Here is a 72,089-nt window from a genome sequence, read left to right on the forward strand (position 1 = left end):
TTTTCTCTCCTATTTTAGAGAGACTGCTAACTGGAAAGCCTCCAGCTGTGTAAATCTATTCTGGCAAAAACATGTAGATCAGAAATCAAAAGTGCATGAACATATCTATGCTTTTTCTTGCTTCTCCTTTAAAATGTCTCTGGTATGCTCTCTGCAATTTATCTAAACACAGAATGGAGAATATGGTTTGTTTGATATGGTGGCAAGGGAGACCTGGAAAAGATCATTATTAAACTCCTGAGTCTTGAACACTCGGAGTTACTTCTCAGAAGATTTTGGGTATGGAGAATGACATAAATTATATTAATACCTATGTTGATAGATAAAATTGATAAAATCTTAGTGAAAAGAACTTGCTTAAAATAAATAAACCCATTTACCTAGTTGTGAGAGGGTTACATTAGTCTAACATGAGTTTGCTAAAGAAAGGAAATCTTTTGGATCACTGTTAAGGACATTCAGAAGGAATCGAATTTGTGAAGAAATTTTTGAAGCAACTTCTCTGAACAAATGTCATTGACCAGAAGAAGCTGGATCTGCACAAAGGGCACACAATTAACTGTCATTGCCAGGACATTGAGAAGAAAGAAGAAATACTAAGAAGAATCCAGTGATCGCTTTTGTTCCAGCCTCAAGGAGATTGGAGTGGATAAGCACTTTGATGAAGTTTCACAGGCATGAAGTCATGTAAAAAGTATCTTCGGCAGAGCGGCCGCTGTCAACTTCTGAAAGGTGGGAAGAGGCATTTGGGTGGGAGGAGGTGAATCAGCTCTGTCACATCGAGCAGTCCCCACAGCCTGCTTGGCAACCTCAGAAGAGCATTGCTCTTAACAACAACTTGTTTCCAATACTGACTTATAATAACATATTTGGCTTGCATCAGGCCTATAATGTGCTGGGTACATTCTAAAAATAGGAAGATGTGGGCCTTTCCCCAAGCGGCTCAATATCTAAGATGTTAACCACCAGATTAAGTGAAGGAAAGAGGGATAAAACCTTTTAAAAAATAGTATCAGCTACTTTGGTGTGTTATCTTACCACTATTATCTGGGAATTTCTTGCTCAGAGGCATGTTCAGCATGAGAGAGAGCCAAGCTCCAAGCACCCAGAGGGCAGCACAATCATAGTTTGAACAGCTGCACAATCTACTGTGAGCGGCAATTCATTCTGACATCTCACAGGGACAGAAGTAATTTTGTGGGAGGACGCTGAAGAGCTGCATCATCTTCCTGCTCCAGTTTGACCCCAGATACTCAAACACATCACCCACAATGTGGCCAGAGATGTGTGTAGTCTTCTGATGAAGAGAGGACCTTGGGTTCATTTCTCTCCCTCTCCCTCAATGATATAAGAATCGTGGCCAGAGTCAAGCAGATTAAGGTCCAAAACCTCCATTCCTCTCACTCAGAAGCTGTTCACATTTGTAAGGCACCTCCTTATTTGTGATTAGGATGCTTTCTTGGGATATGGAAATTTGAGCTTGTGAAGTCTGAGAAGGGCACTGAACGTCCCACTCAATTTTCTACCTTGTGGAGAAGGGCTGTGATACTGGAAAATTGTCAGAAAACAGGCAGGGCTCACAGATGCTGCCTATTTTTTAGCAACTGGATCTGGGGGACCCTCTGTGTGAGAGGATGCCAAGTATGCATGTGGGAATGGGTGACTTCTTGCAGCCCCCAGCCAGGTCCCTAATTTCTTAGGGGAAAGAACTGTAACCACTGAGCACTGCACACCTCTCCCTCCACTGTACTGTACACATAATTTCTGTACCTGACTATGGGGACTGGATGCCTCCCTAAAGTCCAGTACTTAGCTTATAAGTACCTAAAGAGTTTATCATATCTAGCTCTTAAATAGGAGCTTTTCAGGTCTGACTGAAATAATTGGAAACTGCATGCACATGTTGCAAGAAAAATGTTGGCCCCATTCATCCCTTGAATATATTATGGACATCCTTTCCTTCTATGCTACTTTCAGAAAGTTTTACCTTTAACAAGCTATACCTTCTAAACTACATCTCTCAGATGTTGTTCTAGCAGTCTCTCACAGTGGAAGTATGCCCGTAAGAAGTGGTCAATGCTGACTCCTGCTGTGTAATACTCACTCAGGTTAGGTACCTGGGAATCCAAAATAAAATCCATGCTCCTGCCAGTGCGCTGAAGCATCTGCCATGTGTCCATGATATTCATAGGCATGGGTGACTTTGTTCAAAAGTAGAAAACTTCTGAGTCACCTGCAGGAAGTAGCTGATTCTTCATTCTGAATATATCCTTCTAACTTCAGCTTTTCTTGAAATCTGTCTTGATGGGAAAATCTCAAATGTCATTCTAACAAGCAAATTTTATTCTACTATGATATGCAGCGTTTCAGGCCAAAGTGTGTGGGGAACAAAGGAGCACAGTCAAAACCTCTCTTTTGGCCAAGACTACATGTAAATGATCTGAGGATATCAAGGAGTGTTTTTATTGTTAGTATTATTAATACTGAGTATCTGAGCAAATAAAAAAGAAAATAAAACAAAGCTGTGATTAATATATTGTGGTGGATTCTGGAGAGGGCTATAATATATATCTATATCGTAGGCTTTCAAATTTCTGGAATCGTTTTGTCTTCAGAAATAGCAAATGAACTCCAAGCACAAAACTTCAGAGTTTTAACAAGAAGGAATAATAAAACTAAAAGGTGCTGCTTCATAAACATGCCATTAGAATAATGATGGCTATCTCAGAGTATGTTTTTTCTTTTGCTTGGAATGTATCATGAATGGGAATGAAATGTATTGTAAATTTATGATCTATAGGCTTAGGGTATAGACAAGCCTGACTGTGTCATCTTTTCTTATCCTTTCCTGGGTTTCTATTCTCATGGGCATGGCTGTTAAATGCTTCAAATGTTATAAAATTTTGCACAGGCTGGTAGTTAATGAGTTTTAGAAGTTGTGAAGCTCAACAGCGTTGTATTCCTAGGTTCTCTGAAAAGCCTTATCTACCTCCTACAGTCAGCAATGTTGTGGTAGGGACTCGAAGGAAAACAATATGAGTTTTGATGTGTGCTACTTAAAAAGAGCATACCCAAACTAGCATATTAACATGCAAATTCTATGTGTGGGCCTGCCAAAAAATATAAGCCTTCCATCCAAAATACATAAATACAGTCTACTTCTCTGAAGAGGCATCATTTTAATCAAACGTATGTTTGGAGGACTGCTCACTTAGAATTTATACTCTTCTTCTCAGTGTTTATATTAATATGAAGCAGATTGCCAAGTTTTAATAAAGAGGCAGCTATCTTCTGCTGCTAATGGATTAAACACAAGACTTTTGAATTGCAGTGCTGCATCCAGGAGCACAGGTGGCCCAAGTACTTTTGTCCTATTTCAATGCCTAGTTATAATATCATATAGGCAGAAACATATGTACATAAAACAGCTGGCATTCACAAAGGGAACTGGGAAGACATAAGGAGCTTGTCAACTTCTGTCAACATTACAATGCAGCACCTCTCCAGAGTACCTCTAAAGAAAGATGTCTACCTCTCAGAAAGGATAGTTCCTCTTGACTTCAAGGAAGTCTTAAGGTTTCACAGTAAAAGGCAAAACATAATGATGATTTTGTTTATCAAATTTGTATTTTGATATGTACAAAACCCAGAATAAGTTTATATGTAAATGTCCTTGCTTTGCAAACTGTAATTCATAGAAGAGGTAACTTGAGTCAGTAGTTTTATGCTTTTAGCATCCTAATTTATCCATGCAGTTTGCTTTCCTGACTAAAACAACCACACAGCCCCCCGCAAGGTGGAAGACTGACATGTGGAAAAAGCCTGGGATGAACATGGTGAATGAAGTTTGCCATTGTTTTCATGTTGGGGTTTGTGTAGATTTAAGAGTCCTCACAAAACCTGCTGTAAGAGCTTCAAGAGAGGGCTGCTATTTTGCTATTCATACTTACTTCTTTTTATTTAGCCTAGAAAAAACAGTGAAACTTCATTAGACACAGAAAAGAAAAAAAAAAAAGGGGGGGGAGAGAAAATAGAAAAAAAAAAGTAGGCATCAAAGAGCAGCCTGGCTTCTACTGCATTGTGAACTTGCTAGTTACACACAATCCTCTGAATCTCCTACCTTGTCTTTTATTGATGTTCTAACTCTAGGTGACAGTGCAATGCCTTGCCATTTCTGGATCTACATCTACTCAACCAAAGATTTTCTTCATAGGAACCAAGAAGCTTGCTTCCTTCCTCCCAGCTTTTCTAAGCCTAGTACAAACTGCTACATGACCCTCCTTAAAGGTGCTGGACCTGCCAGCTGAGCTGACACAAATGCACCACCATCCATCACAGAGTGCTATTGGGGAAAGCTTAGCTCCCTGCTGATGCACAAGAAAGCCCATATTGTTTAACGGTTTAAATAGCTGCTTAATACATTCAGGCTTGTTTTTGCTGTTGTTGTTGGGATTTATTTGTTCTTTACAAGAAAGCATAAGGCTAAATTCAGACCTGGTGTAAATGGATACAACTTTATTTACTCAAGAAGAACTGCAGTCAAACCCAGTCAAACCGACTGTTTGGTCCATGTTTAGAAGCATGTTCAAGCAGTTTTCCTTGTCTGTGGGACTGTGCTGTACTTTGAAAACAATTCTTCGCATGCATGTGAAAGCATATTTATGTGTATCAAAGGGTTTTATGACACAGGGCAAACTGAATCACTAGAAATGGGAACCTGATGGCAATTCCTGTCTGTATTTCTTCTTGAAAAGCTGAAAAATTGGCAAATGAACTAAAACCACACTTAGGCATTAATGAGGGAACTACAGCAAATAACTACATGTGAAAATGATCCCCCGGTCATTGACACTGTACACACAATGAAAGCCAGGATTTATGTATATACATAACCATTATATGACAACATTGTAAGTGTTGTGGAAACACAATGTTAGTTCTTAAATTATTTTAATTTCTGGTAGAAAAAGGCATATAGTCCTCCTCTATGGTATAATGTCTTAGGATAAAACATGATGATCTAAAGAAGATAAAAATTAAATGGCATAGAGAACACAACATTATATCCACAAAGCTAGCTGTAAATAGTATATTTTTATGGTCTGACCTTTGAGTTTAATTCTTACTGAGTAAAACTGATTCTTAGAATAGATCCATACCCAGAAGCACTTTCAGCATATGAAGCCACAAAAAAGACGAAAATAAGTTTGGTCTGTTTTAGTTGTTTCCCTTTGTTCACCAGCAGATGCTCACAAGAGGCTCCCAGCCCTATCCATCCACTGATACGTGGTGCACTCGGGCCAGTCTGAGCTGCTTTTCTCCCTCTTCATCAATAGATGTCAATAGCAAGCTTCCTACTCCCAAAGACTTCAGTCATTTCAGGGCTCGCACCAGAAAAGTAAGGAGGAAATAGTGACTCCCTCCCAAGCAAGAATTCATCTTGTGTACTTTCAGTTTGTCCTTAGAAGCTTGTTGCTAATATGACTAGGCATACTTCTGTATTTCATGTTCTGAGTCTCTGAAACTGAGCAAACGTTTGTGAACTTCAGTCACCTCATGACACATTTAGAACACCCAAACACAGCCCACATTCAGTGAATTCAACAGTATTTTGCAGATTCACAGGGATGTGACTCAAAGTCTCCCCTTCAGCTTGATGAATGCCAAAGACAACACAAGTGATGAGGCTAGGGATGGCATGTAGGCATGCATCATATATTTTTCTGTTGTTTTTTGTTTGTTTGTTTGTTTGTGTGTGTTTTCTGTTTTTGTTTGGTTGTTTTTTTTTTTGATTAATGACTACCTTCTCCAGACATGCGTACTGACTGTGAATGAAATGGAAATGCACTTTGCTTATACATTAAGTGTACAGAAAATGAGAACCTGCATCTGAAGAGCCATATTTAGTGATGTTTCTTCTAGTTTCCTCCCTCTTTCCTTCTTCCTTCCTTCCTGCCTGCCTTCTTTCCTTTCTTGTGTTGCGATATAGCAATTTGCAAGTAGTATTGAGCACGACAAGCCCTAAGAGATAGTTTGATAGCAAACTATAAGTGAACCAGCTGGGTAACCTGCTGTGCCACTTTCCTCTCAGGTCCAACCAAAAATAAATAACTAGGAAGGAATCAGACGCCAAGAGAGCAGAAATAGTGATACACTGTCTCTCTTATATCAGCCAGGGATTCGGATTGCAAGGACAGGCATCTACCAGCTAAGTGCAGAGCCTGCATTCGCCTGCCATTCACCTGCCCAAAGCGCAGATCACAAATCATGCCAGTTGTTCATGGAGGCATCAGCAAATGTCAGCATGCTTTACATGCAGAAGCCTGTAACCCTGCTGAAGCTAGCACATAGCTGTGATTGTAGGAAGCCAGCATCATAACCTTCTTCTGAGCAGATTTTTTATTACTTATTTTTTGGATGGGAAGTGGAAGAGTGAGCTGATCCTTAGAGTTATGGAGGATTCAACTGCTGATAAGTGCTGAGGTAAAAAGAATTATGGCTGGGAAACCAAGCAGCTCACATTGGAAGAGCTCAGTTGCATCTCCCAGTGTCCTCTTCTTTAATTGTTCCATCTTTAGTTGCTCTAAATGTTTTGTTCTTCAAGGCAAGCATTTTGCAATATATATACATATACATATTTTTTTTTAAAGAAGAAGAGATGAAGAAAAGATAAAAGGCAAAGGAATATCTAAAACCACTTGTAGCAGTTTATTTTAATCAGGGGTTATTCTGGACCAGAACAGATTTTTTTTTTCGTATTTCAGAAAATTTACCTTGCAGAGATCACTGAACCAAACAGACACAATTTGGGAGCATATATAAATTATTATTGTCCCACATTTGGTCTTGCAATATGGAATTTGGTATCATTATAATTGCACAGCAATTAAATTTCTTCATGATAGTGTGTGGCAAAGCAGAGTTCTTCCAGAAGCCAAAGTAGGTTCTTGCAAATAGTAAGTCAGAGGCTGCAGGGGAAAAAGAAATAAAAAAATAATAAAAAATAAAAATAAAAAAGGTACCTGGCCAAATCCATCATTTCAGACAGGACTTTGTCATTTCTGTGCTAGGTAAGGAACTGACTAAGAGCATTGATAGTTGGGATTTAAGCATAGATGCTTCAGGGTATGCTATTAACAAAATAAGGAGAAGCCCTCAAGGGGAATAGTCTCAGTCTTGTTACAAATCCCCCCTTATCTTCTGGTTGTCTCATGGACACCCTGTTTTCTGCAAGAAAGAGCATCTGGGCTCCAATTTCCTATGACTTCAGGAAGTTCTTCATTTCAGTTTGATCAAGACAATATCTGAGTGTGCACAGAAGGTTGCCATTGTGATGTCTGAAAAGAGGAGATCAGGTATTGCCATGGTGGGGCTGCTCTTTGAAACAGAAAAGGATTGGCACCGAGATGGACTTCCTTGTTTGGAACAGAGCCTCTGACCTGAGGAGTATTCAAGCCACCACTAAGGGTGGTGGCCACCCTTTGTGGTGGTCACCACTTTGAAAGTCTGCACTGTTTGAGACCCCTGAGCACTGGCTCAAGGTGGCCCCTTCCCAAAAAGCCCATTTGACAGCTGATTCTGCCAGGCTGGGTGCCAGTCCTGTCACAAATGTGACTCACTTCAGGGCTCTACCTTCCTCTGGCTGTAAAAGGATCATATTGCTTTTCAGGCCTTTGATGATACAGGACTTTCCTGACTGAATTCTTGCTTCATGATCAAAAGCTTGCATTGAATCAAATGTGTGTTTGAGGGAAATACCCACACTTGAAAATTTCCTGGAAGAAAACCTTTATCGCATTGGTTATCTCATTGGTCAGTTACCATGTTTCTCTCTTTCAGATTTTTGAGTTTCCCATCAGTGAAGCACACTGTACCATTGTATCTTTACCTTACCAGAGCTATTTTCCCCATGGACCGTAATCAAGTGACCCTGTAATTTCTTTCTGATGAGCTAGAGAGACAATGCTCTAGGGGAATCTCACAGTTAACACGTTTTCTAGATTTTAAATAATTCTTGTTAGAATTGAGAAGAAAGTTGTTGCTGGTGACGGATTTGTTTTCCCCTTTCTTCTTCTTCTCTCTCTCTCTTTCTTTCTTATATTGAAAAATGTTGAGATCTTCAAATTATTGTCTCATTTTAACACAGAAGGGAAAAAGCTAAATACCATATTTTTTCTTCAATCAACAACCCAAAGAAAATGGTATTGGATTGTGTTCAGCTTCAATAAAAGGCATTTGCAGCTGAAAAAATACTAAGTGCAAATGTCTCCCATTGATGACAGTGAAATTAGAACCAGTGGAGTGGAGCTTCAAAATCCAGGATTTCTTAGCAATTTTGGGGGAGTTTTTTTCTGTGATTGACAGCAGTTAGCATAAATACAAAACATCAGAAATGCCAGAAACACATTCTTCTGCAGCAGGCATGTTTGGCTAGGAAAAGTTTGAGTATGACTTCACAGTGGCACAAGGTTATGTTACTTTTTAAAATTTGTGTCTCTCATTGTGGTTTCTGCCACATGAATTCTATCTTTCACTCTCATTTCGCATAACACTATTGCTTTGCATCCACTTTGGCTCAAAGGCATCCCCTGATTTAAAGATGTTCTGCAGGGAAGCGTTTTGTCTGCCTGCCAGCTGAGAACTCCTTATCATCACAGCCTGTCAAAAATCCCCTTGTGTTTAGCAACAGTTGCTCTTGCTGCTCTTCTTTCTGGTTGGTAGCACTGTTATCTCTTCTGCAAGAACAGTGTTCATGTCTGTCATTTCAACGACTCTGAATTTCTTATTTTTGTCAGGATTGATGGCAGTGCTGCCTGTTTGTTGTACACTGTCCAGGACTGAGTCATCCCTGTGTGCTCTGTGATTGCCAGGTCAAGTTCCTTTCATACAGGGGAGAGGCTTGTAGAAAGACTGGATAAGGAATATTGCCTAACTAATGCCTTGCTGTAGCTTTCTATGATGTGACTAAACAGTGTGTCTCAAACCAGTTTGACATATAAGACATTTTTATTTTAGTAAAAAAAAAAAAAAAAAAAAAAACGGCCAAGAGAGAGAAATAAAAGTTTTTACAGTGACCCATGGAAATACTCCTGGGTCTTTTCCCAGAGCAGGATTAAAGATACTGATGTGATTTGATTCAGAACAGAAATACTAAGGTGAGTTAATTGAGCATGGAAGGAAGGATTCACACTAGCTGTCTTTGTTTTTCCATGTGAAATTCAATTGCATTTGGGACCATCAAACTATTTTCTGATTGTAAATCACTATTCAGCTAATCTTATACTAGAATTATACCAGAAATACACCTCTCCTTCCTTCCTTCCTTCCTTCCTTCCTTCCTTCCTTCCTTCCTTCCTTCCTTCCTTTTCTCCCTTCCTCCCCCCCTCCCTCCCTCCCTCCCTTCTTCACTCTTTTTTGGTGGCAGGGACATACAGTATTTTTTTCTTTGCTTACTTAAGTGTTCACTTGTCAATGGAGATGTAACCAAATTAACACAGATCATGAGCAGTGAATACAAGAACATAAGTGTAATTCTAGTGGGCCACACTGGACAGCCATGTAGCTGAGTATCCCATCTCCAAGATTTTCATCAGCAGATGTCTAAGGAAGGCAGTAAGAACAGGACAAGACGGCAGTAGTATTTCCCTAAAATACAATCCCAGGCCTCGGCTATTTGTAGTTTGGGGGGTATTCTGTTATAAAAACTGCTTCTTTTTGAGTGTTTACACACCTTCAATAGGGTTTGTTTAATTTCTTTGTCCAGTAGTAACTTTAACATCCAAATTGCCCATTCCCAAGGTTTTCTATAGTTTACCAATGAGTTATGGAGGAAATATTGCCTTTGTTTCTTTGACACTTGTCACCCATTAGTTTCATATGAGGTCTCGTTGTTCTGTTTTGACTAACTTTACCTTGGAAAAGACAGTGGGTATCTATTTCTTACTTGCCATCTGTAGGACAAGCATAAATGTACAGAGCAGTACTGTACTTCATCATTTGCCTCCTGCTCTACTCAGTCACTCTCACAGAAGCTGTACCCTACTCTGACAGTTCTTTCTGCTTGTCACTAGACCTTTTTCCAGCTCTGTTACATCCTTGTGGAGACAGAGGACAGAACCTCATACACTGCTCAGGACTGACTGGGACACCACAGGCTGTAGGGTGGTGTAATGACGTGGGCTTCTTGCCCACCAGTTTCTCACCAGTGCCTAACATCTGGTTTGTTTTCTTCACTGTTAATGTGCATTGAGGTGGTGTCTCCGTGGAAGTGTGTTTTGTAACACCAGAATCTCATTCAAAAAAGACAGTGATGACAGACCTTTGTGCCCAACACTGAATGGGTAAAAATAGATTTTTTTTTTCTTTTACATATGATTTTACATTTACCTATCTCAAATATCTTTCATTTACTCAGTTATTTCATCTTGTTATTTACTCAGTTACTTAATCTGGTCAGGTCTTTCTTTGACCATAAAGAGGCCCTTGTCCTTACCACCCTAAATAACTTACTATCATCAGGGTGCCTTGTCACCTCATTATTCATTCCTTGTTCCATATCACTTATGAACATGTTGAACGGCACAGGCCAGAACACAGATCCTGCAGGATTTCACTCGTGACTTCCCTCCACCTTTTGTTCCTAACCTTTTCTGTCCTACCATTTAATCAGTTATTTAGCCATGTCAGAGTTTTGGTTCTCATCCCATGTCAGCTTACTTTCTATAGCAGACACTGATGAGGAAACCTTGCTGAAAGCTTTCTGGATTTTCAAGAAGGAAGAAACAGCTCAATCATATCCTTCATCTGTGGGCTTCCAAGAACTAATATGAAGGCTTGTATTTGGAATCAATGAATATATTAAAGAAAACACAGAGAGAGATTTTTTTTCATAAAAATTGAGGCCAGTTCATACCTAATTCTCTTTCCAGAGATCAGTTCTTCTGTGTCTGCTTAGCTGACAGAAGATAGTAATACGTATTTGGTCTTGGCAACACCCTTTCTGCTAATCCAAATGGTATCACAGGCTTGACCATTGTTTTAGGCCATGACATTTTTGCTCCAGAGTTTGATTTTTTATAAGGCAATTGATAGCACAATTGACCTCTGGCCAAGAAGCGTGTGGGTTTTTTTTGTTTGTTTGAATGATACCTCCTGGCAAATAATCATCTTTTCTGCTTGTTATTTTGGCCATAAAACACACCCTGTATAAAAATCCTCATTGAAGTCGGCTTTGAAAAAACACATATCACTTTATAAACATATACAGGGCTAAAATGTTTCTGACATGTATACCCACTCATAAAGTTATTAAGAAAGATTCAGCTTGATATTATTTGAAATGAGGGAAACACTGAAATATGAATATCAGGAGTTTTAATCAAAAATCCATTGGGACTTCAATTTGGGATTCAAGCTATATAAAATATTTGCATCTGAAGCAAAATCCACAAATATTTGGATTTTCATCAGTTCTGCTTGGATGCAAAACTGCCAGACACTGCAGTTTTGGCAGTCAGAAACTGCTTTTCCTAAATGTTAACTGTGTTTCCCACCCATTGGAAAAATTGCAGAAGACCCAGGGGGGCTTCTAACTCATATAAAGCAGAGTGCCAAAGAAAAGAACTTCTCCAGGGGTTCCTTGTTTCTCCTCACGGGGAGCCTGTCACCTCCAAACCTATGCTTCATTTTCTCAGAGGAATAATTCCTTATGGCAGCTTTCCACGATTCTGCCTTTGGAACAGGGATGTAAACTGCAATTCCCAGCAGCCACGGATGCTGCACTCATAACTTTGTTTAAACATCTGCTTAGATTAAGAAAATATTAGCACAATACTGGGCACAACGGTCTTTCCATAAAAGGACTTTAAAATGTCTCTGCTCACAAAGCATTGTTTTCCATGCACAGAGGGGAGGGAACTGGTGGCAGGTGTAAAGTTTCAATGTGTGTATTTATTTTTCCAAAACCTTTATGAGGAACATGTCACAGATTGGTCCATGCTGTGTAATAGCTTCAGAGATGCAAGAACCTAATTCCTGATGATGAATGTTTTGAAGCTTTATTGCATAACAGAGATACTGGCTCATTCTCCCTTCTCAACTTTTCTCACGTATAACATCTATCGGCAAAGTCATCAACTTTTATGTAGTTTTATTAGCTCAAGATATATATTTTTTTAAATAAAAATGAATTACTTAGTGAAGAGTGTTGAGCAATCGACAGGGGGGAAACTGCCTTCTTTTCCTCTTTCTGTTTTTCATCTTCCTAAGACCTACTTTGTTTATATCTACTTGATGCTTCTTGATACCAAGAAAGTAGGTTTTCTACTTTACAAACAAAGCTTAGAAATAAATTTGTTACTTGGAGCTGATTGTGCAAATATACCTTGGTTGTGAGTTAACTGTGCTCTGTGACTACTGCAGTTACAAGAACCTTTTTCTCTTCATTCCCACTCTGTGTGGCTGACCAAAACAGGAAGCCTTCCTGCCTCCTGCCGGAGGAGGTGACTCCTGAAACTGCAGTGCTGGTGCCAAGACGATTGTTCAGGAACCGCGTGTAACTGTGTGTGTATTAACACCCCCTCCCTGCAAAGCCTCCTTATTGGCACGAGACCACACACACGAGAAAGAAAAGAGGATGCAGAATCTATCCACACTGACCTCTAAAGAAATATTCCTGGCTCCTGCACATAGGAGCTATTTCACACCCACTTCTCCCATGCAATGTCAGTAATAAATAAATAAACAAATAAATAAATAAATAAATAAATTGCATTTAGCAAGGTTAAATTATTGCCAATTAGCAGACTTTATTCTTTTATTCATTTTTCTTTTTGAGGAATTACTCTGTAGCAATGAATATCAAACCTTACTCTTGCTTGTATTTTAACAAGACCATCCTTCCTGCTAAAAATAAATTGACCCTGGCCTGAGCAAAGTATTGGACTGAGTCTTGTGTTAGCAATGAAATCTTATAGCCAGTAAAGTCTTAAGTTTCACTGTGAACCTCTCACTCTGTTCTAACTTCATAATTCTTTGAAAGCCTAATGCTGAAATATTTTTCCTTATCAGTTGGTCTGCGTATGTATGTGTAAATACGCATATGTACTCATATAAAATAATAACAAGTTACATATGTAAACATAATATAATATCAAGGCAAGATTATGCAGATATTGGTATGTAATAGAAATGACTACATTACTCATGACTGATAAAACCATGAATGCTTTTCTCAAATGAGTGCAAATACAATGTTTCAGCCAAGCAAAGTTTGTATGAGATTAAGAACATTAAAATTAGATATAAAAGTGGGAGTTATAACTGGAAGTTTCTCTTCAGTCTCAACTATAACAACCCCAACTGCTGTAGTGTTTATTTCAGCACAGATAAGTAAATATACAGGGCTGTTTTACTGCTAGTGAGTTACATCAAGTGAAATTACAGCTTTCCACTTTGTGTAAACTGCCATGATGTTGATAACAACACAAGTTTTAACTACAGATGGGTACACATCTCTTTAAAAGAAGAAGAAAAAAAAAAAAGGGCAAGAAAGAGAGGGAGGGACTGACCCACACCTAATTCTCGGTTATACTAAGGATCTTTGAGATCTTCAGCAAAGGAAAGGGAATTTAACTTTGCTAAAATTATGGTCCTTCTCAACTCTCAAGGCCAATTTTTATGAAAAGAGGCTGCCAAGCTGCGTTGTCTTTATTATTTTCCAGGGAAGAATTGGCCCTCAGCTGATATTCAAAACGCTCAAGTTTTAGCTTTCTGAACAGACAATTGTGCACCTCCAGGATCGAGACCAAAACATTTCAGAGTCACTTCAGGAAGAAACAGAAAAAGCTCATCTTCAGCCCAGCCACGCAAAGGGGATGTAGCTCCAGGCACCGGTATCAGCGTCGCCCTGCCGCCTGGGTAACACCTTGCAAAGTGTGTGACAGAGATGCATTTCCCTTTATGAAGAAACCACAAGGCTGGAAGGAGCAAAACTAGGAAAAATGATAAGCAGTTACAATGAGCAAGTGCTGCCATGTGTTGCACGTGACACTTGCCCATGTGCAAGGAGGTCTGTAGGAAATCAGAGTCATTAGCAAGGTGATTTCTAAGTAAGATTCATTCCACCTAATTACAGACGTCTGCATGCTACATCTGAGCTAGACACCTAGGTTTCCTTTGTAATTCTGGGAGAGTTAAGGGTGCTTGTAAAATGTAATCCATCTGACCTGGTTTACGTGCCTTCTCTGAGGGAAAAAGGGGAATGAAAACCTAGAAGTTCCAATTTTCTGCTACAGGCTATAAAGGAATAACTGGACAACCAGCTCGTATATCGTGGATTTCTGTGAAGAATATATAAAAAGCCTATGTATGCGCACAGAGCCCATTCTTCAACGAACAGTGGCTGCTCAGTTCATGTTTCCCTTCTTGGTAGAGCTTCCATTGTACCAAGTGACATGACCCAGACATGGAATATGCATGCATGCATGATATATTCTCATTTCATTCAATGTCTACGTTGTTCCATCCTCATTCCTGCCTGCCCTATCTGGATTCTGCACTCAAAGTTCTTTTAGAAGGTACGAGAAAGATAACAACACTGCTGCAGCTGAGCCTGAACTCTGGTTGTTCAGGGGATCGCTTTTTTGTGTCACTTTGATCTCCAGTCCAGGCACCCTAATAACTAAAAAGGGCAGGAGCAAGAGCAAAGGTAGTTTCTGCTCATGAGTTTTACATGAGAAGAGGTCCCTTTCTACCTCTAACTACTTTTCCATTCATGCTTGCCTCTTGTATTGATTCTTAATTAAATGTGGGATCCTGGATAAATGTTTTGTAATCTTAAATCTGAACTTTTTGCAAGTATTATGATAGGCAATCACATCCTTCTGAAAAATGCAACTGGTTCCAATTAATTTTTACAAACATCTATATCTCAGGGCTTCGAAATATTTTTCTTTAACAAAGTTAATCATCAATATAATAATAATAATAAATCTGTGTTCACTGAAGCCTAATTGTTTGCAAAGATTGTAAATCACCACCAGTTAGAAATCCATCCTTTAGCAGTTTTTAAAAAGTCCTTTGTTTCTTTTTTTCCTTTTTTTTTCTTTTTTTTTTTTTGCCACTTTTATTTGTGGGAGAAGGTATATGGAAGTAATGAACACCATGTTAAAAAAAAAAAAAGAACAAGGCTGACAGTTTTTGGGCAAGTTTCAACTCACTGAGATTTCAAGTGGCAAAGATTTAGAAACCCTCCCAGATTATGACTGACAGGGGAGAGACAAAGCAGTATATGCTGAAACGCGTGCACTTTCCCAAGACCTAGATGCTTCCCATTGCAAAAGATTGCAAAGTGCAGCACTACACAAAAATTTTCTGTTTCACCTCACTGGGATAAGACAGCACCACTGCCAGCTAGTTTGATTTTAATAATATACCACATCAAATATACTTTTTTAATATGGAACTCCTTTAACATAACTGCGTCTTAACACCTGGTGCATAGAAACAGCAAACCCGAGAACAACAAGATCTTAGGAACATGTGGACAAAATCTGCTCATGTGCTGGCATTTTAATTATGTTTGCCCTGACCCTTTTCCCATGTTCTATAAAACAGACCAACAGTATAGAGGGAAAGAAAAAAAAAAACTTCAGTAGCACCACGTCAGCTAAACCAGATGAGTGCCGTGCTCAGGATATTATTACGAAATAAAAACAAAATAAAACAAAAATATATACTGGAAATGAATAAGGAAGCTGAAGCTGATACTTAAAATAATAGTGAAAAGAGCTGTCACATAGTTCCTCTTAATAGCTTCAAGGACACCTTCCTCTGGCTTTTAAGCAGGGTCACAGGCAGTGTTATGTGCTTTTATGGAGTGGGACCGTTTCTCATCCCATCCTCCCTGCGAAAGGCAAGCGGGGTGAAATGGATTACAGGGATTACAGATGCTTGTGATCGAACACACCACCAAACTGGGGGAAGCAGCCCTCCGAGGTGATGAATTCCAGCCCCCAAATTCAAACCTGAAAACAAGCCGGGTAAAATTATTCCCTGCAGAGCCTGAATGAAAGAGCGAACATTCAGCATAGCCCGAGCCCTGCAGACGGCTAGGGCTCCTCTCCAGGCATGAGCACTATGCGAGGAACCCCGCAAGCAACATGCCGAGGAGGGACTGGCACTGTTTTTTTAATGCGTGCAAAGCGATACCACGCTGCGAATTCTCTGGACAACCAGCTGGAGTTGCCAAAGTGAAGGCACCTAGTGCTTTTCCTTGGTGTTTGAGTACTTTAATAGTCAAAGCTTAAACTTATGGTACCACTCTTGTCTTTGGCTGGCAATAGTCACTTTCAAGAACTAATTAAACAAGCTGGTAGCAAGCCCACCTGGGACACGCTTTTCACTCTGTGTCCTGTCCTTCAACATCTGAATGAGATTATGCAGATTGCATCTAGGAGTATGAAAACCAATAACTGAAGAAACAGCACAGGGAAAGCTTGCTTTCTTTGGTGGTAACACCTGAACTAGTCACGATGAACAGGACATGGGTTCATTGCTCTGGGCCTCTGAACAGCAAGAAAAAAGGGCCACTAGCTGCACGCCTGTGTGGGACCCCAGTGACCCCAGACCCAATTGTCCATAGCACCTTGTTCAGAGCAGTAAAGAGGAGGGGGTAAATGCCTGAGCAGTGCTGGGAGGTGGTTTGGGGTCCCTGTAAACTCCTCAGGAATGACCTGAGGCTCTTCCACAGGGACAGGCTATTGCAAACTGTTGTAATGACAACTTGCTTCCAGATGGATGTTGCTGCGATATCCCTGCTCTCTCTGCTCCCTACCCTGTGCCTGCAGAAGCAAGGCAGCATCTCTCGGCCTGATCCTCAGCATTTACCTGCCCTCACCACTGGACCTCACTCGGAGTGTGAATCCACAGCTGGTCCAGTATTAGTGTAAAATCACAAGCCTGGGTGGAGGGAGGAAGCCAAAGTGGCAGGGACCATGACAGATGTTACAAAATGCCGACTTATTTATAACAGAAAGTCAGGCAAATCTTTTGAAAGGTTTTTTTTTCCCTCTTTTCTCCCCTCCTCCCAAACCCTCTTTTTTTTTTTTTTTTTTTTTTTTAATGTGCAAACTTCAAAGCAATGACTTGTGGCATCTGTAACAGCTACCAAACCATGCCAGCTGAAGCCAGTGGAGCACAGTCTACAGTGATAGAATGCAAGTCATGCAATTATTCGAGTTTGCAGTCCTGGTTTTTGAAACAACATATGGTCTGCAGCAAGGAAGCCAGGATATTTTAAAAGAGCTCCTACAGGGTTTCAAACTTTGATTTTACAGAGGTGTGGGAAAAGAAGCAGACTCCATTCAGGCTCTGATATTTAAATACATGTGTTGTCGTTTCGCTTATTGAAGAGAGCTGTGCTGCGCTTTTACATATGTAGAGTGTATTTTGGGGTTTTAAGGAGCAGACAATAACATATAGGTATTTCACACAGTTGTTTTTGTTGACATTTAGGGAAGCAGGGTGCAGTGTTGGACTCTTACTGAAAGGCAAGTGGCCTGAACAGTTTAAAAAAAAAGAGTCAGGCTTAATCAAGGTGAGGAAATTGCTGTTAATTGTTGCAATAAACTGTCCATCAGCATATTTTCAGTTACTGACTATTTTACATTGAAACACTGTTGTTAACTCAAACTGAGGATCTGTGAGATACCATCAGACCTATGGGCATAGACCTCTGTGACAAAATGGTGGGAAACACTATGGTTGAAACATATGCTTATCAGGTCACAATGGGCGACAAAGATCAGCGCTAAGTCCTTACCTGTTCGCTCCGCACTGAGGGCTGCCAGACCTAGATGACAGGCGAGCCTAGCACAGCTGTTATACCACGACCTCCAATTTGCATGTATGGGTGACTTACATGTGCAGATATCCCTTCGATCTACTCTTTCCCTCTTGACCACAAAGACCTCCTTCTTAGTTCAAACTCCACCCTTTAAGAGACATGGATCTTCAAATCAGGCTTATGGGTCAGTGCCTGTCCCCAGGATGCAGTCTATCTCAGGTTTGGCAGCTATGTTTGCTTTAATGAAAAGAAATCTACTAGCTGCTCTGTCCCCTTATCTTATGGCTGGCTACCTACATCCCTTCAAAAGCCCCTATCACCACTGGATGTTGAAAAGCTAATCCTGAACATAAAGCAAGTCTTCCAGAAAACATAAAAAAATCAACACTAGGTACAACTGCAGCCATGGTATAGGATGTTTCTGTTTATTAGATGAATTATAACTCAGTTTCCAATGTCACTTTTTTATTATCTGCCTTTTAAGTCTATTTTCTTCAGTATATACTGCCCAGGGCTAAGCTCCCAGGAAGTGTGGGACACCTTCCCTAGCTTTCAACACCAGAAAGTATCCCTGTCACATCTGGTTTGAACCTGCACCTGACACAAATCAGAGCTCTGACTAGTAACTCCTGCAACAAGTCCAGATTATTTGGCTGAGCTGCAGCTGCAGCAAAGCCCTTTGACCTCAAATACAACAAAAGATATTAAACCAATTCTGAAAAGTTGACTGGGTTAGCTTCAGAGCGTGAGATCCTTAGTATATATTCTTCATGAAGAGGAAAGAAACATCAGTCAGCTCAGAAAACTGCTTTTATTCCCATCAGCAACCAGGTGTTGATGCTTTATGGGACTACCCAAACTCTTTACCCCAAGGTTGTGTAGGTTTTCTCCAAGCCTCCCTACTTGATACTCTCTGAAATCTCTGCCTATCTACATCTTACCACTCCCTGAATTCTCACCAATTTGGCAGAAGTCATCTTCTATGAAGCTTCAGCAATCTTCTACTCCATTTCCATTCTTTGAATAACACAGAAAGAGTCATGCAAGGTCTCAATCAATGGTAAATAAGACAGAGCATGTCATTAGCGACATAGAGATGAGTTCAGTCTGGTTTTGCTTAGGTCTCTAGGAATCTCTAGGGCACACACGATTTTTACAGAATTGACAGGTATTTGCAAGGTCACTTTCCTGTTCACTCTCCTCTCCAGTGAATCTCTACTTTTTAAATCGTGCCCCCATCTAACAACTTCATGCCTCTTTCTGAAACGTGAGCTTTAACTCACACTGCTCTGTAAGAAGCCCACTTATCTAAGGTAATGTTACATTTGGTGCATTTGATAAACCTCATTCTCTGCAAACTGCTACAGAAAAGGAACGGACAAGTCTGCACTCAGAAATGGTTTAAGTTACAGTAAGTTTTAAACTATTTTGACAACTGTTTAAATTCTTAAATCTGTTCTTAAGGCTGCTCTACTACTGTTTATAGAACAGAAGCTGAAGCTTTCCATTTTGTAGCCTCTGAAAGGACCTGTAAAGGATTCGTTTATATTTGATTTGGTTTCTTGCAGCTGACAGTGATAAGAACAGAACCTGCTTCAGCAGTCATTATGTGCTTAGGAAATATTTTGATCTCCTGGGAGGACGATGCCACTTGGAAGAGACAGTTCAACGAATCAATTTCTCTAAAAGAATGTATGCAATGTGTATTGTATGGGTATTTTTGCTCAATAGAAATAAGCTGTTTGCTCATACGTGCAGACAATTTACATGTAGCAGACCTTGTGCTTATACAAACTCTCAAGTAGCAAAAAAAAAAAAGCAAAAAACAACAAACCACCACCAACAACAACAACAAACAAAAGTAACAACAACAAAACAACTACAGCAACAACAACAATAAGGACAAAACAACTAAAACAGTCCCTCCAGATGCAAATTTGGTGTGCAGAAGCACACATGTATTAGTGGAAATCAGCCCCTCATGACTCCTTTCAACTTTCTTTGAAGTCAATAGCAAAATTCCCATTGAGTTCAATAAGAACAAGAGGAGGCCCTTGATCTAGTAAAAAGTCCTTAGGAGGTTTTATAAACTTTTTACACAAAACTTTATCCCAGTTGTATATGTAATACATTTTGACCCTGTATCCACCCACAAAACTTTGTAGCTGGTTGAGAATAATGTGACACCTCCACTCTGCCCAGCAAATTACTGTCACTCAGAGCCCTGGTTATGCATTTGTAGGAGGGATTTCAGTATACCTGAACAAGTTTTGCACATTGCTTTCCAGAGAAGGGCACTAGAGAGACTATGACAGCTCAAGTAACTTGCATCCAGCCATTCAGGAGCAGATCAGGTCAAGGCCATTTCTGGCCACTGATCCAACCTCCCTCATGACAATGGATACATGCCAAATGTCCCTGCTAATTCTGCTCAGTCTTGTGGTAGCCTTGGACACAGCTGGTCACAAGGGATTAATACCAAGACTGGAGAACCTGGCATTAGAGCAATTCTGTTTCACTCCTTTCTGATCAAGTCCAGAGAGCGGTGATGGGCATCTACTCCCTCTGCTTGATGGCACTTGACTGTGAATTCCCTAAGGCATCACTCATGTTGCTTCAGCTGTTCTACATTTATGTCAAGTCTCTGGAAATTTGTGGGACAATTTGGGAAAACTATTACACTTACTACTTTGTCTCCTTTCCAACTGACTCAGACACCATGGTCACTGGGGTTAACCAGTAGTGAAAGGAGTTGTGTTTTAGGCAGAAGCCAGTTGGCTGAAAATCCACTCTGATAATACAGAAAAGGTGGTGATTGGCAAATGGAAACAATGCTGGACACGGCAGCAGCAGCAACCTCAAGACAGTGATTTACACATCTGTTATCTCTCAGTTTTATGACACCTAGATCACATTTTGGGTCAATTAGGAGAAACTCCAGAGCTCTCAGGCATCTCCTTAAAACCACTGCTCACAGCCTGGACAGCCTACCCTCAAGGAAGAAACCCTCTTCTGCACAGATGCCAGGGGCATGAAGGTGCAATGCACAAGCAAGTCTACTCAGTCTGGACTATGCAGCTCTGCACCTCAGCCCCAGAAAAATCACTGCTCAGACTCTGACCCACAGTTCATATTCTGGGTTTGAAAACAAGAGTTTTATCTTCCTGATTGGAATTTCATCACAGAGTATAGAGCAGGACAGAGACAGGCAAGCAATGTCTGGTTTAGAGTTGATCCACCTACAAAAAGATTGGATGGTTGTTTCATGGTTTTAAATATTTATATGAGGATAAATTTTCTTGGATCTTTGAAAATGTCCATTAAATTGTATCCAAATATTGAACAACCTACTATTAGACAACAGACACTATCATGTTAGACATTGAAATCCTTTGACTGTCTGGAACAAAGGCAAACTTTTTCTGGAAAAGTACACATTTAGTAGGCTGGATTCATTAAATGCTAGTAATTTTAGCTCAGGTTAAAACATCTGAGCCCTTAACGGGTTCAAGGGCACAGTATTAATCAACAAAGAAAGTTTCTAATCGAATTTGGCCTTGGGAAATTCTCTTATATATTCTTCCTGGATGATGATATTGTTTTTAGGGAGCTTATCTACTATCTTTCTGGGAACAACTATCCACTTTAATAAAGTGTCTAAAATATTGTAATAAACACACAGCTTATATCAATAGCATCATATTTCCCCACATAGTATTTGTGTGTGGTTTAATTAGATGGAAGGATTACAGGAAAAGTTTGTGTCATAATGATTCTTTAAAGTGAAACCATAGATCAAAGTTCATAGCTGCCAAATATACAACTTTCAAAACAAGCTCAAGTGCTGCTATTAATCATGGCTGCTGGGGGATTTGATGACAAAGATTAAACTGCCGTAAAGGATACTGCTGTGCATCAGATTCTTGCAACTGTCATCAAATACTCTACCAACTATTAACAGGTCAGAAGAGTTGTCCAGCACTTACCATGGGTGGCTGTCACTGCTGTTGCTGAGGCAGTCTACGCTATGGTGACAACCAGTGACACCCTCCCAGCTAGACGTTTGTGGCTTGCTGTTTTTTTAGTGTGGCTGAAGTCTTAAGGTCTGCCTGTAGAGCAAACAAGAGAGGGAAATTGGAGGACCTCAGCCTCACAGCACTGTATCCTCACAGGAATGTCGCTTGTGTGGTGCAGCTTACTTGTATTTCCAACATGGAGTACTTCCCCCTTGCTGCCTGCAGGTTAAGAGTGCCCACCTGTGGAGCTGAGGTATTGTAAATTCATGTCCTAGTTTATTTCTCAGCAGCCACTCGGCATGGATAAGCCCTCAGAGAGTGCCTCAAGGACCAGCCTTCATCCCATTTGCAATTACACCAACCCTCTCTCCTTCCATACAGGATCATGTGATTTTCCTGTGGGAAGCTACAGCGTTCACTTACATGGAAACATAATGTGAAGGAAGTATGTAAAGCATACTTTGTAGGACGGGAGCCAACAACCTGTGACCCACCAGCTAGCACTCTGTGGTGGGTCACAGATAGTCCTCAGGTGGCAGGTAGAGGGCTGTTAACCTACAGACCTGCAATATGCTGCTGTTGCTGCTCATCTGTAGCAGTGTGCATGAGAAGTGGCTTTTCGGATGTTCAGCTTCACAGAGTCTGAAAGCAGTATTGGAGTTTCATTCTGAGCTCATGGTGGAACAGATGTGAACAACAGTCTGATGCAACAAGCAACTGGAGATTCAAATCCAAAACCACAGATCTGACTACAGTCTTCAAAGTTTAGGGGAGTTACAGATCTGAATCCAAACTTCACAGCTGTGGCCAGCTATAAAACAAACTTATCTATATAATGGGTTGAATCCAAACTATATCTGAATATCCTTCATCTCTGGGAAAGTTTGGAGATACATCTGGCTGGAAATTTTTAAGCATCATCTCATCTTTGCTAATAGCATCTTTCAAAATAAATAAAGAAAGAACAGAATGTTAAAGACTTAAAATGCCAGATGTTCAACACTAGATATTTTAAGTAGTTCAGTCTTTAATTTACCAAAGTAAGGCCCTCACACTACCCAACACTTTGTAAGTTAAAGGTACCTCCATGGATTGTTTCACTCCTTGATGTAACAGTTCTCTCTGAGGAACACAAGGACATGACACCAGACAGACCATTTTTAGGCATCTATGGAGGTATATTGTGATGTCTAGAGCTTGCTTGCTCCTACACCAGCCTTCATCTGCCTTCTCTTGATTTAAACTTTGTTTTCCAAGGCTCCCCTCTTTCCAAAAAATAAACAAATTAAAAATTAGATAAATAAAAATCCTATGGGGCTGAACCATTTCATACTGGAGTACCCAGTACCTAGGCATTCAGTCCCTTTCCCCTCCCAAAATGTTGAGGAAATTAATGTATCCTCTTCAGTTATAGCAAGCAAAATAAATGCCTGCTTAGCTTGTTCTTATATTCATTGTAAGATGCTATTTAATTACCACCACGAGGATGACTGGATTACATGGGCTTGGCACGTAACTAGGTCTCCCTGAGAACTGATCTCTTGACATAGCTTTGAGGCCTGTTTAACACTTGTGAAGCAACACTTCTCTGTAGGATTATCAGAACCACATAAACAGCATTTGCTCACACATCTTTGTGTGGCACTAACAGTAAGTACAGAACAGGTAATTTGTAGTGTATGCTGTTTTAGCAAGGCATGTATCGTATGCACACACATACAAACCTACCAAGCTGATGTCTTCTTGGTGTTGTATCAAAGGATCTTTGCGGATGCCTCTGGAAGCATTAGGATACATATTGCACTTCAAAGAAGACAAAGATATCCAGGAACATTTCCCTGAACTGGGACCATTTTCCTGGTTTTCTGGTTTCTGCCATCTTATATTTAAAAATGGCATCTGGTTTTCTTCTTATCGAGAACCATATACAGAGCATAGCAACCAGGAAAGGGTGGGGAGGTGTTCTCCTTTGGGTTAGTGAAAAATATTGCCTGAGGAATGGAAACACTGCTTTGATTGTGATATGGCCTCTATTTTTATTACCTTTCTCTGTAAAATACAATAAAAACATTGTGGGAAATATATGGTCAATTATCTGCAGTGGAAGTGAATACACTATCCACCGACAATGCTTTGGGGGAGGGAAAACCGACTTCCAGGCTTGTCTTATCTTTCCGTGTGGGACAGACTGTGGCTTGAAAACTGCAGGGGCACAGATTTAAAAAACAAAATATGAGCATGTGAAATTGATAACAACTACCCACCTGAAAAACACCTTGAAGAGCCAGAAGAATGTGCCTGAAAATTGTATGACTACAGCTGCTGCGTGGGTGATACACTTACCAATGGAAGGCAGGATGGCTTGGGGTCTGAAAATGTGGTATCCATAAGCATAGTGGGCAAAATCGCTCTCAAGTCAATGGCAACGTTACCACTGGCCACAGTGGAGTGCAGGTTTCCTCCAATATACTCTGAATTTGCTCTTGGCCCTCTATTATAGCATCAAAATAAAACCCAGTAGTGTGCAAATGAACATTGGGGCAAGGCATAGTCAAAATGTCTGCAGTGCTGACGTGAGTAAGTCTGTGCTGTAAGTCTCTTAGCACTCACTGTGACAGCCCAGCTTTCAGGTAGCACAAGTATTTTCATATCCTGCTTTATCCTTCTTGACTAGCCTTGGCTGTCAGTCCTGTGAGAGGTGCATTGAGATATATTTGGATAGAGCTGCAAGTTGTGGGTGCCATCACAGTACACACAGGACTTATATTTAAAAGAATACATTTAAAAAATGTGTGGTAGGATTGTGGGGTTCATTTCTGCTATTTCCATTTCTCCTGTCATTCGCTGCTGCAGGACTGGAGAAGGGAAAGGCACGAAGTGGCAGGCATGGCAGGGAATACTTCACTGTGGGTAATGAGTCCTTTCTGTGGAAGTGTACTTTGAGGTAAAAGCCCCTTCCTCTGCAAACCTCATCTGGTGCTTTTGCAAGCAGAGAGGTAAGCAACTGAAACGGTGGCAATACTTGAAGAAGGGACAGGCTTTCAACCAGCCTACAGCAAGCTGTGTTTGGCAAGGAACAGATTTAGAAAGTTTCTGTACAAAGCTGTAGTTTTAACCATTTCAGATGAAGAGGATGCAGGTTTGATATCAACAATGAATAGAAACTATCACTAATTTAGGTCCCTATCTTTCTCCAAGTATGTCCAGAAGACTCAGCTTCTCATTTGCTGGAACTGCTCTGTCCGGGGTGTAGGATACCAAAGTATCTAAGTTAGTTTTATGGACAATTTGATACTGTTATGCAAAAGCAATTGGAGACTGCATAGGACTTCTTCTCTTTTTTGTTAACAAGCACTTTTTATGTCCATGAACACAACAACACTGATAAAAACATTTAAGGCAAGTTCAATTCTCTAGAAATGTTATTTCCTGGGCATTTCATCACCTATTGAAAGTGTGTGCCATCTTGGCCTGTCAGTGTTTTGAATTAACTGGTAAATGAGGAATACTGTGGAAAATGAGGCAGAACATGAATTTGACTGTAGTTTTGCATATATTAAACTGACTGTAACACCTTTGTGCTAAATACAAGAAATATTGTATCTGAGGATCACATTAAGTTGAAGAGCTCAGCTGACAAGTCAATATATTTTTTTCAGCTGAAGTGAAAAGGCAGCCCATAAAGACCATTACTCCTTTATGATAATTGCAGTTGTTGACATTAAAACTTGAATTTCAGAGTAAACATAAATAATAATGCTATGAGAGTTTGACAGCATATTCAGAAGAGTGCAATAGTAATTTCATATGTGAAGTTGGTACATAAATCTCTTCTAGAGGTATCTACTTTTCAGCCTTTATACACACTTCTATACAGACTAATTAGTTCTATTACCCTTACATGAAAAATACACCCACAGAACCTGTGAACTATCCCCTATGCTGAACTGCTCACAGTACAGATTTGCTAACATTACTGCCAACACTGTGATTTCGTCCTGTTGCCCTCTGCTCAAGCAGAAACGAGATTTCTCAGTGTCTGATTGTACCACTCCAAAAAAGGCTCCTCTTATTACAAACAGAAGTTTTCATTCTCTCCAGAGGCGTGATATTTATGATCAAGCATTTTCATGCCTACTTCTCTTGCCCTAATTCTGGTCATTTGTAACAATGCTGGTGTTAAGTGACTACGAAACCCTAGTATTCTAAAGCAATCATATTTTCAGGCTCTGTGCCCTATGTCACATGGAATCATTTATTGCAGTACAATGGGAAATAAGGCCACTACGGTTAAGGGTATTTCTGTGGGGAGAAATGTTGCTCATTGCTGAATAGAGGCACAGCATACCCAGCTGATTATAGGTCGTAAAATCTGCCTTAGTAAGAGCAGAGAGAAGATTTGAAGGGCATCGAGCTCTCATGCGACCACCTGGTCACGTGGAAGAGTTAACTTCCCAGACCTGGCTAATAAGGGGCTGCTGAACTTGTCTTGGCAGCTGGGATGAGCTCGGTTATGAAAAATTAGCACGGCAAGCTACTCACTCCCTTCTTCCAAAACCTCACAGCTCTGCTGTCAGCCTCAGCATCTCCTCTTGTCCACCGTCTATCACAACCTCTGCATATAAATGACAGAGAGGTTCAATGGCATACAGTTGAACTGAAACATACAAGAATTGTAGATTTGTTGGATACTTGTAGCTTGTCGAATAGTCTTTCAGTTTCAGAGCTTACCTTAGAGTTACCTCATTTTTGCTGAAGTTGTAGAGAAAAAAAAAGGCCCAAGCCCCTCAATTTTGCAAATATAGTAAAAAGTGTTTAGATACACACTTTAATATATTTTCTGTGGCATTTTTGTAAAATACAGATATATAATTATAGATATAATGCATATGTAGCATTTACTATGTTGATAAAAAGCTAGTCTTTTCACAATGACACATCAGTAAGTATTTACAATATGATTCAAATTTTAAGGAACAAACGTTTCAAACAATATTGTGTGGTTATATGATAGCAATCATTTGAGGAAAACTAAGAGACCAGTTCTAAAAAAATTTCAGGTGACAAAGTACATATTCTTGCCAGGAGCACCTCCATGTACATGCATGCACAACCTATTTTTTCCCATTGCAGGAACATGCACGACTTAGCCCTTCCATGTTTCTACCTTGTCACGGCCCTTCAGATGACATGGATAATTATCTTGCTTATCCTTTTTCATGTACAGATTAATTGTACCATTCCTCCCATTTAACACTTTGTCCAACTGCAACATTTCAAAGTTTTGGCTGGAACGCGAATTACAATACAGAACTGCCTCGTTAATTTAAACCAATAGAACTATGACAATGTACATAATTGAAAATTTTCCCATCATCTACACATCTTAGAACCATTTCACAAATTATTACTGGGAGTTTTTCGAACAGCTTTTTTTTAGCTTTGCAAGTCTTCGCTGTCAGGTCTGCCTCAAAGAACACTGCAATGCCAAAACTAGCAGCAGACCCGAGGTACATGAAAGCTCCTTGTTATCCTCACACATGAACACTACCTAGCCATTCATCCTGAATGTATGGCACACAGTACATCAGACGTAGAGAACATCTTCATGTTCAATGTACTGCCAGCATTTCCTATGAGGCAAAGAAGTGCTATTAGCACAATTTACAGAAGAAAAAAAAATTAGACAGAAAGGCTGAGTGAATTGCCCAAGGTCACTTGAGAAGTTTACAACAGCAAAGAAGCAAACCCACGTCTCTTTAATTGCAGCCTCACCCTCTTGTCATTCCAGCTCTAATGAGAACATTCTAAGTGTCTTCTTTAACATAAACATATATATAACTAATAGAAATAAAGCCTTCTCCAGTCACAAGCTTTAAGACTTTTGTGGTCTCCCTTCTATTCCCAAATAATAATAAGAGATAGAAAGAGGGATGCTTCTGTATATATTATCTCTAATCCACTGAATAAACATTAGCTGCATTGAGTATTTCTTGAAGTGGTAGTGGATAAACCCAGTTTGCCAGGAAAGACATTGGAGCTCTTGCAAAATTTAACAATACACTTTCACTGAAAAATCTAACAGAGAAATATGTTAAGTCTGAGGGCCTTATTCTCCTTCAATGCCGATAAGGAAAGCATTTTCAATTACATTTGTACCCACTTTAAAACGCCTTTACATCAACTGCACAGTATAGAGGAGGTTTAGGGCAACGTTGAACCCATCCTTCTAAGCATTAAAATCTCTTCCATACCCTCCTTGTTTCAGCTCCAACAGGCAGGCATCTGGAAGGCAGCTCTCGCAGCAGAACTGGCACACACCAGGGCAATACAGGTGCAGATGAGGACAGAAGTTTCCCTAGGACAAACATCTCCTTGTGTCCTTGTCACTCCACAGAGGCTTGGTCAGGAGCAGGTTTTGATCTGTGTTCTTGCAAACACCAGTTAAAACCAGATATTGGAAGGAAATAAACAAATTCCCCAGCAAAGACTGTTTAAGAAACAGAGTGGTAGTAGCCTCATGACAGAAAGCAACAAGAAAGGAAGACAGATGGCTCCCTGGAGGGAGGGAAATAGGCTGTAGGTGTCATGCAGTAGCATTCAAAGTAAACTATTAAAGCAATTTTGCCTATTGTAATCCTGGTCCCAATTTGACCATGTTACAGGGAGGCAACTATGACAAAGTTCTGCTTCCAGCAACATTTGTGGGCAAACTGGGTTGTTTGTCTAATGGCTACAGGCAATTTATTTACGAGACACTGAGGATGGAAGACTTTTTGCTCTTATTAAAAAAAAAAAATCACAACACACACAAAAGGGTAAAACCAATAATGGAATTTCTCATCCTGTGCACTTTTTTTTTTTCTAAATCAAACCTGCATTTGCCTTTAAAAAAGTAAAAATACAAAAAGAAAGATACATCAGAATATCCTACTGTCCAGTAAATGTCTTATAGGCAATATTTATGGAGGAAAAAAATGCATCAAGCCCTTCCTTTGACAAAAATGTAGCACCCTAAAGTTCATTCTATACCAAGGAATGCCACTTCTGCTGTTGGTTTAAATCACTCATATCGCCACAATTTGAATATGCGTTATTTGTCTCCAAATACCTAATCATAAATCTAGACTAATGCTGAAAAAAAATCCTAGTAAGAATGCCGTGCTGTTGATAAGCTAAAAACAGTGTATCATGAGAAGGCAAACTAATCTTTCCGTTTACTTTGTAAATAATCCATTAGCTAAACTTCTATTTTAGGCTGGATGCTTGATGCTTAACACTTGAAAGTCCAAATACCCTTCATATCCCTTATAACAGAGAAGAAGCTTGTAAAATGTCTTTGGTGCATCAGCTTACCATCGTATGAATGTTTTAAAGAAACTCACTAGTACTATAGGAAATGTAAGTGGGCTTGTTTGTGTTGTTTAATACACTAAGTGTCATTTCATTCTTTAAAGGGGTTAGAAAAGAGGAGGGGGAAAGGGGAGGAAGTCTTACTTAATTTGTTGCATATGTCCCAACGTGTTATACAACTAAGTGTATTATACCAGAAAACTAAAGCAGTCTGCGCCGCAACAAACTCCGTGTAACTCAAAATAGGAGAAAATCTGGCCACAAACAAGTCAAAAATTCAGTGAAACTTCCTCTCATATTATATATACACACACTTTACAAGCTACATTGAGTGTCCTTTCATATTCCAAAAGAAATACATTGTAGACACCAAACATACTGTACTTTTACTTAAAGGCTTCATCAAACCATATGTGCAGACACTTGAGAAGACGAGAGTGTTAAGCTTCCTAGGGTCCTAGAGTCAAAGAAATTCTGCTGCCCCCCACTGCTAAGTAAGTGCACTCCTTCCACAGGGGGCAACATCTGCCGATCCGTCATGGTTCCACTTGGCGAGGACCCCAAGAAACTTCCTTGGGAAGAAACAATTTTCTCAGGACTGGCAGCCAGTTTAGGGGATGTGGAAAAGTTATATCCGTACAGCGCACATGGACTGTGCAGTCTAAACGTGTTGTAGGAGCCTTGGTGGGTTTGATTAGTGGTAAAGGCATTGCTGGATGGGGATGGCATGATGTACTGGAGCTGTGGAGACATCCCTGAAATCTGCATAGATAAGCCAGTTTGTGGGCAGCTGAACGCATCCCCATCATTGCCACTCATTGACATATTCACAGTTGTGCTACTCGACACACCGACATAGGAGGGAGTCCTTGGGGGAGCGAACGTCTCACTGGTTTGGTTTGTGAGCCTGTTGTAGGTTTCAGCCAAAGAAGTGCTGTATCTGTTCAGGGTCAAGCCTGAGCGGGCACAAGCTGTGTAGTCAGCTGGAGCAAGGCTACAGAGCTGGCTAGTGTTGGGACTGAGATGGAAGGCTGGAGATGAGCAAGGGGAACCCGGCAGAAGGTGAGGGTGGGTAGATGGCACTCCACTGCCAGATCCCTGGAGTAAAGTAGAGGAACCTGCATTTCCTGGAAGAGAATATGACAGCGTAAGAAACATGTTGGGAAAGGTTCATTTTCTAGATGACAGATCAAGACCTTTGTCTTTTAAAAATAACCCTTGATGTGAAACACTTGGCACAAATTAATTCAAAAATATTGTTACATACATGTGAAGGTGTGTCTGGATGGCACACGCATATTTTTAAAGAAATGACCTGTCCAAGAACTGAACCTATGCTTTTGTGACCGTCACTCCATACATCCAACCTTACAGCTCGTGTTCGAAAGGTTAACTACTCTTTGTCACTGGAAGAAAACTCTGGCAGCCAAGGTGTAGCCATCCAAGTACCACACTACAGGAAGCCTTCTTCAAAGTTATGAATTTTGTGTTGTCTCTGTTGTTGCTATACTCTGAAGTGGGTTTCAGCCCTTGCACTGTGTGACATATGCTTCCCTCTGTGCCCAAATGTCACTGCCAGAGCACCAGCTAAGGAACCAGCTCCTCATCTCAAATGATAGAGGCTCCCATAGATAAAACAACTTCAGGAAAGGTGTAGGCTGAGTACTGTGCATGGAGCTGTTTCATTTCTTGAATGTGAAGGTGGAGGTTTAGGTTTGCAGCCAACTGTGGATGAACTGTTCGTTTACTGGTATCAGAACTTTTTACCTCACAAATACCAGTGCTGAGTGTTCCTAAAAATGAACCGCTAACAACAGGTGAAGCCTTTTCTGAGGACTGAATGTTTCCCAGCTGCAAGAAAAGCTTCTTTTCCTTAGAAATTATGTCTCCTGGGAAAATGAGCTTAGAAAAATGGATTTGGGCCTTTCACTGCCTTCCAGGCCAAAGTCACTTAGCAAGGAAGTCTCTCCTGTTTGTGAATCACGTTAACAATTAAACAGCTTGATGATGCAGAGATACACACTGTCAGTAAGCTTGCAGGTTTTCATGACAGGTGAGCTAGTAAAAAGAAAAATAAGTTATCAGTGAACTCTGCCTCCTGCTTGTTGTTCTACTAACAAATAACAGGTACAAAGCACTACGAGATACCTCGAAATTCCAGAAATCCTAGGATTTCTATGTCAACGCCTCTACTGTCTGAGATGGGCACTTCCAAAAATCAGGACAGATTTCTAATGGGGTCTTTAACCAAGTCTCTTTGCCTAAGCTCTAAATCACCCTACTGGCCAAGGCACATGAGATTAAAGATTTTGCACAGATCCGAGCTCCCACTCTGCAAACATCAGCAGTAACTTCAACAAGCTCCTTAACCTCAGGCAACAGCAATTCCCCTGCTCTCAAACAGTGCTGCTATGTACAAACAGGGCGATATAGCTGGTCTGTCTCCTACACAGGATAACTCCACAGTCAGTTGTCTGCCAGTCTTATGCAGTCTGACAAAGGCTGGTGCTACCACCTCATTCTAGGCGTTTTTGAAAGGACCAGCCCCCAGCCCCACTCTCTGCTCAAAAGTTTGCCAATGCTTATCCTAAATATCTGTGACTTGGCACAAAACCTCCTTTTTAACTGCCCACATCAAACCCTTATGCTCAAGATTTTCAAAGGAGTGGGCTAAGGAGAAGTTAAAAAAAAAAGTGATTTTTGTGTGTTTCTCTATTTTCTGAGTTTTTGCTCTGAAGATGCCAAATTACTCTGGAATATATTACCAAGAAAGCAGATAGGATGTTTGTAAATTTGATAGCAGGAAATGTTAAGACTCTTAAGAGCAAGATGTCTGATTTAGCTGTGAAAAGTCTGAGAAGTATTCTATACACACAGGGATGCTCTGGAAATAAAGGAACTCAGAAAAGAGTACAGAAAGTCCCCTCTCCCTACAGACAGGCCATTTAAATACCCCCCTCTCCCACAGCACTACCTCTATGATGGGGAAAATGAAAGCCAAGAGATTATGGACTGGGGAGCAGGAAAAAGAATGGAGAGGTGATCCATTTTTTGAAGCTCTAGGATACGTATAAAGTTTGTAGGGACTTTCACTGAACAGTTTATTGGTCTTCAAGAATCAAGAAAGCTTTCCAAGGAGGAAGCAAACTTAAGCTTGCAACTATTTATTCAATACATTGATGACACCGTTTCTTTCATTCCTTTTTTTTTTTCTTAAATGCAATGTATTTCCAACTTTTGAGTTTGGATGTGTAGAACAGAATTCGCTAATAATAACTCTGCCTTGTGTAGCCAGCCAGAGCATAACACTAAATAAAAGGTTATTCTGTCCTTAAATGTCATCTTCCTCCACATGTGATCTGATTTATCTTTATGACCTAACATTTTTGCTGCCACAGTCCTTAAGTTAGCACTTGTTTTCTAACTTAGACTAATGCTGATGAGAGGTGATGGCCTGCAGTGGGGTTGGTTGGTCGCATTTTCTGCAGGTGAGCCACTTACCTAGATTTTTGTAAGGAATGATGGGCATAAAACTTTATCTTCATGCATTTTTGTTTTGAAAAACCTCAAAGAAGACCGTTACCTTGTTTGGGTATCCCAGGTATATCTTCAAATGTAAGTGTCCTTAGTGAAGGTCTCCAGAAGGCATAAGACTCTACCAAAGCTTCCAGTCCCATTCTATTTAGAACAAAAACATCGTTGCATTATGACAGAAAGCTGTATTTTGTCACATTTCTCTGAATACCTCAGAAACATCTAAAAATATTAACATTTCAGGATTATTTTGAAGTTCATTCTGTTTTTTAGAAGAATCTTACATGCTAACCCTTGAGATTCTGTGATGTGCAGTCACTTGGCTGATAGCATGCAAAGAGTTTCTTGTTTCTACAAGTCCGCTTTTCTATTTCAGTATTATTTTGGGGGGATGTTGTTTTTTTGGGGGGTGAGGCTGTTAAGTGTTATGATGTTAAGTAATTTCCTAGTATGACATTTCCTTAAGAGCAACTGCTCTAATTGCCAGGAAGATGATCTCCTGTTTCTGACTAGAACAAAGGTGATCAACTGACAACTGTTATTGAAACTGGACTTCCAGTCTTTGTTGATGAGTTGGAAAATCATGCTCACAACATGAGCAAGGCATGAGTGTACAACTCTTTTGCTACTAAAATGTAAAAAAAAAAAAAACAAAAAAAAAACGTAATGTTGTATCTCTGTCATTATGTGCTGGGTTTAGAAACTAAAAATCTTCAATCATTTTCTTTCAACAATGTCATGACAAAACAGAAATATCTGGCTAAACAATTTTGGCAGATAATATCTAAAAGAATCTCTACTTCCGGAAGGTAAAGGCTCATTTGCTTTCTGACAGAATTTTATAAATAATGTAGCTCAGAGGTATAATTTTGCTGTTATTTTTGGCTGCTGAGCCCCAAAGGCCTGTTAAGTGTCAACATCAGGCACAAACCAAATACAAGTGCTTGCCTTTGCGCAGCAACACTCTGTAAACTGGAATTATGCAAATAGACCAATTTGAAGCTACCAACATGTTCTTCTGATACTGCTTCTTCCACATTGCATTACATTTCCAGGAGGATCACAAATGTACTTCAGGAAATGGTTATAAAGTATTTATTAGCTGAACCTGGACTAAAAAGATAGCCTTCATTTTCTGCAGTAATAGTGAATTTTCATTTCTAGTTAAAGTAGAGATAAAAGCCACCTCCTGGAGGAGTGTAGCCAAGGTGATAATTTATACAAGATGCCTTCGAACAATTTCCACATTTTATCACCACCCTAATTTATGCTATCAAATGGCCAAGTTTATTTAACAAAACAGTTATGTTTTTTCCTGAAGTATTTAAAGAGAGAAATTCTGGTCCTTTCCTGAGTAAAAGATTTTATAGGGTCAAACTTAAGGACTAGCTGAAGAATGAAACTATTCTCAGCACATAAATTCTGTTGCACTTTGCAAATGTACAGGGAATGCTTTTAAAAGGTGAAGCTACTGATTTCTGTAAAATAGCCTGTGGGGCTGAAAGGGAATGACCTGAAAGGGAATATTTTTAATTAAACAGAATTATTGCATGCAGCAGTGCAGAATAAGGTAGCCGCAATAATTAAAGCAACATTGAAAAGTTCGACGGAATGGTGCACAGCATTTTTCACCCTTTTGCAGACTAAAATGCCTAGGCAATGAGTGTAACAGCCAGAGCAATGAAGATAACAGAATCTTAATACTTAATGTTCAGCAACAGAGTAAATTAATAATCAACTGAGTAAACTACTGTTTTCCTCAACAATTATAAATCTAAGCTGCATTCCCAAGCCTACTTATTCGGTGCCACAGATCCTATGGAAGAAAACAGCAATACAGAGTTCAGTAAACAAATGTCTATTTGCAACAGGCAAGAGTCACTTCTGTAATGAGTGCATATATGACAGTAAAGGCTTTTGGACCTTATCTAAAGCCAATTCTGAAACTTTTATACAGAGGCACTTTCTACAAGACTGGCCTCATAATCCGTTTCTGTAAACTATAACTGTTTTCAATTCAAATATCATGTGGCTTTTTTTTTTTTTTTTTAATGCCCGAACCAAACTGATTCCTAGCAGCCAAACCAAAAAAACCTCCCTGGACATCCCCAGTAACTATAACAAGATTTGCACAGTTGCAGATGCAGCACACTCACAGCACCTACATCATATTCAGACAGTATCAGGAGTGTCTGGCCATGTAAATCCAGTTCAGGACTGCTTTCAGAATGAGCCTTTCCTCTCTATTTTCAAGGGTATTTTCTCTTGTTTCATAGAGCATCATGTATGAAATTCTGACCTCACTTAGTCAGAAGCTTCAGGGGAGTCAGGGTTACACACTTTTTAGATGGCTCCTTAGCATTTATTTTATAGCTCTGCAATAAGCATGAATGGCAGAGACATTGCCTATGGAAAGCTGTCAAATGGGGCATGTGCAGCATTTTTTTTCTTGCTCAAGTACACACGGTTTGTTTTGCTTCTTCAGTCACTGTATTTATCTGGAAGTTACTGTTCATTTATTTGCAGTATAGAATGCTACAAAAGAGGACAAAAGTCTATTTATGCCAGTACATGGGACATCCATTCCAGGCTTCAGGACAGAGTAATGCCAGTTGGTTTTTGCTAGAAGACAAAAACCTTAGAAAGCAGCAAATACAGAGTGTAAACTGAAAAGATACTTGCAGTGTGCTCCTGTAAATTTTTATAACCCCATCCCACGTTCATCTTCTAAAAAATATTCTTTTTGTTTGCTGTCCTGTCTCAACCTTTAGTTAACTCAGGTGGAAGCACAAAATGATTTTTAATGCTGTAGCCTGTGCTAAAAGAAAAGCTCACTAAGGCAACTAACAAAAGATACTCTCTGAACATTCTTCCTGGTACACAGTCTGCTCCCTTCTCTGGAAGGCGAGGTCATAAATATAGCAGCTGTAGACAGCAAACACAAAGTGGTCACTGGAACTGATGTATACTGTGCACCACAATTAAATGCTTCTTTTTTTAGCTGAAATGGTTTAACATGCAATTCATAAGAGGCTTAAGTATTTTGCATTGAACAGTCTTTGGATAAGATACCTCATTTGTACTGGCAACAGGGACCAGACCCAAGTCTCCACTTCACACTACTCAGATTCCCTATTGCTATTTTGAAAGAATCGTGGATCAAGAAAGAACAAGCAATTAATCAGTCCAACTGCAACAGAAGAGGTGGAAACCAGGCCTGTTTCAAGGTCATTTATAGCCCAGTAGGAAAAGCATTCACTTAGAAAGTGGATTTAAAACTCTTTAAGCGAAAGAGACGCTTGAACACAGGTCTCCCACCTACACAAATTTAATAACCATAAGGTCACTGCATGAGGAGAATTAGTTTCTCCCCCTTTAAGAGAAAACAATGAGCCACTCATCCATACTAAATGCCACTAAATGCAGGAGAGTCTGAGCTTATAGTTCGATACTGGTATCTGCAAATTTGTTTCTCTAGCCAGGAGGAAAAGGAGACTTCAGGAGTGGCCGCTCCTGTTGGCCAGCTGTGCTCCCTCCCAAACTTGCCTTCTGGCTTTTGAAAACTCCCATGCCCAGGTCAGTATCGTTACCTACACACCCACTGCAATGCCCGAGAACACTGCTCCCAGCACAGTGGTGACACAGCCTCCTTGGCTGCAAGTTCTTCCCTGCTCCCCAGTCCTGGAGCACACCCTGGTCATACCCTCAAAAATCTCAGACCTCAGGATGCATTGACTCCATTTTCAGCCTTCACGGTATGCTGCAGTTTCCAAAGGAAACTTGAGTACATGAGTCAAGCCACGTGCCAACCAGTTCTTGATCTCCGAGGGTCAGAGGAGTAGGAACAGGAAGCCACCACTGAGAATGTTACTGGGAAGCCTAAGTGCTCCCTCAAGGAGTCTGAGTCCTCAGACTAATTTGTCTGTAAATACAGCTATTCCCATCTGTATGAAGAATACCCACTACTAGCCTTCACAGACTGATTCTGTCAGCAGCAGCAAGCCCACCTCCTTCCCAGCACCTACCTGTTGCGTCCTGAATCTCTAAACCCTTTGGCAAATGGATTCCTGTCAATCTTCAGACGAGTTATCTGTAAAGATGATTTAAAAAATTAGTATCTACAAATTTATCTAAGAAATACAAAAAATGACTCTCCTGACAGAATTAAGCTGACAGTTGAATATTCTAGCTCCATTCATTTAAAGTAGAAATGTCTTACTATTTGCATCGTTTAAGAAAGCTGTCTTGAAACACTGCAAAATAAGGCCCAGCCTTCTGACCATTATTTTTGCAAATCCCCTGAGCAGCTAATAGGTATTTAATGCTACTAACTGGCAGGTTGGAATTCTTGAGGAAAATCTTCTGGAAAATGTCATTCTTCACCTAAGAGAGTATATTGCCTAATCGCAATAAAATTTAAATTAAATTTTATTTCTGTATGGGCCAAGAAGGAAATGTGAAAAGAGAGATTATCGCTAGGCTATTATCCTCTCTCTAAAAACAAAAACAAAAACAAAACAAAAAAAAACACCGTAAGATACTTGTAATTCATTTAAATAAACATGGTAGGCACCAAGTAATTGTATCTCATTATTTAGTTGGGTCTCTTGCCACTACTGACATGCTTCTCTCTGTAAAGATAACAAGGCATTTATAATTTCCCAAAATATAGCTACAGTTTCTTATATGGAATTCATAAAATGTTACAACACTAAATATGGTGTCACTCTGTATATGAATACTTAAACAAGTGGTGATAAGAGGCAAACGTTGAGTCTGTGCGGATAAATTTCAGTTAATAATATATGCTGAATCCAATTAATAAAAATTACAGCTACTTTCTTCAGACTTTGGCTTCTCTTTTAAAGTATTGGGGCACATTTTTCAGACAGAGTTTTGAAATTACTGGAGTCAGGCCCAAAAGTGCTTTAAAAATTCTATCTGATCTACATGTACAGGTACAAAAATACCTTTAAAAAACAAATTCCTCTTTGCCTTCTTCTTCAATGCTGCATTTATGATTAACACACTATTAACTATGTTGTCAACTTAGACAGCGAGATCTTCATTACAAAAACAACTTTTTACAGGCAGCACCTAGCCCACATGGCCTGAAGTCTCAGCTATAGCCTCTGGGCGCTGCTGCAATACTACTAGTGAAAGCTACTTGTAATATTAAAGGGGTTTAGGCAATGCTTCCTGGTGATATAACCAACATATATTCTTTTTTCCTGTCTCACACTTCTCTGGTCTACTCTGAAAAGCCAGAAAAGTGCTAAGCAGAAAGCCTGAGTTACCTGTTGATTTTGGTATGCTGTGACAGTAGTGAAAACTGTCTCTGGAAAGGAGAACGCTTTGACCCCTTCTCCTGAAGGGATAGGCTTGACGGGGGACAGATCATCTCCACAGTCTTTTCGGATGACGTGGACACGAGGCTGGTATTTATGCATAGAGTGAAGGATAATCTATGCAATCAAAAGAAAGGAAAAAGATAACATTTATTAGAAAGGACACCCTGTTGTTCCAGGACTAATGGCTTTTTGGAACCACAGCTCATGGCATGTGTTTACCATGCCACTTACTGGAAATCAAATGTTTGTTTTAACCTCTGGAGATTGTTATTACAGTAGTCTGTGCATTTATGCTATTGTCAACCCTAAGCATTTAGAAATTATGACTCAGGAGCTCCATAATCAGGGGACGAGCTATACAAAAAAAAAAAAAAAAAGAAAAAAAAGAGTGAAGTTCTGGTCCTGGTCCCACTGGAATTAGGAAAGTTTTGTCACCCTTTTCTTTTTTTTTTTTTTTTCCACTTGAGCCTGGATTTGATCTAACACAATTGACAACAGCAGCATTTGCCTTTTGTTTTTGGAGCCTTCAGGATATGCTTGAAGCATTTTTCTTCTTGATATCCAGAAGGCTGGAAATGTATTTTGTTTTGAACATGATCTGAGACTCTTATAGTCTGAACAAGTAGAAACTAGGAGTAAAATAACACCAAAAACCAAAAGCTTAAAATGTTACTAAGCCTAGGTTTGTAATACGTTTACAGACAATGAGTATCAATACACAAATCCCTCCCAGCACACAACGCTCAATTCATAATAAAGGATAAACAAGAACGATATGAACTCATAGTGCATAAAGTTAAACATAATTCTTGGTATTGCTCCCAAATTTTAGAGGAAATTTAACATACACAATTTTTCCTTTATTTTACTCTACGTGACTTCAGCTAACCACTACGAAAATAGAAGATTTCAAGAAAAAAAAATAATTGGAAGCTCAACTATTATTTTTGGAAAGCCTAAGAAATCAGTAACTTGATAAATAAATAGCCCTATGGCTATTGGCCTGTGGAACCCCTAATCAAAATTCAGGGGAAGTTTTTTAATTTCCTGCTCCTTGAGTAGCCTCAGAACGTGTATGTGTGCAGGCACTTGACAGAGCCCTTATGCCTGAATGCCAGATACCATGGAAGTTCATTCATCCAAATGACACAGAAGACATTACATTCATTTGGCTAAACTAGCGTTTGGCTAGTTTATTACACTTGGTCCTAGCCAGATGACATGACCCCATTTTGGATAAGCCAAGTTTCTGGATAATCAGGGTTTTTATTAGCCTGTAAGTAAGGTTTTGACAATGACATCACAGGCTCCAATTAATTTGCTCAGGGAGTGCCCTATGGATGTTCTCATATGAGGCCTTTTCCCAGTTTTCAGAGTCTTGCATAAGCAAGATTTTTATCATACAGATGTGTATTCTCCTTTATAACAATCCTTTCAGTCCTCTGTTGGCAAAGATCTACAAAATGAAAATGTAGAGAGGACAGCACATTCCTGACCCTGTTTTCCTGTGAACACCCAGTGATACTAGGGGAGGTACTGATGCAACAGGAAAAAAAATCATCAAGGAAAGCCCTGTTCCCCAGATCAAGCCTATCGTTATTCTATGCCTTGTCATCTGCCTGTGTACAACTGAGCATGCCACGCTCTGTTCCCATTCTGCTTACTGTAACCCATCAACTTTGTGTTGTATATGACTGCTTGCCCACACGGCAGACTTGCCTGTGTATGCAACGATAACCCAGGCAGCTGTGAACAACCTTGTTCACGTACCAGAACAAGTGAAGTCCCAGCAGCACTTTCCACTCCTTATCTGGGTTGGTATTATGGCTAAACTGATCCTTGTCATCTCGTAAAAGCAACCTGGCTTGGCTCTGTGCTGTACTGAAATTTCCTGTGCTGATACACTGTTAGCCCATTAACGACCCACAGCAGGAAAAAAAAAAAGTTCTTCATTTTGTACCATGCCTTGTACGATGAGAATCTTTGTTAATTATCAGGACTTTGAATTTTAAATAAATTATACCTAATTGCCAAGTCCTAGTGAATTAGAAAGCAACACCATGTAGAAAGGGAGTAAAAGGAGAAGCAGATGCGACGCCCGCTTTGAAAGCCTGGAGCAGCGCTGGGGCCTCGGGCAGGGCAGGGAGGAGAGCGGCTTCCCAGATCCGTGCTGTGAGCCTCCCTCTGCCACCCTGCCCAGCTGTGCGGAAGGACTCCGGGCACAGTTTCATCCCTCCCAGGATGAGCACTAGGAGAGCAGGGGAGCCCTGCTCACAGCAAAGTCCCAGGCTCTTTTGTCCCTGTGCTGGGTTAGACAGTTTTCCTAAACGAGTGAGCTGTCTTCAGACGTGCCCTAATATTTTCCTAGCAAAATCACCAACCTCAGACATTAGCTTCGCTACCACAGGGTTACAAAACAGCCACTCTTTCTCACGTGTATCGAGGCACCATACCCGAGCCCTCCACCACATGTGGACAAACGGCACGGTGGCTCTGACAAGAGCCGAGAGGGATGGCGCCTACCAGCACTGCACCGTCACTTCCCGGGGGAATACATCTCTCTAAATGTAAAGTTCTCAGAGTTGTGACACTGTCACCACAGCAGCTCCCACGACGTGATCTACCTGGGCAGGGAGGACGAGGCAAAAACCCTGCAGCGTGAAGGCAGGAGTAGGCTGGGGCGAGATGGAGGCAGCGTAGAGTCACGGCCACTGCACCTACAACTGCACAAAGCTCTTTCTGGCCAGAATTACCTCCTCAGCGGGTGTTTTGAAAGATACTGCCATGATACTGTCAGTGCCAGCACCGGTGAGCCCAGTTCTCCTGTGGCGTGGTGGCATTGTCCTCACCTCACTGCTGTTGTCTCCAAAAATCTTTCTGTATCAAGCAAAGCCCACACAGTCAGGCTTTCTGCAGTCAGGGAAACGTGTGGAGCCAAGGAGCACGAATTCTCTTTTCACAAAGACAGAAACTGCAAGTGCAAATGCTGATGTTTTCCAGCTTTTCATTGTGAAAAGAAGATGTTACTACCCACTGACTGTAAGCAGAGCTTACTGCTTGGAGCCAAGTCTGGGCAGAGCAAGAGCCCGCCTCTGCCTCCAGCCTCACCCCACTTTCAAATCGGGGAAGGGAAAAAAAAACAAACTACCATGGAACAATTAACATACTAACGGCCTCATTTTCACTAAAAGTTAGATGTTCTTCTGCATCAAATAAATACTTAGTTGAAAAGCACAGAGAACAGCATCAAAAATACTGACTTTTGCCCTCTGTCAAAATGCAGATATAAAACCGCATCAAAATAGAAAAATCAAGCAATTCTAACCAGAGTGGGAAAGAGACTGATTTTACAACACAGCAATTATTCCAAAGACTGGAGGTGAGCAGCATTGACACATGAGACAAAGAGCACCCAAACTACACACTTCTCAGTGTCAATTGCAAAACACAGATTCATTTTTCTGTACCATAACTCAGATGTATGATAAAAAATGCCACAGTAAAGACTTTAATGGTGTTGTTGAGCCTTAATATCTGTATGGGCACACAATCTTTCCAAAGCAGGGAATTCATTCTATGACTCTCTTCTGAGATCAAAAATACAGAAGGAAAACGTATCCTTACAAATTTTGCTTGATCTCCTCAGCCTGCACGGGAACCCAAGTATCAGAGAGTGTCCTACGTGCAGATGTACTTCAAAACCCCTCCACAGAACAGCACTATAAAATTACGTCGTCACAAACTCCCACCCAAAATGCTGATGAAAATAGCAGCAGGCAGCAAGAAGTCCAGAAGCGTTAGAGCAGCAAAACAAGTTGTCTCAGAGATGGCCGATCCCTTGAACAAGAAGCTAATCCCGGGCCGGCGCTGCCATTTACCACAGGGCCAGCGCAACGCAAGAGGAGCTGGCTGCCTTTAGTTACTACCACAATATAAATACTACACAGAAATACTACCTTAGCGTCTGTTTGCAAATAGAGTCCCCGTTCCCGTGAACGTGAGTCACTTCTGTCAGTGGCTCTGAGAGTTAATACTCTGGTAAAAGGGCTCTGGGTTGATCTCATGCGAACTCCCTACCTCAATGGAAATTTGTGTCCGCAAGATCAAAATTGAGCCCTAGAATTTTAATGCAAACACTCTGCAATAGCTGACACCTCTGAGGAGGACGGAAAGAATAAAGGAATAATTTCAACAAGGAATAAAGCCCCAGAACCAGGCAGCACAGACAGTGTACCCAAAGAACAGCTAAATCCCGGTGCTTCTTGAATCACTGGAAGAAGGAAGGCAGAATGCAGAGACCCCACAGAGGATTCTCTGAGCCATTCTGCCTAAGCAGAGGATGAAAAAGAGGATGAAAAAATGCTTTCTAATAGCCTAAAATACATCCCTTCTCCCACTACAGGGGTGGGAGAGTCAGAACACTTGATGTAAAAACAAATATTCCAGGGACAGTATGACCTTGACCTCTGGCTCTTCTAATCCACCATCCCTCCCCTGGTACCCTCTTGAGAAAAATGGTTCCTTCCTGCTTATGAGAAACAATTGTTTTTTATATTCATCACAAAATATGATTATTCGTTTTCCATTATTGCTGGAGGCATTCAGAGGCTACATAGCTTTTTCAATACAGCATTCCACACTACCATAGCTTTAAAAGAAAAAATGTACCCATTTGAAAAGACACTTTTCTGCTTTCTGCTTTTGCCTTTTCTGGTAATTATGAATGACATGTTTGCAATTTCCCAGATTTGAGAAATATGAAATTATTTTACAGTCATCCTTCTTTTGTCCTTTTATTTTAATACTTAAATTTCCATTTTGGGGAGGAGGGGCGCTGCCGTAGCTCTGAATCAGTTCAATGTGTCTCAGATCGCTGCACGAGAGCTTTGCTTCACGTGTTTCCAAATCAAAACACTTAACTAAAGATCAGAAAAATTTATATCCCCCCGCATTATGAATAATGGCGTGCTGCGTACACTACACAGGTTTTGGTTCTGAATAAAAACAAAGCTAAGATCTGGGACGGAAAAACACAGTAATACAATTCTCTACATATCAGGGATTTTATCACAGGGCAGTTTGTGACTGCGAGTGCATGGATGGACCACTGCATCCACACATTGCCCCTCACAAACCACCAAGTACAGAAAGCAACCAGCCTGCTCTCCATCAGAGAAGTGACGTTCTACCCATTCGCATCTGCTTCACTTTGTAAACCGTTACAATATACTCTGGGCTTAGAGAAAGCAGTCCCATTCAAAGAAAGTCTCAAATAGGCAGATACTGGAGAAACTAAGGGGACTACCTGTGCCAGTACTCAGTCAAACAAACAATGCCAAATGAGACCCCATAAATGCAATTCTAGAAATATACAACATACCACGCCTTTTTTACAATCCTAAACAAAAGCACTGCTGACTCAAAAGATGTAAATACCCACATGAGCTTTTTAAGGAAGAGCATAGCAAAATTATGAATAGTATTATAAGAAAGGGAGATTTTTCATCCTTGCGACTGCATTATTTGCTTGTTCAGCCCAGTCCATCTCCTGTATTCCTGCGTCTGTACTGTAAAAGTTTTAACTCGTGCAATTTGACCACAGTCTCAAGTTAATCTGCTTTGCAAACACAAATAGGGAAAAAAACGAGTCATACTTATACTTGGAACACGTGTTCAGAAAATACCTGGCTTAATGTCACAGAGCTACAACTATTTTGAAAGATGCGTGTAGTATCTTTGTACTTTGTGCCAGGTACGTTTTCTTTCAATCCTGTCCATGAAGGAGAAAGTATCCCACTTAATAAACTGGGCTATGCTAAGGACAATGGAATCCACATCCTGTCTCAAAACTTGCCTCTTACATCTTCAAACTCTACCACTTGGAATTCAATGCTCCTTTTGAAAGGAAGCCAACATTTGCCATTTATTACTGGATTTTTCAAAATTAAAGACTCCACTCAGACTAAAAAACAATTCTAATTTTTTAATTTTTTCCTAAGGTGTCAACTAAAACTATTTTAAGGATTGCTAGAAAGATACTGGCTTACATCTGTCCTGTTTCAACAGTTTTGAAGAGAAAAGGAAATATTAACATAACACATTTTGTCACATTAGATAATGTCATAACTAAACAATTTAGAACTTGCAAACAGAACACTCGTACTGCATACGTCTTCGCCAGTTTTTTCAGAAGTAATGAGCCTCAGCTGTGAAAGGGTCTTGCTTCATAAGGTATGCAATAAATCATTATCGGAGCGAACCCAGCTCCCATGTTGTTCGCTTTTGACTGCAATTATTAACACCTCATGGGATTTCACACAAATGTTTAGGTTAAACAAATAGTTAAGTGTATTTTTATTCACATGAAGCTATTACACACTATTAATGTTTCTCCTAGCCACTTGTGAATTTAAACGTACTTTTTGATCAGAGCAGAAGTTGCGAGTAACACGCTTGGTGGGAAAACATGAGAGCAATTCTGCCCCTTCATATTAGGCAATTTAGCCTTGTAAAGTCTTACTTTGCAGAAGGAGTTCTATTTTTGAGGGGGGAGTAAAACAGCAGGCTCTAATAAGCAGTTAATTATCAGAGCAGAAAGTAAGCAGATTTTAGATCTGGACGGTAAAGTTCCAAAACAGCTTTCAAAAGTCAAGCCTATTTCTGGCACCTTGAAGCAGTATGTCAGAGTCTTTCAGGGCTGAGCAATGTGCCTACATATAATACCGTAGAAGAGTGACTACTCACATGCCCTTGATCGTCAAGCTCATTATTGGTGAGCTTCAGTTTGTCGAAGCTGATCACTTGTCTCATCCACGTTTCCCCAGAGGCAGGTGAATCGGGGTGAATATAAACACGAGGTGGTACCGGGGAGTCAGCATTACCAGCCACCATCCATTTGGAGCTATGATAAACATACCTATAAGAAGAAAACAAATATCTGTAACCACAAAACCTGAAATAATTTATCAGACCTGTTCAGGATTAACCTGCTAGGGACCATGTGTATAGCAAGAACCCATCAGTTGACCAGCATGAAAGGACAATAAATGTTATCATTTAAGTTTCAAAACACAGTTCTGGTTTGCACAAAGGTAAGTTTATGCTTTCAACCAAACTTAGTCTTCCTATAATCAGTAACAGTCTGTACGTTAGCCTCCGCGATGAACTTTAAGCTGGTGTCAATTCATTGACTGCTACAGCTCCACTCCGAAAAAGCATCAGCAAACAGAGCAGAATCTGGTCCCTCATTTATCAAATCAAGTAGTAATTCCATATATGGAAGATTTAACGTGTTGACTCTAATATAAGAGTCTATAAATAAAGCTACTGAAGGGAAAGAACGTTATGATTGTGAAAAATAATGAAGCTATGTCAAACTAAGTTCTAGCTATTTCTGCAAGACTATTATTTTTTCTGAATAGTATCGCAGAAAGGCTTAAAAATGAAAAAACACAGCTTATATTTCATTTGATAGGCCAACGCTGAAAAAATCATTTTCTTATAAAAGTAGTGCCTTCTTCGGTGGAAAACTTATTTTGAAGGCAGATACTTCACAGAGCAGTTTAAAAAGGACTAATTAAAAATGTCAAGGTATTTTTTCCCGAGTACAGTAAAATTCCTGTAAATGAGCTGTATTTTCTAATAAAAACAGGAAAGAATACCAAATCATGTGTTTGTACAATTCAGTTCCTTAGCAAAAAAAGACAAACAATATAATAAGAAATTAAAACAAAATGATCCAATACATGAATCCCTTCATGCAGTTCATATCAAGCTGGAAAACTAAGACCTAGAACAGTGGCAATACCCTCTCCTGAATCCTCTCTGGAGAGAAGTTCTCAACCCTAATCCACACAGTCAACCATTCTAACATTTTTCATTTATTTTATATTTGTTGTTTTATACTCAATACACGCTTTTCCTACAAAAGTAAATAATGCCATAAAAATAAAATATTTTGAATCACACTTTAAGCTTCCTAATATTTACAGTGGGATCCAGATTTGCTAGAAATCTAGATCTACATGCAATTTTCTTCATTTCTGTTTAGTTTTGCTGTCTGCTATGACAGCTAGCGACTAGGCTCAGTATATGACTGCTATTGCATCTTCCAAACATAAAGATCAGCAAGGCAATCAGTTTGCAAAGCCACATGAACAGTAGGAGTTAAAGTCAGCAATAAATTTATGTGGAGATTGCATAGCAAACGATGAAAAGGGGAATCAAGTAAAACATGAACGTCTAGCAGGATGATTAAAGGTGTGGTACTAAAATATGATTACAGATATTTAAGTTTGCCAGTTACGAAAACACTGCCTGTCATACAACTTTTGTTAAGTGCTTATCTGGGGACGATGCATCTCATTGGGCAGACAGTGCGGATCAGCATGAAAATATTTATTTTAAATAAAGTGCATTTTAAACAACTCATGCTTGCTGTCACTATTTTAATATTAACATTTCTGTTCAATCTGGAATATTTACCTTGCTCTTCTTGTGAATTAAGAAACTGCTCAGACCTTCTAGGAATTATATGCTTAGATTGCTAAGTAAAAGTACACTTGCAACACAAAGACAAAAAAAAAAAAGACTTTCATTTCAGCTGCACTTCTCTGTTCAAAAAATAAAATAAAATAAAATAAAAAAGAGCCTTTTTCCCCCTATGGTACAATCAGAAAAGCCTCCCCTAGGTATACATACTGGACATGCTCAGCATTTCTACAGACACCTTGTTGAAAAATACAAAATCAAAAATGTTCATAAGAAACTGCTTACATACCGCATGAGAAAAGGACAAAATTACAGTCAATGAGGTAAGGACATGCAAAAAATATAGTGCAGTGTTTGTTTAGGAAATAAGGAAGCATTCCTGAAGAACCAGCCTTTTAGTCTTAGTCTGAAATATTCCTACTTCCACAATTAAATCTGCAGCGGTTTTCCGTAAATTATACTAAGTATAGGGTTGAAACAATCAAAACAGCAACGGGTAAGGACCCATTCCTGCCTCCACTGAACTACTTGGCAAGGCTGCTCCTGGCTACTACAGAGAACAGGATCACGTTTGTAAAGCAAGACATACAAAACTTCTAGAACTCATAGGAATAACTGCTGTGGGCCCAATGCTGCTATCATTTCTACAGGACCAGTGGTTTCAACGAAGTAGAACTAGCTCACTAGAAATAAAACTACCCTTGCAATAGTAAGAGTTTAAGCACAAAATTCCTACTCTCAAATGTTGGAAGAACAAATACTTTTGTTCCTCACATTATTCCTCGGACAATAATGCCATTGATTGTTTAAAAAACAGTAATTAGAAACATCACCCTTTGTGCATCTAAGCAACCAAGTATCTCAGTGATAAACAGATCAACAGAATTGAAGTAAATGAAGGAATCAATTTGAAGGACGACCAAGAATGCTTATGTGCATTACATTCTAATGCCATTAAATCAGATATTAATGATATAATGTTATTTGTTAATGTTAAAGTTATGCATCCCTAGAAAAAATGTTTATTTACATATTTATTTGTTAACAGGAACTAATTGCCACTGACGTGATGAGGAATAATATATAATAATGTTTCTCTGACTGTACTCGAACTGCAGTCTGTAAAGGCAAAAGACCTGGTGGTTGCCCACAGCACACATACAACATAAGCCAAAGGTATAAAGAGCTTCGACAACACTGCTGTTATTTTTGCATACTTGGCACCTTGGCACAGTGTTTTTTGTGTTTTTTTTCTTTTTTTTTTTTAATGTACCAGGATGAAAATAGGAGTCAGTAGGAGGGTTAAACACTGCCTTCTGCTAATTCACATGCTGTTAATATTTTCTTCCAATAGCCAAGATCCCTACAGCTTGCACGATGTGTTTTTTGCCATAAAGCCACCATACCTGTATCTTTTGTTATCCACTGGCACAATATCCATAGCAATGTAATACTGCTGATGTGGGTCTAAACCTGAGATCTTCACCCTCATTGCAGGAAACATCCGCCTGAACACGGAAAGAGAGAGGTCATTTTTAATACGAAACAGACTTGGGAATGGTTGTTTAGGAAAAGTAACCAGTTCGTGGGATTTTTCTCGTTCTTCCTTTCAGCCTACAGAGTCCTTTTTGACGATTACAGTTACATAGCCATGAAATGGTCCATTCGATATGTCAAAACAGATTTTTAAAGTGCATTTACTTGAACAATGCTTCGTATGTTTTGGGATACGCTTTGGGAGTGCAACTATTACCACATCATTTCAGCTTTCTTGTTAGACAGTAAATCATTTTGTTTTGAGACTCTACTTCAGCAGTACGCATGTTTAGAGTCCGTTAGAAATATTAACTAGAAATTTATTTCTGGAGATGTGCAAAAACCGTCTCCGTCCAGGAACAGCAACGCTTACAGAAATGTAAATTGCCAGTTGCTTTAACTGACAGTGGCAAATGGTGTATCATTTGTATATCAGCAAATTACAAAGTTGAATCCATGGTGATACAATTATAACACTGCAAGGATGCAGTTATAAAACCCAATGTGCCATGCTATAACCAAACAATATGGTCTTTATTGAGACGGACTTCCTGTCTGCAACTTACTAAAGGTGAAGTGCAAGAGTTACTCTGTCTTTGAAAGGTATAGTAAAACTTCTTTATTGAAAGCAGAAACGAACGTACAGGGCAATTTCTAAAAGATACATTCACAATTTAGATCCTTCTGTGGAGAAAATAGATTAATTAACTGATGCAGCGGTTTTTACATAAAAAATGCATTTATTTCACCATATGCTTGGCATGGCTTTTAATCAAGAAAGTTCATTCTCGATGCCAAAAAAAGAAACGTCGCAACGTCGAGCTGACTGCGAGCTAATGAAAGGTACTTTTCTGTGTTTTATAAACCTGAAAGCCGTTCCACTTTATCCAGTATTTGCTGCTCTTCAAAAAAAAAATAATCAATTAAAAGTCGTTACTGGAAAGAAAAATCCTATCTCCCTTTATTTCTGGGGAAAAAAAAAAAAAAAAAAAAACACACAGGAGGGTAAACCTGACTGTGGTTAACCAGTTTGCACTGTTATTTCAGTGCACCTGTAAGATAAAAAAGAAAATCCCTGGCTGGACCCTGCTAAGACAAATGTTGCTTTGTGCTGTATAAGACTGCGTTTCAATCATTAATAAAACCTCTCTGAAAACGCAGAAGGTAGCATATGGATTCAATAAAATATGTTTTTGTAATTTCTAATAAGTTCAGATACTTTTATACTATCCAGGTTTTTACCATCTGTATCCACTGGCAAAGGTGGAAAAGTTTCCCCTCAGAAGGACGCGGCGCTCGCAGGCTTCACCCTAACGAACAAGAAACCCCACACGGCCACATGCCCATCTGAAACTCTCGCCATCTCCCCGGCGTGTAAATATTTCTCTCTCTTTTTTTTTTTTTTTTTTTTTTTTTTTGGCATTCTCTCGCCCGTTTTTACGCGGCGGCCGGTGCCCGCCGCCTCCAGCGGCCGTCGCGGTGCTGGGGGAGGCCGCGGGATGCCGGGCCGGCCCCGCAGCGCCCCGGGGTGCCCGTTACCTTCCGGCCTTGGTGATGATCATCTCGGTGCCGATCTCGTGGAAGCGCTTCCAGAGCTCGGCGCCCTGCAGGTCCACCCGCGGCGCCTGCGGGGCGGGCAGCGGCGAACCGGGCCTCGAGCCCTTCGGGGAACCGCGGGGCGAGGCGGTCGGGGACCCCGCCGGGAAGCCGTCCTCGCCTCCGCTGCCTGCGGAGAGATCAGAGACGGGGAAGAAGCCCCATGGGCCGGGGGAACGAGAGGCAGGGCCCGCCCGGCACCGACACCGGGCCTGGGCCGCGGCCTTCCGCGCCGGGCCGCGTACCCACGGCGGGGCTGCGGCAGGCGTGCGCGTCCCGGGGCGCGGATCCTCCGCACGGAGCCGCGGGCACCGGCACGAGTTCGTGGCGAGCGGCCCCCACGGCGGCGGCTCCACCGCCTGGCGACACCCGACGGCATCCCGCGGGGATCGGGGCCGGGGCCGGGGGTCGGGCCGGGGGTCGGGGCCGGGGGTGGTCACTCACCGGCGGGCCCGCGGGCGGCGCAGCCCAGCTCCATGTCGCCGCAGGTCCTGCCGCCGGCGGCGGGGGAGCTCTTGGCGCAGCAGCCGCTGCCCCCTTCGTCGTCCGCCGCCTCGTCCTCGCTGCCCAGCTTCCGCCTCTTGGGCTGCCGCTGCTGCTGCTGCTGCTGCTGCTGCTGCTGCTGCTGCTTCTCGGCGCCGATGAGAGCCTCCACGGAGAAGGCGTGAGCCTTCAGGCTCATGGTGGTGCCGGGCGAGGACCGCCGCTTGTCGGCCATGCCCCCCCCCTACAGCCCCAGCATCCAGGCCCGCCGGCACCGGCACCGGCACCCGCGCCCGGCCGCCCTCCCGTCCTCCCGACCACGCAGGCAAGGGGCTGGAGCTTTTCCTCGCCTTTCTTTTTAAATCCAAGTTATCAGCCAAGTTTTTTTTTTTTTCTTTTTTTTTTTTTTTTAAGAGGGGGGAAGAAAAAAAATCTATTCCTTTTTGCAGATGCGCTCTTTTTCTCCCCCTCCTCCTCCTCCTTCTCCTCCTCCTCCTCCTCCTCCTCCTCCACGTTCTGCCCCGTCTGATGGGCCGAACGGGACTGACATGGGTAACAAACGCTCTGCGGACACAAATTAGGGCTTGTAATTGAAATTTGTTGCCTTGATCTGTCAGCACTTCCAGGCAGGAGACCGGTGGGAAGAACTCGCTCATTAGTGTCACTGCGGCGGCGGGGGCCGGGCGGAGCCGCGGGGCGGGGGCTCCGCCGGCCCGGCCGCCCGCAGCCCAATCAGCGCCGCCCGGCCGGGGGGGCCCCCGCAGCCCCGACACTACCGGGGGGACCCCACCGCCCCGTCCCGGACGGGGTGGGGGGGGCCCGCCTGCCCGACCGAAATAGCCCCGCTACCCCCCCCGTCCCGGCTGATGCAGCCCGCTGGAGGTTCATGAGCCCCCCCCGATCCCCCGAAACGGCGAGGGAAAAGTGTGTGTGTGTGTGGGGGGGGATCTCCCAGGGCACTGCCCGCGGGATTTCGTTTTGCCCGGGGGCTACAACGGGGGAAAACGACGCTGTGCCCGTTGGTGCTGTTAAGGGTCGGTCATTATCAGCGGTATTCGGCTGCCGGGGATGCATCACCCGGCTGCGACGGCCGCAGCTCTCCCCCCCCCCCCCCCCCCCCCCGCCTCCCGAACCCCGACCCGCTGGAGCTGCGCTAAAAAGGGAATCAAAGCGAGCCTTGTACAACATGGGGGCATCCAGCCGAGGCAGCTTCACTAATAATCGTATTCAGGTGCATAGAATAGTCACAGGGAAAATCCTTTCGAATCTTTCCAGCGAGCAAAACTTATTAAAAGGTGCAGATTTGGAGCTAGATACTCTTTGCTTTGCGTTCTCAGGGAAGGGAAAAAGCTATCGAGATTTTTGGTGTTTTTTTTTTTTTTATTATTATTATTATTATTTTCGTTTCTCTGCGGGAGATCTGCATTTTGGGGGCTTTTATTTGTTTGTTTGTTTGTTTGCGCAGAGCCGAATGGGGTGGCACGCTCCGGTGAAGGAGCAGAAATCCTCGTGTAAAAAATCCCGGGGCAAACCTCACGGTTTCGTGGGATGGGATCTGGGCTTCTCTTCGCTGCATCGGGCAGCAGAGAGAGGAATTCCTAGCGTGGTTCGCCTGTGTTACCATCTCGGAGGTCCTGTCCGGACCTTCGAGTGGCTCTGCTGAGAGAACTGGAAGATTTCTGATTGTAGCCCGATAAGGAAATAGCTGCCACTTAGAAGACGTAACCGCTTTCACTCGAGTATTTTACCTATCCCCGAAATGCAAATTTATCCCTAATTTCAATAGTGAGTGGGCTGCTTCGTCAGAGAGGCCAAGGAAGGGCTGACTAATAAATATACCCCAGAGATAAATTATCCCCTCGAATGAGGTTATCAGCACTTAAATTGTAGGAGCACTTTCGAGACTTGAAAATATAGGTATGTGACAGATAGATAATTGATTAAAGCAGAGAAAAAAACAACACACACCACGAAACCGACGCAGAAGTGTTATCCGTAGGTTACGACAGAAGCGCTAACTATCTCCACGTTGGAAGAGATGGCAATTTGTCTTAGAAAAATTCAACACTACGAAAAAAAAAATATTCCCCTGCAGTTGCTGTCGCTCGGAATCGATAGGACAGCAGAAAATGCCTGATGCCTGTCACCGACGAACAGTGCTGCGGAGTTAGTTTATCTTTACATTAAATCTGGGACATATTAACTGTTCCGTGGTCTAAAGCCTGTCTGCTCTGCCTATTCCAGCCGCGACTGAATCTGAAGGAAATCAGATGTGCGAGAGTGGTCGCAACGTGCTAAGCTAGAGGAGCTCGCCGGAGTTTAAACGCCGTCGCGATGGGGATGAGCTCGGTAGGGCGAGGAAGGAAGGAAACGGAGCCGAGCTGTCCGAGGGCGCGCCGGCAGCCTCCCCGCACCGACGGCACCTCCCGCGGCCCCGCGGCGCGCTCCCGCCGCCCTCCCCGGCCCACCCGCGGCACGGCCACGGCCACCGGTGCCCCAGCCCCGGCGGGGCCGGCGGGAGCAGGTACCGACCCCCGCCGCTGCCCGCCCGGGGGCCCGGGGGGGCGCGGAGCCGCGCGGAAGCCGGGGGGCGGCGGGCGCGGGGGCGCGGGGCGCGGAGCCGCCGAACTCAGCAGCGGAGCCGAGTCGAGCCGCGGGGGGGCCGGGGGGGCCGCAGAGGGCTCCGGCCACGGGATGGCCGGTCCTGCCCCGGGGGGGTTCGAGACAACCCCCCCCGGCCTCAGACCACCGCGCTGCCCCGCGGAGCAGACCCCGACCCCCGCCCCGCTCCGCATCCTGCCCGCGCTGCGGCGGAAGGGACAAATCCCCCCCTCTCCCCCCCTTTTTCTTTTTTCTTTTTTTTTTTTTTTTCTTTCCCGGGAGGGTGGGCGCTTGTTGTTGTTGTGGATTTTTTTTTTCTTGCCAGAGTTCTGTAGGTTACGTGTGGCATGTTGTTTTCATTTCTTTTCTTTTCTTTTTTTCTTTCTTTTTTTTTTTTTTTAAGATGGATTTAAATTTATCGAACAACCTGTGATCCATATGTCTGTCCGATTAATTTTTTTATGGGATGATGAAAGAGAGAAGAATCTCTATATATAGTGATCTGCTAATGGAATAATATATATATTCAAAACACCTTTCTGGGTTTTCTTTTATTTCCGGACTTTAAAATGCAGGCTGCCTTTGCAGGCACTTGGGTGAGGCTCTGCTTATTTGAAGTAGGAGAATCGCGTACGTAGACTTTCCGAAAAAGATGTCTAAACTGTTTTCCACCAGAAGGGTATTTTCCTGCTCTCTCTTCGAGAATGTCGAATGACATTTAGGAGATTCTTACGGCCGCGTATTGCCGTATCGCAGTGTGATTTCTGCAAAGCTTTTCAAGCATTAGGGCCGGGTGCCATCGGAGAGGAAAGGAATATCCACAGCGTACGCTTCTCTGTAAATCACGATTTGCTGTAACTTCCCAGCAGGGGACCGTAGGAGCGGTCACTAAGGAAAACATATTTATATCATTATCCATTTTTTTCCCCCAGTGAGCCTAATAGTTTCACTGACAGCAGGTAGCTGACGGGGGCTAGACAGCCAAACACGACCATCTAGTGAGAAAACACAGACGACAGCGAGAAATTCGTGCGTAAGCCCTGTTTCCCGAGAGCACCTTCGCCCCGCTTCTCTCCCTTGCCCTCCGCACTTGCGGATGAGCAGGAGGCCTGCGTGCGTTGGAGAGAGAATTAGCACCTCCGTTTTTGCCATTAACGGGGCGCACGGCAAACCTGGAGCTGCTCTCCCAGGGATGCAGGTCGCCGTCAAAACGAGCTTGAGATAAGGTTAAACGTGGCGTGAATTTCAGAGAGGCAGGGAAGCCCCCGCAGCCCCCCTGGCCACGGCGGGGTATTACAGCTTACCGGGGGCTCTCCCCCGGAGCCGGCCCTCCGGCCACGCTGCTCCTCGGCTTCCAGGAGGGCTTCAGCCCGGCGGAGGAGAGGCCAGGAGGGAGCCAGCAGGAGCAGCCGGCCGGAGCGGCGGCGGGGCCCCGCTCATCTTGCCGACGGGAGCAGCCCGGCTCCTTGCTCCCGTGGGTCGCCTTCCGCGGGCGCGCACCGGCTTCACCCCGCACCGCGGCGGCCTCAGGCCCGCGGAGCCCCCGGTCCTCGTCCCGGGGCCTGGCTCGGTTTCACCGCACCGTGAGACCGCAGCCAGGCTGGGGAACGGGTGAGCGGAGCCCCTGCACCTGAGAGCACCCGGGTTCGGCCCCAGCTGGGAGCTCTCATAGCAGCGGAAGGGAGAAAACGAGCCGGCCCCAGCCTGCGGGACAGGGGTGCAAGCAGCATCCTGCTCGGCGCTCATAGCCTGGGTGCCGAAAATTGGCGACCGGGCCCGGGAGGCGAGAGGAACCCCACCGCCCTCACCGCTCACAGCTCCCGGTGTCGCCTGCTGGGACCCCGGCTTAACGCGGGCGTCGCCGGTCGCTCCCAAGACAAGCCCAACCTGCCGGGAGCGGCCCTCAAACAGGCGCCGTGCGTGGGGTTAGACGAGGGCTCGTACTCTCGGTTAGCGCGTTTTGTCCCCGCTTCAGCACTGCGGAGCGCTGCTCCGGCGCGGCCGCGAACCGAGGGGACGAACGGGTCAGAGCCGGCCCGGAGTGCGCGCCGACGGGGCGCCCGGCCCGGCGGTAGCTTCGCGTCACCCCCGGCGCGGCGGCCGCCGGCCTTTTCCCGCCCTCTTCGTTGAGCCCCTCGTCCGGGCCGTCTTTGCCGGCCGATGCCCCCGCAGCCTCAGGTCTCGTTTTAAAACTGCGGAAAGAAATACTCGCTCCCCTGCTGCTGCTGAGCATAAATAAGATCAGAGTACGGAAATAAACGCGCAGCCAACCGGTCGGCTTTCCAGACGGGTGAAAATACTGAGGAATCGCATTAAAGAATTGAAAACACTGTTTAAAGGCACCCGTGTTAAAATTATAAATATTCTGGCGATTGCGCTTTATAGCGCTTAAATTACTACCGTTATTCAGAATTACGCAGCCACGAGTATGAATCATTTCTAAGGAAATCTCCAGTCTTTAATATGACGCTCCCACTTACATTTATTGTTCGTTTCAGACAAACGATTTTTAAAAATAGCCTTTTCATGACTGCAGTCACAAAATAAACGTTTGCAAACGCTAAATGAGGGTTGAAGAAACCTCTGGCTTTACTTTTTTATTGCTTTCCTATAAATTTAACTCATATTTTCACTATTGTCTCAGGAAAAATATGAAAACATGTATGGAATTAAATTAAATTAGGTAGCCTTAAATCACCGTAGTTTAGAGTAGAGTCACTAATTGGAAATATTTACGTTTGCTAGGCTGGGATTTCAGCAGTAAAAAGATACAGTATATCCCCGTTTTATCATAACCTGAGTCTACGGGAACATTTATATCATACCATTGTAAGAAATGATGTGTAGTTAAACAACATTTTTTAAGCAAGGCTTGTGTCTTTTTATGGTAACCCTCGGTCTTTAGTCAGGACCACTTCTCATATTACATGAAATGTACTTTAAGAAGTACTACCTGCTCCAGCTGTCCAGGAAAAACTGAATTATGGAACTAGGAAACATATGGCAGTTGCATATTGCACGAGTAAGGTACATATGAAAGTTATAAATTTCTTTTTTAAGTAACCATTGTAAACGCATTTTTATAGGTTTCACAGTATGTATTACATCTGTAATTTTAATTTTTGCAATATACCTTTTTAAAGATACCTATGTTTTCTGTACCCCAGGGAAGGAAACGCAAAGAGACGTTTATGCGTAAAAAAAAATTGCTGCGAGCAAAACAAACAAGCAAGGTAAATAAACGGGGAACCGGAGCTTCCGCACAATGGAAAGGACACTATGCCATCTATTGGCAAAGTAGTTATTTACAAAGCCAAGGGTACCCAAGCGAGTATTTTCCATTCTTTGAATACTGTGCGGCAAAGTGTCACAGTCATAGTTTTGGTGTATTACAAACAAATGAATAAAGACATTTCCATGGAGGTCCAGGAAAATAAAATAAAATAAAATAAAATAAAATAAAATAAAATAAAATAAAATAAAATAAAATAAAAGAACCAAGAAATAGGGGAAAAGAAAAAAAAAGAAAAGAAGAAAGCAAAGACAGTTAGTGAATTTATACCTCACAAATTAGGTCATTAACTCACAGGGGAATTTTTGCAGCAAATTGCAAACTCCCTTCTTGGAGCGTTGGGATGGGAGAGGTTTAGTGTTTTCGATTGTTCTATTACTGAACCATGTCAAAGAAGGCTTCCTTTCTTTCTTCTTTTTTCTTCTTTTTTATTTTATTTTTTTTCCTTTATTATATTTAAAAAAAAACCGCAAGGTTACTTAAGGACTTTATGGCCACAAAACTACTCAGTAGGCTGCTTTAGAAGCTGGCCTTATGCTCCGCGTTCAGTGAGACTTCCTCTGAAATTTACGTGAATCTCACTGCAGAATCGGGCCTCCTTTTCCCTCGTACATGTCCCCCGCCTCGAAGAGCTCGCGACAGTGCTCTGAAACGCGGGGGGAAAGGACTGGCTCTGCCGGGATGACAGCGACGAGAGCGGAACGGAGACCGGGGGGCATCGCCAAGTGCGCTTGTTGCAAGCGGCGAGAACGCTTCTCCTCCAGGAGAAAGCTACCAGCGCTTTTCCCGTTTCCAGGGAGGAGAGGAAAAGACGATGTTTCCCCACCAGCTATAAATAAACCGAAATAATCGTACAGATGCGAAGGGAAAAGTGTTTGAACGAAAGCCCCTGCCTCTCCGCCTTGAACTGGCTTTCTTCCTGCTTCTCTCACTTGCGAAGGACTTGGCTTTTCCCCTGCCTTAACTAGCCCTGCACTACTCAGTGGGAAATACGAGAGTCCTTTGTTTTAGTTTTCAACGTCGTAATCTCCCTTTTCGCTGTCTTCCCGCAGAAGGCGGCTCTGCGGTTCTTGTCTAGATATCTGCGTTGAGGGGAAATTCCAGGGAGCACCTGTATTTCTCGGCTTGAAAGGTTAATCTTTCCCCACACAGAAAAGAAAAAAAAATCCCTAAAATAACCCCCCCAATTCCCTCCGTCTAAAACCAGACCCCAGAGGACAGGAAAACATAAAATCCAGACCCTACACTCATACCCTTTTACTGCTCTTCTCGGTGTGAACGTGTGAGTCGATGGTGTTTTACAAAGTTTTCTGAATTTCTTGAAAGGCCGTTCCTGTGTTTATATGCGAGGGGAATTGAAACGCCCCGCTGCCTGAAGCGCACCTTCCCTGCCTGCCGTTGAACCCGGCAGCTGAAGCGGGGCTGGGAGCCCGAGGGCTTCGCCCCGGAGGCTCTCTCTCGGATTTGCGGCTCAGCCCTGCTCAGCTCGCTTTTCTGTCTTTCTCGCAGGCACCCCCGAAGCCCAGGCTAGCCCCGGGGTGCTGCGAGGGGGCTCCCCCGACAGGATCCGCGGCCCCCCGAAGCCGCAGCTCGGCCCCGGGCCGAGGAGATGCGCGCACACCGGCTGCCGAGGGGAAACCGCAGCTGCTCTACCTCGGCCCCGTCTGCCCCGTTTTAGGGGAACCCGGCGTGGGAACGGGGCCACCGCGCCCCGACGCCCTCCCGGGGCCACCCCGGCGGCGGGCGAGGGCGACTGGGGCGAGCCGTCGGAGCAAGGGGCAAGCGGGTAGGATCTCGGGTGGAAACCCGTTACTGGAGGAGAAAGCCGAGCCCCAGCTGGGCAGCACCCTTCCAAGGAGCCACCAAAGAGCCTTCTCTGCTGCGCAGCGGCTCCCCGCGTCGTCCCATGCCGGCGGAGCCCGTGAGCGCGGTCGGAGCCCCCGTGTCACCTGAAAAGAAGGGATTTGGCTCGCCGAAATTACATTCCTCTGCAATCAGCCAGCCCCACATACTTCCAGAGTAACATCCAGGAGATCATTTCCCCGGAGCTCCCTATCAAGTGTTGCATACATAATATATCTTTTAAATATATTGCTTTTTCGATGTGCTGAAAGGGAGACAGTTATTAAAAACTGTGCGAGCATTCTGCTTGTAATTACCCGGGGAGCGGGGCGAGGGCGAGGCGCTTGTGGAGGCTCCAGCTACGTGTCGCAAACCAGGGCTTGAAAGCCACTCTCCTTTAAGGTTTGCGTGTGTAAAGCCCCTTGGCGCCTTTTTAAAAATAAACCAGTGCGTGTGTGCGTATGCATACACATATACATGAGAATATACATCCATATATTATGTATAGATGTATATATGTGTGTATATGGAAACTTACATACGCACACGCGCATGCATGTTTATCGATTGAAGTCTTCCCCATTAAATATAGGCATGCCTTGTGGTCGGGATTCTTTCAGCCATTGATTTCCGTAGATAAATGCAATATTTTTCCTTTGTTGTTTCTCTCTTTTTTTTTTTTTTTTTCCCTCCTTATTTCTCTTTCTCTCCTTTTCCTCAGTGGAAAGTGCACAGTAAGTGTGAAGTATACATCATCGCCCGAGGAATTTGTCTTGAAAAGTCCTCTCAGCCCCCTGGTGTTCAAAGACTGAAGGATGGTTATTGATTATTGCGCCAGATCAGAGCCCGCGTTAAACGCTGGGGAAACAAACCAGGGCCTGGCTGCTGCCCGCGGCACGGCGCTGCGAGTCCTGCAGGGCACTGCGCACCCGCGGATCTCGCCCCCCCCGGACCCTTTTCCATCCTTTGCTTTTGTGCCCGTCCAGCAGCAAAGTAGCACCTGCGGGCAGTGCTGGAGCTGGGGACACCCCGAGGGGACGGGCTGCCAGAGCAGAGCTTGTGTGTACGTGTGTGAAGGGATATTTTGGATATATACGGGCATAGGCACACATATAAGGGCCTCAGCTGGGTGGAGGGGGCAAGCGCTGGGGTGTGCCCATGTGTTTGGACTGATGAGCTCTTGGGTATGCTTGTCAGTTCTCGCCATGCTCAATCAACCCTAAATCCACCACTGGATCAGTGAGAGGCCTCCCCAAAGGGGCACTGGGGATGGAAAGGGGCTGAGAACCCCCCTGGCAGCAGGGCAAAGCAGGAAGGTCAGTGCCAGGGTGTGCAGCAGGATAGGGTGAAGGCCTTGTTCAGGCTCTGCCCTAAGCACCTCACTCCAGGGGATTTAAAAGGATGTTGGGAGTCCCTGCCTCCCTGCCTGACCATAATTTCCTGGGTGGTTTTGGGTCTCCATGGGGTGCTCAACCTCCCAGCCTTCACCACCACAGTCAGTGATATTACATGGGCACAAGGTTCCCCGCATGCCTTGGGAAGTGTGGGGTGTTAGCAGGCGATTGCCAGCTCTCTGGATCCATTGCTTCTTTGGCCAGCCCTGAAATAAAGACAACATCTTTTACTCTTACAAACTACCAGCAATAAGGGAAGATAATATTGAACTTCTGCTGGTGAAAGATGGTGTTGTTTGGGGGGGAGCAAATAGAAGAGGGGTCTTGGAAGGCTCTGTGATCTCAGGCTTTAATTTGCAACAATTTTTATCTTGTACATAGAAGAAAGATAAAGTAAATTATAGATAAATTCAAAATGCATTTTAAATTTTATTATTTTCCTTTTTGAACTGCTTCCAGTTGAATTCATGACAACTGAGGTGTTTTGCTTTATGAATAAGAGCATCAACTACCCTACTGTGTCCTGTCAGAGTATCCTGGTATTTCTACATCCTCTCTAAGGTCCACTTTCAGACTTGGAGGAATTTGATCTGGGAATTCGGTTTTGGACCACTTTGTTTCCATTTTGCAAATGTGTGGATGCTGCAGTGAAATACACAGTGGTTTCTATTTCTTCCTCTCCATAGGGATGTTTAACTCCCATTGACACTGAAGTGAGTTATGCATATGTCTAAAGAGGAGAAGGGAGTCTTAGATCTTTTTCTCATCGTTTACATGAGATCAAAGGAAATCAAATAGAGTTAATGAAGGGCCAGATGGTGCTTTATTTGTGCTCTGGAAGACAGCGCAAGAGAATGGGAAGGAATATCTGTAGTTTAACCTGGCAAAGAGGAGGAAAACTTACTATCTTGTTTAATGGGCACTGGAGCAAGTATGCTATATCTTCAGAAGTGGGAAAGGTTTGCTTGTTTTCTCTCTCTCAGTAGATTTTGGATGCAGGGCTAGGGTTTCTTTTGGAAGGCACCGGTTGAACAGATTCCAGACTCTGAAATCATTCATATTTTGTCTTTTTTGGAAACACAAATTTCTTTGGGCCCAATCAATTCTTCAGATTTTGCTTTTAAGTTGTAGGACATGGGTGCTCTTCTAGTTCATGGAAAATGTGTAATCTAAGCTGCTGCAAGGAGGCAGGGCTGTAGTGGCAGGAGATCCTTTGATTTAGATCCTCACTGTGAATGAGATTTTGGCAGGAGAGATACAGGATGCAGTAAACTGTGCACACAGAGCAAGTCATATCCCAGAGGATGCAAACAGGGTAAGGACCATTCTGTTCTATGCCTCTGTGCCAGCTTTGGCCCCTCTCCCTGCTGATTGCTTGGCTCTGTCAGCTCCAGCTGTCCCCAGGACCTCCAGAGAGGAGATTATAGTCTTGGGCATAGCTAATGACAAGTTACTTCTACTCTCACCACTGGCAGGATTGTTTGAAAAGACATGAAAAGTTTGTTCCTCTCTAGACCTTATGCCAATCCTGCCAGGCTCTTTCTGATGTACTGCACCAAAAAGTATCCTACTTGGGAATTTGTAGGGGAAAATGGAGACATTTTTGTGAAGGATTATGCCCACCCATGCTGATCTTGCAGGGACGAGTCTATGGGGGCAGTACAGGCCATCTTATTACTTGCCTTGTGTACATCCCATCATTGTTTTAATGCATGACACACTTATTCAAGGACAATTTCTCACCAGGCCAGATTTCCCAATAGCTTGATGTCGTGTTTTGGCCTTGCATGATATTGTAATGCCAGTTGACAAAAAAGTTACTTCAGTGATGTTCCCCAAGGCTCCCTTTGTTGACAAACTAGCTTACTGGATTTGTAAAGCTTTGCAGTTGAGCTGAAGGCCTGGAGGCTTTCCTGTTTTAAAAGCAATGGGAAGAGATGTAGCTAACATCTGTACGTTTGTTTAAGGACACCAGAAATTCTTTGTGTTTACGGTTTATTTTCAGAAAATTGTACTGAGAATACCCTAATGGCAGTATAGCCCCATCTACTCTTTGCACTGGTACAAACCTAACATTACATCCCCAGCTGACATTATTTCCACCTGCTTTAAATGTGTTCATGTGCCTCTAATCCTGTGTGCAGCTTCACATTTGTACCCATTTCCTGTATTTTATAGGCACATGTGGTATGTCGAGGTTTGCAAATGAAAGCCCTCATTTTGTTCTGCTTGGTTTTTAACATTCATTTTCCCTGGCTGTGCTCCTTGCTTAAAAAGAAAGAAAAGAAAGATAGAAGCAGAAGAAAGAGAGAAAGAGAGAAAGAAAGAGAGAGAGGAAGAGAGGGAGGGAGTGGGGGAGAAAGAGAGAGAGAGAAAGAGAGAAACACAATTCCTTTTTCCTGGTTAGGTTTAAGAAAAACCTTGAGAACTTCCTTGCTCTTTTATATATCTAGCACTTTTATTAAGTGAGTGTGCAGTAATTTGGTGGGTTTACTAAGTAACTTGACAGTTAATGGGATACATCTGCAATAGATTCAGAAATAACTGGCTGCTTATAAATATGGAAAAGGCTAACATTCTCGCTCCTTTCAGTTATTTTGGGAAGTTCATATCTGCTTTAGCTCCACAGAAGTCGAGATTCTGTTAAAGAACCAGATACTCTGAAAGTCACTATCAAGTATAACAAAATCATCAGAGCTGACCCTTCCAAAACTGCAATTAAAAAAAATGAAACAAAACAAAAAAGTATGGATTTTAATCTAAAGGATATAAGAAGCTACATTGAAAAGCACACAAAAATATACACGTACCCGGAGATACACAGTGGCTTTATGAGGTTTGAGAGCATAAAAGAAACCTCAGCCATGTAAGAAAGAGTCCAGACCTCATTTTCTGCAGACAAATTGTCTGCTTCGCGTCAGTTACCCACACTCATATGCTTACTCATGCCTATGAAAAGAAGAATAACAGCATCAACATCCTTCACCTGGTGCACGATGACCCAGGGCTGGGAACCCTTTGGTGTTAGGGGATGGAGACCTGCTCAACTGCAGATGGAAATCTCTAAGAGGAAAAAAAAAGAAAAAGAAAAGAAAAAAGATCAATCCCGTATCCCTTAGAAAATTTATGTATTTCTTAGACTGACTTCTTCATGGCACAACAGTCAAGAGCTATTCAGCCCATTGAATAATTTTGAGGGCTAGCATTCACTAAAGGGAAGCTCATGGTGGTGCGAACCCATAGGAATGAACAGAAGAGATGAGGAAAAAAGACATTCATGCAGTTCCTCAGTGGGTATATCTAGTGTCCTGTGGTTCCTGAGGCAGGGGGTGAGGGGGTGTGGAATGGAAGAAGATGAAAGAAATAGCATAGACCTTTCCTGTGCCTGAGTAACTTCCCGTATGAGGAGCCAGTTCATCTAACATCTTTACTGCAGTACAATTAATTTTCATCTGCAAAATTTTAGAAGGCTTCAGACTGGTACTTCATGGTAGTGGAGACATATGTTTTTGATAAGCAGCTGATATGCCCTCTGTGGCACTGATGTATCTAGTCTTGTGATCCACAGGTCACTTTTTACTTGGCAGGGTCAAAAAGTTGGTAGTGGGAAGACCTTCCTCAGATTCCTCCTGCAGATTGTGAAAATTTCCCTATACCTCCTTGCCAAATGTCATTTAAAGCCCTGACATGTATCTGTTTATTCATCAGTATGAACAGAAGTGTAGAAACATAGTGCTAATGTTTATGTTCTAATTAAGGAATTCATTTATGTTGCCTCCTTTAAAAATATTCTCCTCAGAGAAAATATGATCCCAAAGCTGATTTATCAGGTTTAAATTTAAGAAAACTATATTGTCAGAACAACCACACATTCCTTTTTGCACCACTTTTCAAATCTGTTTCCTATTACCATCTCTGCATCAGACAAATACAACGAAGTTATTTACAGGCTGTGAAAGATACTAAATCTTTTCAGAGTAATATTACATTGGATCACAAATTCTCACTTTTAATAATAATTGACAACAAACTAAAGCTAAGGATACTCACAATTAGTAACAACAACACATAATGCTCTCCCAGTGCCTTGTATCTTCAAGACCCTATGCATTCATAAGCTGCCGAAGCCTTATTAACTTTTACTTTGGAAGGATGTTAAATATTGTTATCTCCATTTTACAGATGGTGAGAGAGGCTCAGTAGGATTGTGACTTGCTTAAATGCCTTGGAAAAGTTTAATTGCAGAAGCACGACCAGAGCTGGCGAGCTCTTGGCTCCCAGTTGTGTGAGAGAGCAAAACACGCATTTAAAAGCATCCTGTGCCGTAGGAATCCCAATTCCAGTGAACATCAGGGCTTGAAGAGCGCTGGGGCAGTGTGGCTCCTCAGAGGCCTTTTGGGCTCCCAGCTCCCATTAACTTTGAGTGATTTTGGAGCTCTTGAAAACTCCTTTCAGTCCTCTGAGAGAAATGCACAACACCTGTGATTCATAGATGAAATGGAGAGGCAGAGCAAAAGCTCAGAGCTATGGCCAGGCCCATGTGCAGCTCCGCTGCCATTCAGAAGCTGTCAGGCTGAGAGCTGAGCAAGTCCTCCCAGGCTGAAGAGCCGGGGAGAGGCGGCGGTGTTGCCAGCTCTCCTCACTGACATGATTTCCTCGGGAGCAGAGCCAGGAAAGATCTGAAGGCTCCACCCCTCTTATAAAATTCAGCTCTTGCCATCAGGAGGAAAACCTCTTCGCCTGGCCCCCTGTGCCTTGCCCTCCACCTCCAGGAGAAGGCAACATCTCAGGTGGCTGAGCCTCCTCAGGCTCTCCGCACCCCTCTTCCCTGCCAGCCCCTGCTGGGAAGGAGGGAACTGAGAGCTGGGTTTGTGTGCTAGCATGTGTGATAGGAGTGCAAGAGTGAAGAACTGGTGTGCAACTGGGAAGCAGCCCCTTGGGACTCAGCCAGGCAGGGCAGCAGGGACCAGGGTGGGTGTAAAGGGTCAGGTGGCAGCATAAACTGTTGGCATGTGTAGGTAGGGGTACATGGCATGAGGCACACAGGTCCTCAAATGAAGGCGAAGTCAGGAGGAGCTGTGAACACCCTAATGACCAAAAAGCTACAACATTTCCTGGTGTCGGGGCCTTGGCAGGTCTCCCTCACCCACATGCGGTCTTGCACCACTGTGTCCACCACAACCTTTGGAGATGAGGAAGGGAAAGTAGTTAAAACTCAAAGGAGGGACCAAAGATATCCCTCATGCATGGATGTGTCTAGTGGTGTCTGTGTCTTACTTTTGCCCAAATAATTATATTTTTCTTTGGTGATAACAACGTGCAAATTGTCTTGCCAGCAGGAGAGAAACTAGAAATTGCATGGAGGAAGACCAGCTACCGAAAAACACTGGTGAAAAGGGAAAGAAATACTTGGATGGGAGAGAGGACACCAAAAGCATGGACAGAGTTGGGTGAGAGAAAATGCTGGAGAAGGAAAGACATCCTTGCAGCCTTAGCTGCTGCTGCAGCCATCCTTTAAGGACCAGATGCTCCAAGATTTTCAGTCAAAGTTTTAAACTCCATTCCTTGGCTATGACTTTTGGCCTTAGACAATGCTCAAAGGGATGCAGAAACCATTTACAGCACGGTTATGAATATTTGTGGTCTATGTTTAGAAATGTTTTGGTGGCTTCATCAGATTAAAACATTTTGGGGATGTGTATGGCTAAGTGAGTGCTTACTACTAGGAAGATCTCAAGGTAATTCTGAATAATGAAGAATGAAAAAAGTCTCCGTTATGTGGGAGAAACTACTAGGGCAGAGGACCTGCCTTCTAGGCCAAAACCTATTAAATTCAAGGGAAAAACAACTTTAAGATGGCCTTGTGCCTACACTTAGAAATTTAATTGAATTTGGAGTAGGCTTTATAGACTGAGAGACTCACAGCATGAGATTAATTATTCATTGCAACGATGGCAAACACAAGCAGTAAACTGGCCAGTTGGTCCTATCCAGAATATAAAAAGAATCTAATGGGGGTGGTCAGGATAAATCAGGTAAAATCTCTAGATGGTAGAATGTCACCTGTCCAGGGGCCGGGATGGGGAAAGGTTAAGGTCTCTGGCAAAAAAAAAATTTGCTTTTTAATGTTCTTTTTGCTTGAACATGTTAATGTCCCATAGACCTGTTCTTTACATAATTCTGTTTGCACAAGATGAAGGGGGTACCAGAGCTTTGCCAGCTTCATGTAATTCATTGCAAAATCCTTGAAAATACTGTTTAAAAATATTTATGCAGGAAAAAAAAAAGTTATTTCACACATTTCTAGTCAGCAGCCAGCTTTTTAAAATAAACCAATCTGTCCTCAGAAATAAAAGAGAAGAAGAAATAAAGATCCAAATTCGCAGTTGGTGTAAATTACCAGACTTCCACTGAAGTCAATGTAGAGTTGCCAATCTAAACTAACAGAGAATCCAGTCCAGAAACTGTGAACGCCATTTTAGAAGTCTTTGAAATAGGGTCTGTGAAACATTATGTGCCTGTAGAGTACCTCGCAGAATGGTAAAGTGTGGGGAGAGCCTGCAGGTACCCCAGGACATATAGCAAACAACAGTACCGTAACTGAAATTTTGCTTGAGAAATGTCCTATCAGTTAAAGTGAAGTGTTTAGAGGGTACAAACAAATTGCAAGTATCAATCACTAGTTGCTTCTCCAGTAAACCAATTGACATAGGAACTAGAGTTTTCTCATGCTAACAAAGTTAAATATTTAACCATAATGTTAAGACAATGAAATAATGAAATACATTTTTTAAAATTATTTACTTATTGACATAAAGAAACAGTGGAGTCCCATGTCTCTCCAGCAGATCATGTATCTGAAACTAGGAAAGCTTCCTCTAGACTAGTTCTGTTTGGTGTCTTCTTTGTCATTTACCCTTTTACCTACTGGGAACTGTACAATTTTTAAAGAGCATGTACCTTCTCATTCCTTTTTGGATTTAAAAGGGTGATCTCAGCACCCCAGGCGGGATTGCAAAGGTTATTGGTTATTCTAATCCATTAAAAGTCTCTCTGGAAGGGTCAGCTCATGACTGGACTATTCATCTTGAAAAACAAACCAGCTAAGCCTATGGCAGTGCACAGATCAAGTATTTTCTTATTTGTTCTGTGAACATCATGGCAACCTTCTTATCTCACCCTTATGTTGCATTCTATAAGTTGGGTGTTTTTTTGTTGTTGTTTCTTTTCTCCTTGCCTTGCCCCTCCCCTGCCCTCCCCTCCCCTGCCCTCCCCTCCCCTGCCCTCCCCTCCCCTGCCCTCCCCTCCCCTCCCCTTCCCTTCCCTTCCCTTCCCTTCCCTTCCCTTCCCTTCCCTTCCCTTCCCTTCCCTTCCCTTCCCTTCCCTTCCCTTCCCTTCCCTTCCCTTCCCTTCCCTTCCCTTCCCTTCCCTTCCCTTCCCTTCCCTTCCCTTCCCTTCCCTTCCCTTCCCTTCCCTTCCCTTCCCTTCCCTTCCCTTCCCTTCCCTTCCCTTCCCTTCCCTTCCCTTCCCTTCCCTTCCCTTCCCTTCCCTTCCCTTCCCTTCCCTTCCCTTCCCTTCCCTTCCCTTCCCTACCCTCCCCTCCCCTCCCCTCCCCTCCCCTCCCCTCCCCTACCCTACCCTCCCCTACCCTCCTCTACCCTCCCCTACCCTACCCTACCCTACCCTACCCTTTTTTTCTTCATCAGATTCCTTTAGGTTGTGAGAAGGATGGTGAAAATTCACCTTCAGGGCATGAAGAGATGGGTATTTGGAGAAGAATGGCTGGTATGCACTTACTCTCCAGCCCCTGGGGTCTCCTCCTGCTTGGTACCTCCATCACTGTGCATAGTGGTGCTTGATGCCATGGCTGGGCTGACGCATGACATGCTGGCTCCTTGGCCAAGGCCCACGGCTGTGTTTGCTCAAGATATAACTTGATGGGACCTAGTTCCAGCCCTCTGGGTACTACTATAATATTAGTGTTACTGTACAATAATAATAACACGAGTACATATTTTATGAGCACTCTGCTCTCACTGCTGGAAAAAGCGGCCAGTACTGGAAAGGAAACATGAAGATTTTTGGCTGAAAATCTCCTGGTGAACTTCAAGAGAGACTGGGGGCCAGGTCCTCAGGTGACATAACCTGGCAGCTTAGCCTCGCCTCGGTCGATGGGAAAGTCTGGGTCTCAATGTATAAGAAATGACCATGATGATTTTTTATTATTATTATTTTTTTTAACTGTAGCAGTCACCACCAGGCAGCCAAGAGGTGCTTGAATCAAAAAGCCTGGAGTCTCAACAAGCAAAGTCTGAGGGCATGGGAAAATCAATGCTCTGAGCCTTCCTCCACCAAGCACTGAGCTCGGCTGGAAGTGTGGCCACTGAGGTCCTGGGGTTAGCCTTACATCACTGGAGGTGGGAGCAGACACATACCCTCTGGCTTCTGCCAGAGCTAAATATAAACCCCTGATGGCTTAAATAAATCCCGTGGGGAAAAGCAATGGGCTTGAAAGAGAATGGGGGGTGGGAAAGGGGGCAGAGGCGGTGCGAAGGAAGGGATAAACAGCTACAGTGTTTTGACATAGCAAAAACAGAGAAAGGAAGACCTATTTTTGGGCAGCAGTTAAGAGTAAACCCTGGAGGGAAACTGAAGGTTACATGCCCTTCCTTACATCCATGAGATGCCCAATTGCCTTTGGTGAGAAGCTTGCACCAGCCTCTGCTAGCTGAGGATAAAGTGACTTTTCAAGCCTGTGAACTCTTCTGGACAGGAACAATTCCATGTGAAGTGCTTGGAAGAGCCAGGCCCAGGTCACTAATACAGATCCCTAAGCACCAGCAAGGCTGCTAATTAAGAACAAGTCATTTCCAAAGGTTACAGTCTATTGTGGCCAATGGTCAATAGCAAGCAAGCACTTTCCTATGTCTGCAAAGAGAGAGCTGAATAACATAGGCTTTGTTGTTATATATTATAGGAAAAAATCCGTGGGGAAAGTTTTACATCTTTGCTGTGGAAAAAAAAAATAAAAAGGAAAAAGAAAAAAAATGGGAAAAGGCAACATACTCTCTTGTATTAAATGAAGTTTAGAATATGAAATGGTTGAATGCTCCACATTACAGAAGTAAATTCTTTCCCTGTGGAAGAAGAGTGCAAGTGTTTGTATTATTTTTACGTCATCCAACTATCTGGCTACATATGTGTGGAATATTAAATGCATACTTTGCAGTAATGCATTTGTTGTGTACTGTTGGATAAGATCACCAATAGAAAAGAGATTTAGTAGGTACCCAGTATAAAACTCAGACTTCTAATTTTCCATCATTGTTTTATCTTAAGCTATAACTAATAACTATAAAAAACATCTGTGTCCCAACTACCCTCAAAGGAGTTTATTAAGCAGATCTTCACATTTTTATAAAACTGTTCTGATAGCTTACTTGTTTCACAGGAAGAAAGAAAGAAAGAAAGAAAGAAAGAAAGAAAGAAAGAAAGAAAGAAAGAAAGAAAAAAAGAAAGAAGGAAGGAAGGAAGGAAGGAAAGAAGGAAAGAAAAAGAAAGAAAGAAGGAAGGAAGGAAGGAAAGAAGGAAAGAGAAAGAAAAAAAGAAAAAAGGAAGGAAAGAAGGAAAGAAAGAGAAAGAAAGCAAGCTTTCCTGTCAGAATAAATTAATTAGGTCATGGATTAAATGTGTGTTCAGAAACTGGTAAAGATGAGGAGTAATATTCTCCTTTTTCCTTGAAGAAGGTTTTAGGAAACAAACTTTTTTTTCCTGAACTGTAGATATTTGTTCTTTGACAACAGTCCTTTCAAAAATCTTACTGGAATTCTTCAAATGCGGACTGGTAGATTCAAGTTTTAAAGGCGTCTAGGAGCTGCAATGGGTTATTTACTGGTTTTCACAAATGAAGAGTATCTATATTATTACAGGAAGTGGGATTAGAACTAGGTATTTTTTTCTCTTTTTCTTTCACTGACACATTATTTTTCTTTTCATGTCATCTCTGTACCTCCCAGGAGCAAATAACAGAAGAGAAATGCTAAATAGGAAGCTGACCGTGAAGATCATTCCCAGGAAACTTTGCTTAAATATTGAAAACAAAGATGGAAAATATAATACTGGAAAAAAAACTCCAACATATGAATAGTATGGTAGGATACTTAACATTTTATTGCTGCTTTTATTTTGGATGTATTTTAAATTATAAAATGCCTCAATAGTCAGCTTTCAACTGAAAGTTTGTTTTCTGATTTGATTTCATTTTTCATCTTCTTACAATTATTATTGTCAGATAGAGGCAATACTCGTTCTTAGGATTTGTCTGTTACTATTTGTGTTATTTGCACAATTTTGTGTTTTATTATTGTGAATGAATTGTTCTAAGACTTGTTAAATTTATTATAATATTGAAGACAATTTTATTGTGCTACATTTGTTTCAAGATTCAAATAGAAGATTTCTATGTGCTCGACCCATCCCCCACGTGAAATCAGTAGTCTTAAGCAGTTCCAGAATTTTTTTTCTGATAATTTTTTACAGTCGCTGGTCTGAGTAACAAAAAGACTTTGATAAGATACAATGAGATGAATCTTGCAAAGCAAAAGGAATGAGTTTTGCTGATTTTGGTGTAGATATCACAAATGTCATCATGATTGAATGAATATTATAACAGGAACCAGCTGATTTTATAGACAAAAGTCCTGATCCTCACTTTGATAAATCTCTTCTTATCTGAATGAAGATTGCAGTATTAGACCCACATGGAACTTGGTCATAGGCCAACAATGGGAAAGGGAACAGATTTTTTTTTTTTTTTTCTCAGCCAATGTGCTGAGAACAGAGACATTATTTTGTGATTAGAAATCTGACTCTATTGTTGTGCAGATCTATTCTAGCTATTGTCATATAAGAGAGAAAAAGGGCAAGTGAAGTAAAAACCCTTCTCCCTTAATAAGAGTTACTCTTCACCCATACTCACAAGATCCTTACAATCTTATTTACTCTATAATCCTCCAGTGACCTGTTATATATGAATGGCTGTATGCCTGCATTTGCACAAAGATGGCAGCAATAGTACCACATATGAAACTTCATATCATGCTCCTGTAAACTCCTTGGTGAGGCTGGGGACCTGGCTCAGATGTTGTGATCAAAATGTGCTTGCATATGACGCTTTGTGGTAGGTACTCCAAAAGTATCCTGCTGCTCTCTGCAAGGAGGCGAATACACAGCTGAAGGATGGTGGGACTTCCACTCCTGCACCTTGTAAGACCCCTCTCAGCCACAGTTAACTTTCTTCTGCCTCTGCTAGGACTGTGGGTCAAATCCAAAGAAGACAAAATGCAATGAACTGTTCTCTGGAGATTTAAGGGCCAACTATCAAGCACTGGACAAAATTGTAAGCTGAGTATTCTCTGCTATATGGATATCTAAGAGAAATATTTCATGACATTTCTGAGAAAATAGGAATTTTTCAGTTATTTATCTCCCATGGAACCAAGACTTGGAGCAAATTAAATGCTACTTCTATTCCCAAAATTTAGGGCTCTAAGTTAAATGAGCTCTTGATCTGTGTTGCAGAAACCTTTGGTGACAAGGTTAAAAAACAAGGTTAAAAATTTAAAAAGCCATCAGATATGCCTACTCCATGACCCTACAGGAATTGCAGTCATTAGTCGTGTTGGACCATGAATCATACAGAAGTCATATACCCATAGAAATACCACCAGGTATCTTTATTGACAACACCATCCCGTGAGGACTACAAATAGGCATTTAGGTAGTTTATCAAAGCCTATGAGTATGGCAGGATTGTTGTTGAACTCCCTACCAATAACCAAATACATTTGGACTTTAGAAAGCATGCTGCATTCATTAACAGGCAGTTAATTAATAGCAGTGGTGAGTTTGTGGAACAGCTACTGATGTTTAATAAGCTTTTTGTCTCTGACAGTTATGGTAGCATGTATTAGCAGAGCCATGATATATCAGATTCAGGTAGCAGGGTATTACACATATTTCTTACCAAATGGCTACTGTTGAAATGGAATCTATCTTCATTAAGCAAAAACACACCTGTTCTTTCAATGCCCATTGCAGGATTAACATTTACCACTGTTTTTTTCTGATGTGTGCTGTAAAGAAATGTATGCTTTAGTACATAAGAGGTCCAAAAGGCTAAAACAAGCTATGGTCTATGGAAAAGCTAGAGAGGGAATTGCATTTAGTACCAGACAACAGAAAAGTCAATCAGGTCAAACTACTCTTCGTGTTATTCACAGGCAGCTGGGTAACCACTTGTACTTTAGTCATGTCCCTTCTCCCTCCCCACTCCTAAAACTTCATTATAACCAAGCCTTTAAGAGCATTCCACCTCCCCACTTGAAAGAACATGCACCTGCATCAGGGTATAGGTTTAACTTTCTATGGGTATTCAACATGGATTCTGAGCTGTCCTCAAGAAAGGACAGGTGCACAAATACACACGTGCAAACACGCTGGGAAGCAGAAGGAAAAACTGTACATCATTATTCATCTCCCTTCTATCTGGACTCATGGGAAGATGACAAGGATTCAGATCTTACAATTTCAATTATTTATTTCTGCTACTCACATACAATCTAAATTCTAGATGCTTCCTTCAACCATGTTTTCTTCCTAAAGAAGTTTTTGGCAATTATATTATTTTTATAATTTAATTCTTCTGAAGAATGAATGAAGTTTGAATGTGCAACTTAACTTACGGTTGAGGAATGT

At 42.2% G+C, this 72,089-nt stretch overlaps 1 protein-coding gene and 1 long non-coding RNA gene across 3 annotated transcripts in view; one reads left to right on the forward strand and one right to left on the reverse strand.

Moving 5' to 3' along the window:
* Positions 1-26,656: 26,656 nt before the first annotated feature.
* TBX18 (T-box transcription factor 18) lies at positions 26,657-50,858 on the reverse strand. Of its 2 annotated transcripts, none has more exons than XM_035559542.2 (8): positions 50,166-50,858; positions 49,665-49,851; positions 47,996-48,097; positions 44,844-45,015; positions 38,046-38,213; positions 36,774-36,838; positions 32,798-32,892; positions 26,657-30,341 (listed from the first exon to the last, which is right to left on the reverse strand). In XM_035559542.2, the coding sequence occupies exons 1-8, from the start codon at positions 50,437-50,439 to the stop codon at positions 29,617-29,619; spliced, it is 1,788 nt and encodes a 595-aa protein (XP_035415435.1). In that variant the 5' UTR covers positions 50,440-50,858; the 3' UTR covers positions 26,657-29,616. The 2 variants fall into 2 exon arrangements, with proteins under 2 accessions (XP_035415435.1, XP_035415436.1); XM_035559543.2 differs by having other exon boundaries at positions 26,700-28,291.
* Positions 50,859-64,676: 13,818 nt separating this feature from the next.
* LOC118254335 (uncharacterized) overlaps positions 64,677-72,089 on the forward strand; it is a 12,139-nt gene continuing 4,726 nt past the window's right edge. Inside the window, exons 1-2 of the long non-coding RNA XR_004780655.1 lie at positions 64,677-64,783; positions 69,350-69,484. This is a non-coding gene — a long non-coding RNA (uncharacterized LOC118254335). The remainder of the gene's footprint in view (positions 64,784-69,349; positions 69,485-72,089) is intronic.

Source organism: Cygnus atratus, chromosome 3, assembly GCF_013377495.2.
Source record: "Cygnus atratus isolate AKBS03 ecotype Queensland, Australia chromosome 3, CAtr_DNAZoo_HiC_assembly, whole genome shotgun sequence".
Classification (NCBI taxonomy): domain Eukaryota; kingdom Metazoa; phylum Chordata; class Aves; order Anseriformes; family Anatidae; genus Cygnus; species Cygnus atratus.

Bases quoted from the DNA above. Each gene is read 5' to 3' on its own strand.
- TBX18 (XM_035559542.2), bottom strand. From the start codon at position 50,439: ATGGCCGACAAGCGGCGGTCCTCGCCCGGCACCACCATGAGCCTGAAG. The intron at 49,852-50,165 runs GTGAGTGACCAC...ATCTCTCCGCAG, and splicing joins CGCCGCCCGCGGGCCCGCCG to GCAGCGGAGGCGAGGACGGC. The intron at 36,839-38,045 runs GTAACTCAGGCT...TCATCTTTACAG, and splicing joins CAGCATACCAAAATCAACAG to ATAACTCGTCTGAAGATTGA.